This window comes from Lytechinus variegatus, chromosome 1, assembly GCF_018143015.1.
Source record: "Lytechinus variegatus isolate NC3 chromosome 1, Lvar_3.0, whole genome shotgun sequence".
Lineage (NCBI taxonomy): Eukaryota > Metazoa > Echinodermata > Echinoidea > Temnopleuroida > Toxopneustidae > Lytechinus > Lytechinus variegatus.
In genome coordinates this window covers 7,418,916-7,491,004 of record NC_054740.1, presented here as the reverse complement: position 1 = coordinate 7,491,004, position 72,089 = coordinate 7,418,916, and the positions used below count along the sequence as shown (strand labels likewise).

At 37.9% G+C, this 72,089-nt stretch overlaps 3 protein-coding genes across 6 annotated transcripts in view; 1 reads left to right on the top strand and 2 right to left on the bottom strand.

Moving 5' to 3' along the window:
• The first annotated feature begins 395 nt into the window (after positions 1–395).
• Positions 396–1,442, top strand: LOC121414135 (52 kDa repressor of the inhibitor of the protein kinase-like). Its single transcript, XM_041607584.1, has one exon. It carries the CDS (start codon positions 396–398, stop codon positions 1,440–1,442), a length of 1,047 nt encoding a protein of 348 aa, XP_041463518.1.
• Positions 1,443–32,469: 31,027 nt separating this feature from the next.
• On the bottom strand, positions 32,470–59,643 carry LOC121417809 (UDP-N-acetylglucosamine--peptide N-acetylglucosaminyltransferase 110 kDa subunit-like). Of its 3 annotated transcripts, none has more exons than XM_041611576.1 (21): positions 59,484–59,643; positions 50,412–50,562; positions 49,979–50,222; positions 48,284–48,352; positions 45,073–45,189; positions 44,522–44,601; positions 43,946–44,035; positions 43,101–43,206; positions 42,416–42,657; positions 41,657–41,810; positions 41,053–41,154; positions 40,056–40,235; positions 39,377–39,535; positions 39,029–39,118; positions 38,491–38,616; positions 37,540–37,818; positions 36,918–37,088; positions 35,980–36,132; positions 35,317–35,569; positions 34,838–34,961; positions 32,470–34,157 (listed from the first exon to the last, which is right to left on the bottom strand). In XM_041611576.1, exons 1-21 carry the CDS (start codon positions 59,524–59,526, stop codon positions 33,962–33,964), a joined length of 3,129 nt encoding a protein of 1,042 aa, XP_041467510.1. In that variant the 5' UTR covers positions 59,527–59,643; the 3' UTR covers positions 32,470–33,961. The 3 variants fall into 3 exon arrangements, with proteins under 3 accessions (XP_041467510.1, XP_041467574.1, XP_041467621.1); XM_041611640.1 differs by having other exon boundaries at positions 36,933–37,088; XM_041611687.1 differs by lacking the exons at positions 48,284–48,352; positions 49,979–50,222; positions 50,412–50,562; positions 59,484–59,643 and adding an exon at positions 46,523–46,651.
• An 8,721-nt stretch (positions 59,644–68,364) lies between these two features.
• LOC121417658 (iduronate 2-sulfatase-like) overlaps positions 68,365–72,089 on the bottom strand; it is an 8,783-nt gene continuing 5,058 nt past the window's right edge. For both annotated transcript variants that reach the window (XM_041611424.1, XM_041611488.1), the window contains exons 6-8: positions 71,641–71,891; positions 70,605–70,731; positions 68,365–70,176 (exon numbers count right to left, since the gene is read on the bottom strand). In XM_041611424.1, coding sequence (XP_041467358.1) covers positions 69,332–70,176; positions 70,605–70,731; positions 71,641–71,891 — 1,223 coding nt within the window. In that variant the 3' untranslated portion in view covers positions 68,365–69,331. The remainder of the gene's footprint in view (positions 70,177–70,604; positions 70,732–71,640; positions 71,892–72,089) is intronic.

Below are 72,089 nucleotides of genomic sequence, written 5' to 3'. Positions count from 1 at the left end.
AAGAAACATGGAATATGCTTTCTTATCACATGGATTTTCAAACTGGAAGAAAGCCAGAGAAAAATTTCGGGAGCACCAAGTTTCTCACTGCCACAAGTCAGCGGTATCAGCTGTGATTGTTGTTCCTATGCAGTGCCCAGATGTTGCCGAGATGATGCATAAGAACCTGACTGAGGAAAAGCGAGAAAGTCGGAGAAATGTTGCAAAGATAGTGCAAAACATACAGTTTCTGGGTAGACAAGGACTAGCGCTTCAAGGGAAGGAAGATGCAGACTCAAACGTTCTCCAACTGTATCACCTGAGAGGTACTGATGACCCCCGAATGTTGGATTGGTTAAAGAAGAAAAACCAATAAGTACATGTCCCATGATATCCAAAACGAAATGTTAGAGATAATGGCACTTCATGTATTGAGGGAGGTAGCATCCTCTATCAGGAATGGTGTATTCTTCTCGATCTTGGCAGACGAATGCACAGACATTTCGAATAAGGAACAACTGACACTTTGCATTAGGTGGATTGATGAGAAGCTTGAACCACATGAAGAATTCATCGGATTCTATCACATTCCGAACATCAAGGCAGATACTATTGTGGCAGTCATCAAGGATGCAGTCATGGGGATGAATTTGAGCCTGTCGAACTGCCGTGGACAATGCTACGATGCCGGTGGCCCAATGGCTGGTTCACGTCGAGGTGTGGCTCAGCAAATTCTATCAGAGGCACCAAAGGCTCACCCGACACATTGCCATGGACACGCCCTTAATCTGGCAGTATGTGATGCAACGAAGAGTTCCAAGCTCCTATCGGATGCTTTGGATATCACATATGAACTTTGTAAGCTCATTAAGTTTTCACCCAAGCGTCAAGGCTTACTAGATCAAATTAAGGCGGACATTAACTTAGAGGCTGCTGGTTTGAAGGTGATTTGTCCAACACGATTGACTGTGCGTGGACAGAGTTTCGATCGCATGATCAAGAATTATGAGGCCCTTTTGATGGAATGGGATGCCTGTCTGAAAGATCGACTTGACACAGCGATGAGAGCCAGGATCATTGGTGTGAAGTCACAGATGGAGAAGTTTGAATATTTCTTCGCTCTTCACCTGGGTGTCAAGGTATATTCTATGACTGACAATTTATCAAAGACTTTACAGCAGTCATCAATGTCTGCAGCACAAGGGCAGCGCAATGCCAAAAATAACGGCAGAAGCCCTAGGCAGGAAGCCCTAGGCCGCTGTGACCAGAAGTTCGGTAAGCTCTACGAGGATGTACTTCAAAAGTCAACGGAGCTTGGGTTATCTGGACCACAGCTACCAAGACACAGAAGAACCCCCAAGCGTTTTGAAGTAGGAAGCGGAGAGGGCTCTTTTCCGTCTTCACCGAAGGAATACTACAAGAGGCAATACTTCGGTGTTGGATCTTGCTACTGCCGCTATTAACCGTAGGTTTGATCAGCCCGGTTTCCATGCGTATCATCAAATGGAAGAGCTTCTCCTTAAATCTCTAAGAGAGGAAGAGATATCTCAGGAGTTGGGTTACTTGGAAAAGAACTATGCTGATGATATTAACATTGTAGGCTTAACAGCGCAACTGCCACTTCTTAGTTTGTTGTTGAAGTCTGATACTGAATATGATTGTTTCAATGACATTTACGTGCCTTTGAAGGAACTCGACACGGCTCAAAAGGGGCTGATATCAGAAATCCTAGTCTTGGTCAAGCTCATCCTTCTCAATTCGTCAACCAATGCAGTAGGGGAGAGGTCATTCTCAACGGCGCGTCGGTTGAAGACCTGGTTAAGATCCACCATGAACCAAGGCCGCTTCAATCACCTGGCAGTTCTATATGTACATAAGGAACGTTCATCATCTCTGGACTTGGTAGCTGTCAGCAACGAGTTTGCCAGCAGAAATGACAGGAGAATGGGAAACCTTGGTGTATTCTCAAAGCAGGACTTTAGTGCACTTATCTAATACCTTCATTGCTTACATTGGCATGCACAGACACATGGAACACAATGTTAGTAAGGTACCTTAAATATGTTTTTTTTTCAATATCATGTACTTTTTTTATTGCAGAAACAAAGTATGGGCACAAGTACACTAGCCCCGTCCCCTCTCTTGGGCTCTTTCTCTTCACCATTATCCTGCTATGACGCAATAAAAAGCTTAAAGGTTTTTCCTCATCATCAGCCCCCCCCCCCCCCCCCCACTTTCAAAACCGTTCCGCGGTCCCTGTGTAGTATATGTGCGTCCGGTCCTGGTGTGTATCATTGTTTGTGGTAAGGCTGTATGCATTGTGTTAGAGGTGAGTGTTGTGTTGGTATGTCAGAGGGTCTAGCAGTAGCAGTTGGTCAAACTCTCTGATCGTTTAATACCATATGAGCTAAACCCTTTTGCTCTTGTAACAGTTTGGTCTAACTCACACTTGGTCTAATGTATAGGACTTGGTCGAATTCTTGCTTGGTCTCATGACCACTCGGTATAACTGCTTAATCGTCGAATAGCCAAAATTCTATTAGCCTTTTCCCATCCCAAATAAATATTTCCAGTCTGTTACAGGAATTGACCTAGTGGTGTTAAACCAATTAGATATTGGATCAAATAGAAATTAGACCAAATTGAAATTAGACAGAATGGTAGATAGGCAAAATGACAATTAGACCAAAAGGTAAACTGGTTGTAGACGAAATGACAGTAGATCATGAATAGGATGAGACTAAACGGCCATTAGTCAAATCGGATTTAGACCACTGGCATTTTACCTCTGGGGAGGCAAGTATTTATTAGTTGGTTTTTTTTGTTCTTTTTACTACGTCATCATGCCATCCCCCCCCCCTCCCACGAGACAGGGATTGTGTTTCCTTAAATGATAAATCTGTTCATGTCTCTGAATTGAATCATTCATAAAGTTACTCAATTGTATATCCCTTGATGCAAGGCCCAGAATAATGAGAACGTTATTGGGCTTCCCCCCACGTCAAATAAGCGTTTGTTTGCTTTGTCTGTTTGATTGTCTGCTTGTTTGGTGTTTTCTTTCTCTTATATGTACATAAGCTTGTGTACATAAATTGTGCATATATCCAACCATGCACACTTTCTAAGGAAAAGACTAAGGCGGAGTTTTTTTCTGGGGCCCGTTGCATAAAACTTTTTAAGCCCCTTTCACAATTGGCGCCAAACAGACTACAACGGCTTGCGACTCGAAATTTTTCCCGTTGTACGACTCGTTGTAGCCGTTGTACCACTTATTGTACGATCCAGATGCGACAAAATGGTCGCATCTCGGTCGGGAAAAAAAACCGTGCTGCTGCGATATTTTGAGCGACTGACGCGATGAAAAATAATTGCACGACAGGCAGTACGAGTGTTGTGCGACTTTGCACGCACTCGTAAGACCCCGAACGAGTGTTGCACGAGTATTTTCATGTCGTACGATGATGCATCCTGTCGTACGAGTCCGTTGTACCACCCTAAGACTATTGGAAGACTTGTCTTGCCCCCTTTGCAACGTTGTACGATTTTTTTCACCCCCAATATAAGCTCGAGAACTCCTGAGCTTTCATCCCAAATGTCTGGACCATCCATACTGTAAACATGGCTGCTGCTCGACCAATAGCTCCTGGGAGGCTCTTGCATTTGCTAAGTCTGAGAAGGCAAATCCAAAACGTTCAAGACAGACATGTCATATTGATGGCCTTACTCATCCGTAGACGTCAAAGACATGCAAGGCAAAGAAGAAGGTGGTGGGTCAAACCCTGGATTGAGAGACGTGTGCTGTTTGGACAGTATGATAATCTGATGACGGAGTTGCAGAGAGAATGTCAGGGTGACTTCCTGAACTATATGAGAATGCCACCAGAAACGTTCCTTGAACTGTTGCAGCGCATCACTCCGAGGATAGAGAAGTCCTATCGCTACCGGCAGCCACTGGATCCTGGGCTCAAACTGGCCATCACCTTGAGATGTCTTGCGACCGGCAACAGCTACAAAACCCTGCAGTATGCCTTCCGTGTTGCCCATAATACCATCTCTCTGTTTATACCAGAGGTGTGCCAGGCCATCATCAGTGAATACCAAGATGAAGTATTTTCCTGTCCAACTACCCCAGATGAATGGAGAGAAGTGGCCCGGACTTACGCTGACAGATGGAACTTTCATCATGTCTGCGGAGCCTTGGACGGAAAACACGTGGCCATCAGAAATCCACCAGGCTCTGGTACGATCTACTACAACTACAAGGGTTTCTACAGCCTCATCCTCTTGGCCCTAGTTGATGGCAATTACAAGTTCCTCTGGGCTGACGTTGGTAATCCCGGTTCATCATCGGATGCCCAGGTCTTCAACCACAGCCCGCTGAGACGTGGACTGGAGAATGGTACTCTTGGCCTGCCAGATCCAGAGCCCCTGCCAGATGATGACCGAGACACCCCTTACTTCTTAATTGGGGACGACGCCTTCCCTCTCAGGACATGGATGCAGAAGCCGTACTCCAACCGTGAGCAGACCGACGAGGAGAGAACCTTCAACTACCGTCTCTCGAGGGCTCGCCGTGTGGTGGAGAACAGCTTTGGCATCCTTGCCCATCGCTGGAGATGCTTGTTGAGTACCCTACAGCTTGATCCAGAAAAAGCCAGGACAGTCATTATGGCCTGCATGTGCCTCCACAACCTAATGAGAGATCGTTTTCCTGGGCTTCAGAACATTGACGTTGACCATGAAGATGAGTTGGGCAACCACATCCCTGGGGCATGGAGAAACGCAGCAGTTCTGCACGATGTTGAACAAGTTGGCGGAGGCTACCAGGCAAACAAAGAGGGCAAGAAGCTGAGAACTTACCTGAAGCACTACTACAACAGTCCAGTTGGAAGCCTGCCCTGGCAACAACACATGATATAGACTGCCACTTGGCGCACTACTTGGGATACAGCACAGACTCTGCCATAAAAATGGCATGTAAACTTCGATCATGATTTTGTGGAATGAATCATTTCAAAGTAGAAATGAATGACCATGTCAACAGTTATTTTAAACATACACTACTTTTACATCGAAAGGTATTTTGAAATTTAAAAAGTTAACTCTCCTTAATAACATGTGTTTGAAATAAAATAATGAAGGAGAACATGTTTGAAAAAATGTGATTTATGAGAAAAAAAAAGATGTACAGATATAACATATTTTCTTTTGTCATTAATCATGTTGTTTTAAACATGATATATATTTTTCAAAGACATTTTATTAACGATAATTATATAATATTGACTGGCCTTGAGGGGAACATCAAATATATTGCCAGCAAATGAATCATATTGGCCCGAGTCTTTAGACGAGGGCAATATGGGTCATTTAAGGGCAATATATTTGATGTTCCCCGAAAGAAGAGCCAGTCAATATTTTTTATTATCATCCAAATCAGATATCTAGAGCAAAAATCATGATTATGGGGATATTTCTTTTCAAAATAGAGTTCTATTGTGTCATGTTAATATCGGTCTAGGCTCTGCACTTAACCATTATGACGTACTTGCAAGCGCTCGGATTCAGCGTTGTCTTTATTATGACGTACATTGTTGGTGGGCGGATCCTTATGAAGCGTATCTCTTTATACGCATCCACAAATGCCCGGATGTGAGACCAGGGAAAATACAAAGGTATATTTTGCTTCGTCTCTGCATGCAAAGTAAATACGCGCATTGAGACCGAGGAAAATACAAACAATATACCTACCCTTCCCGATATTCAGAAAATGTAGGGCAATACGGTTTTGTAAATGACCAGCTCAGATGTCTGATACGGGTGATAATTAATTTTATTGACCATGTTAATGTTTAAAATAAAGTTTGAAATAAATGTTCCAAAATGGGTCAGTTGTAAATTAAATTGAGAGAGTTCATCAAGTAACAATAACAATCCAAACAAAAGTTCACTGTTCATTTTCTTTATTTGACAAGTCTGACAAGTTCAAATGGATGATGATTGATGTGACGGCGCTGTTGCTGCCTCCTTGATTTAGTGGAATGAATCATTTCAAAGAAGAAATGACTGATCATGTCAACATTTATTTTAAACATACATTACTTTTACATCGAAAGGTAGTTTGAAATTTAAAAAGTTAACTCTCCTTAATAACATGTGTTTGAAATAAAATAATGAAGGAGAACATGTTTGAAAAAATGTGATTTATGAGAATAAAAAAGATGTACAGATATAACATATTTTCTTTTGTCATTAATCATGTTGTTTTAAACATGATATATATTTTTCAAAGACATTTTATTAACGATAATTAATTTTATTGACCATGTTAATGTTTAAAATAAAGTTTAAAATAAATGTTCCAAAATGGGTCAGTTGTAAATTAAATTGAGAGAGTTCATCAAGTAACAATAACAATCCAAACAAAAGTTCACTGTTCATTTTCTTTATTTGACATATCTGACAAGTTCAAATGGATGATGATTGATGTGACGGCGCTGTTGCTGCCTCCTTGATTTAGTGGAATGAATCATTTCAAAGAAGAAATGACTGATCATGTCAACATTTATTTTAAACAAAAATTTCTTTGACAATGAAATGTTTGAAATAATAAAAGTTGATTCTCCTTTAATAGCATGTAGCAATGAAGAAAGTCGCATCGCGTGTCGAATTTATAGGCCAACACCGCGCGCGGTCGTGCGGTGTGTCGCACAATGGGTCGTAGCCTTGTACGATCGGTTGTAGTAGTCGTACAACGGGTCGCTAGGTCGCGCGACATATGGCGCTACAAAACGCATATGTCGTGCGACTTGGTCGCATCATCGTTCAACCGTTGCAGCCGTTGTACGACTGTTGCACCCGGAAACATGAAAATAATCGCACGATTACGTCTCACGACTGTTGTTTCCTGGTGCAGTGGTCGTTCACCTCTCGTACGATTTTATATATTGCTTGCGACTCAAAGACAACACTTCTACAACAGGACGGAAAAAATATTTTCGAAAAAAAAAATTATCGCACGAGTGAGGAAAGCTCAGATTGTTTTTACCGCAGTTTTTGCCCTGTGTTAAAGTCAATGGCAGAAATGAGACTAACCTTAGTTTTCAGTTTTTACCAGTTTTCTCAGGTAATAAGTTTTATGCAACAGGCCCCTGATGCATTAGAAATTTACTAAGACAATTATACAATAAGTCTATATATCTATATACGTATATATTATGTGCAGATGTATGTATGTAAATATATATACGACAATATATATCGGGAACAGAATAAGGATACCTATAGTTCTTTAATTTTAATCTTACCAGTGAGATTATGCGATTTATTTTTCTAGACTCACATTTGGGCCTATATGCATGATATATGTGTAAATGATATATGTATGTATATGTGCATATGTATTGTGCACATAATATCGTCGCAGATTCCACGAAGTGGCACACGCAACCGTTGATGCGCGAAATCACTTTTCGAGATAAAAGCTATTAAAGATTTTATATTTTCAATTGCCAGTTGCTATATGATTGTGAAGTTTAACAGAATAAAGAATGCACATACCAAAATCCAGGTATCTACTAGTGCATTCCATGTTAAAAATGTATCGAATGAACATCAAATCTTGACGTAGCAGTGATTCAAACACAAGTGTCATTTTGTGCGTAGAAACGGCGCGCACCTGTGTGCCACTTTCTGGATTTTTTTACAATGGATTTTGGTGCTTGTGTCGCCTTTTCACTTTAATTATCTCGTTAATTAGAGAGAATTGGGTTCTAAATTTCGATGAAATAATAGACCATGACTAGAGAATACTAAAACTAAAATAAACTAAAAATTGACTTTTCACGTGATTTGGGACGTTGTGCCACTACATGGATTCATCGACGATATGTGTATATGTATATTTCACATGTATGTGCATACGTACGTGCACGCCTATCCAAGGCAGTGAATACTTTGGGTGAGGGGGTTTGTTGTTCTTATTTTTCACAAACTTAAGCCATATAGGCCTAAGAATAAGTTTGTGTGTATGCTTGTTGTGTCCGTGTTTATATTCGCCCTTTTTCTGGAAGAGAATTATATTCATTTCCGCCTTCTTTATCTTTAACTTTATCTACTTTTATTTTTTACCAAATACGAAAATATAACCTTTCGTATATGTATTTATATATATATATATATATATATATATATATATATATATATATATATATATATATATATATATATATATATATACATACATATATATATATATATATATATGTTCATATTCTTATTTCCTCTCTATCTTTCACCAGATGCTATATCATACATTTTTTTCAGACATATTTAAACAAATAGGCCTATAGGCCTATGATTATATAATGTGATGTATGCTCCAAGGTGAAGGCCTATCTTGATATACCAAATGAATTTTGAAATAATTCCATACATAATATACTAACGATGCATAACTTCACTTTCATATTTTTTCATATTTTATTTTATCATTTCTATAGTCTATCTATATAGTTCTATTTATATAAAATCATAATACGCTTAAGTTATTTCTTTATTTATTTTTCTGCAAATAATATTTACTTTTACTAAGGCCCCAAATCCAGTTCATTTCTATTTTCTATCCTGTAGTGTTATGTAACAGAAGAAAGATACCGAAGTTATTTCAATCAAACAAAAAGAAATTTAAAAATACATAAGATAATAAAATAGGAAAAAAAAACAAAGGAAAAGAGAGAAAAATTAAGAAGAGAAAAGAAAACGGAAAAAATGAAAAGAAAAGGAAAGGAAAAGGGAAATGAAAATAATATAAAAGAAGAAAAGATAAGAAAAGAAAAATAGAGAAGATAAGAAAAGAAAAAGGAATAGGAAACGAAAAGTAAAAAAGAAAAGAAAAGAGGAAATGGAAATGGAAAAAGAGAAAAAAGGGGAAGAAAAAAAAGCAAATGAAAACCCTCCTCCCACCCAAAAAAAAAGAACAGAAAAAAAAATGAGAAAGAAGCTATTTCTTCCTTTCAAGGGGGGGAAAGAGAAAGGAAATTAAAAAAAAAAACAAAAAGCAGTGGTAACACAGTCATTTCTTGACTGGCTGTGAACAAACAAAAAATAGGAGAGTCCGTGGAAAATTCTGTGGAAAATTTGTTTTTTATCCACTTGGTCTAACAACAGTTGGACTAATTATCCGTTTGTGTAATAATACATGGGCTAAAGGCCTGGTCACACCGCCCGAGCGTTGTTCGAGCGGTCGTAGAGCTGTAGGGAAAGAGGGTCGAATTTCGCTCACAAAATTGGGGGAAAAATCGGTAAAAAAAAATCGAAAACAGTGAACAGTAGCGAGCGGTGATGATTTTTTTCTCTCCGCTCCACGACCGCTCCAACCATGGGCGGAAATCCCAGGGGGGACAGGGAGACGTGTCCCCCTATTCAAAATAGTAGAAGGACACAATATCAAATGTCCCCCTACTATTTTGGGTCTTTGGTGATGCTAAGATATATATCACTCAAAATGTGAATAAAACGTGCGTTTTCGGACGAGATAACTTTTTTTTTTTGCTTGTCAAATATATTTTCGTCGAAATGACCTTAAATTTTAGGTAATAGCCTTTTATTTTGCTTGTCAAATTTTCCAGACCCTTGCCCCCCCCCCCCCTACCTTTTGGGAGAGATTTCCGCCCCTGGCTCCAACAACGGTCGGGCGGTGTGACCATGCCTTTAACCCATTATGTCTACTAATAATTTGGTCTAATTTGCAATTGGTCTAATATACACTCTCTCATTCTCATTTTGTTATGACCAACTCGTCTAATAGCCAAATGGTCAATTGCATTTTCGTGTAATGCCCAAATGAAATTTTAGTCTGTTGCCATTTTATTACTGAGAGCGACCAAATGGTGATAGATCAAAGTCAGGGGCCGCGGAACCGGGGGGCTGGGGGGCTTCAGCCCCCCCCCCACACTTTTTTCCAAAACCGTGTACAAAAACGCAAAAATGACCATACAATTGTGATTTTTAGCATGTTCAGCCCCCCCCCTCTTTGAAAACCGTTCCGCGGCCCCTGAAAGTGGACGGTAAACGAAGTGGGTATTAAAACGAAATGTGAAAAGGCGAAGTAGTACATAGAACCAAAGGTAAATAGACCACTGGCGGATTCAGGGGGGGGCACAGGTCGGCTCTGCCCCCCCCCCCCCCCCGAATCCGCCAGTGGTCTATTTGAGAAGCAAAATTAAATTTGTAATGTTAAAATTGCCGGGAAAATAGTAATGTGCCCCCCCCCCCCTTGAAAGTAAAGACTTTTTGTCATTTTTTCGCGAAAGAAATGTCCCTAATTTTTGGTTAAAAACCCTTTTTTGCGGGGGGTTCAAATTTTTTCCTCGGAAAAATGTGCCCCCAAACCTTTGGAAAATCCTGGAACCGCCCCTGAGCTAGACATGACCTATTTGGTTTGTTTGTGTGTTTGTGTTTGTGTTCTTTGAGACAAGTAAGTTAAGAGTTTTAGCACTTAACTTCATTTAAAAGTAAAATGGGGTGACAATATGCGCATACATTCGTATTTCCGAAGGTTCGTGAGTCCGAAAACGAAATGAGGTTCGTTATTCCGCAGATTCGTTGATCCGAAAACGAACTATGAGGTTCGTAATTCCGAAGGTTCGTTAGTCCGAAAACGTACTGATTAAGGAACCTTATTTCGTTTTCGGACTAACGAACCTTCGGAACAACGAACCTTATTTTGTTTTCGGATCAATGAACCTTCGGAACAACGAACCTCATTTCGTTTTCGGATTGTCGAACCTTCGGAATAACGCCGCAAATGTTCGGATTAACGAACCCTTTTACGTATTCGGGTTAACGAACATCGAGGTATAGGCAATTTACGTGTTTCGGAATTACGAACCTTCGGAATAAAGAACCTTCGGGAATACGAACCTTCGGAATTACGAAGTGTAACCACAATATGTGGTGTCCCCTCCGTCACAAATTGTGGTCAAAATTGGAGTCATTTTTTTCACAAATTGTCGCCGCATTGTCAGAGGTGATAACTTATTTGTGCTGGGGTTACAATTTGTGGTGCGCCACGAAGCTGAAGTGTTCGTTCGCTGCGTTGATGTGTTTGTGAACGTTGTTTTATTGTGTCTTTGTGTTGATCGTTATGATCATGGCTAGCTTTTCTTCGATTTGTTCTATCATTTCATTTGGGATCCATTATTGGATAGGTGCAGGTGGATATGATGTGAATGAGGTGTGTGGATTGATAGGTAAAGAGGTAAATTTGACGTGTCATTTTAACTCTTCTTACGATGTTGCTTGGTTTTACGAAATTAAGAGGCTATTCCAGATCTTCTCCTGTATCGACAACCAGAACAGCCAATGCAGTATAACCGATGTAGGAGGGCCTCTGCTTAATGACATTAATCAAGCAGTTCGACTTGTCAACTCTTCAGTGCTTTCACTTATGCCAAAGATCGAGTTTATCCGAATCTTCGAGTGCGTGGTAGGAGACGATCTTAATACAAACCTTCAGTGTGATATCAGTCAATAAAAGCGGTTTTGCTTCCAATTGTATAGTTGAATTACCAGGTCGTGATGAAAATGGAGTTAATATTGTTACATTGTCATGCAGGCGCGTACGCAAGGGGGGGGTTCGGGGGTTCAAACCCCCCCCCCCTTTTTCGTTTCCTTTTTTTTTTTTTTTTGCTTGCTTGTCTCCCCAGAGGTCGGTCTGGTCAAGGAGTTATCGGGCAAGCGCCTGATAACTCCTTGGTCTGGTTACGGACCAGGCGCGTACGCAAGGGGGGGGGTTCGGGGGTTCAAACCCCCCCCCCCCTTTTCGTTTTTTTTTTTTTTTTTTTTTGCTTGTCTCCCCAGAGGTCGGTCTGGTCAAGGAGTTATCGGGCAAGAGCCTGATAACTCCTTGGTCTGGTTACGGACAGTTCCCCTACCCAATAATGTATATGACAGCAATAATGAACAGAATCTCATGTTTCCGACGAAAAACACAGAAAAAATTTCCGCTCGCTTCGCTCGCTCCATTTTATTATATCTTTTATTTCCGCATGTCGCCGACATGATCACGGTATCGCCATTAACAAGGCCATACATGATTATCATGATGTATACTTCTGAATACAAGTGAACCAAGACAAAGACATACGTTTTCTTACAAAATATGTTTTACCAATATGAAAACCAAAATGACGGAAAACGCTAAAATGTTGGTTAGCTCGCTCCGCTCGCTCGTAATAATTCATGAAATTCCATAAGTATCTAGTCTCCTGTTCAAGGCCGTATTATGAGTGTTACGAATAGAAGGACATGTAGCATCGACTAATACTTGATTTACTAACAAACTATTGACAAGAAATGTATGTTTTGACGGGAAAACGCGAAAATTTCGGCTCGCTCACTCCGCTCGCTCGTAATCATTTATGAAATTTCTTAAGTTTCTAGTCTCTTGATCAAGGCCATATCATGAGACTTACGAGCAGAAGGACATGTATCATCAACTAATATGTATTCATTACCAACAAGCTATTGAGAAGAATTGTATGTTTTGACGGAAAAACGCAAACATTTCGGCTCGCTTGCTCCGCTCGCTCGTAATTATTCATGACATTTCTCAAGTTTCTAGTGTTCTGATCAAGGCCATATCCAGCGCGTAGCCAGGGGGGGTCCCCCAAAAAAAACGTCCCCAAAAAGAAAAAAAAAAGGGAAAAAAGGAGAGGAGAAAAGGAAAAGGGAAGGAAGGAAAGGGAAGAAAGGTAGCTTTGTGTTTTTTCTATTTATTCTTTATTTTTTTCTCAAAAGAGAAACTCCTTCACTCTTCTTGCTTTAAATTCATATATGAATTTTGCTTCCGCGCTGCGCGCGGTTAAATGACAATATTGAAGTTCTCCATTGTTCCCCCACCTTTTCTCTAACCCTGTTTTTCCACCACAGCTATGTGCTTCTTGCCAGTTAAAGTTAAAATTGTATACATTCATGACATTAGGGCATGAATTTGAGTAAGGTTAGGCCGAAGTAAATGTATGAAGTTATCTTTTTTTTCAATTGATCGCGCAACTTCTGGTCTGGTCGGCTCCGAGCGGGTAAAATCTTTATATCAGTTTCTGCCGTCACCTCCATAAAGTCAGCTTCTCCCGCTTTTTTTTAGCTCATTACTATAAACAACCATAATTTGGGGGCAAACAGGTTCCTAATTTAAAAAGAGGAAGGTATGGAATTCGTGTCGTATTAAATAAAAAAAGTACAATATTTTTTTATCAAATTGTATTAAACTTCATGTCATTTCCCTGTATACATTCATCTCCTGTCCTGTTTTGCGCCCTCAGTTTGAAATTTTGATATTCAAAATGAAGCGCTTCAGGATAAGTCAAAAAAATTAATCATCCTTTATTATATAGATAGATAATTTCAATACATGTAAATCACAGAAGTTTCAACTTTATGCGCACTATTTTCCTTGTAATGAAGTTCAATAATCTTAGAAAATCAATTGAATTAGAGACGATTGGGTATTAGAGATATCTACATTTGATGAAACGTCCGCCCTTTGAAATTTCAGAGTTTCATTGCTCATCGCGGGGAGGAATATCTTCCTCTACCAATCTTCTCCTCTGTTTTGCGAGTTAAAAATATGCACTGATGCTAAATTGTTTGTAATCAAATCTGATCTTTCCAAAGAAAGTTTCAATATATCTTTGAGAATACCCTTTTCTCGGGACCCTTTTTATGGCAAGAAAAATTGATAAATCACTTTAGCTTCCGCGCTTCGCGCGGAGTTATTATCATTTTAATTTCCTCCATTATATACCTCTTTTGTGCGTTTACAATCATTTTTGAAAACAAGGTTCAAAATCGCAATATAGTCAACCGAATTAGAGGTACTAGAGACAAGAGAAACGGCTCCTTTTCATTTTAATTTATGAAACACAAAGCTTCGCGCTTCGCGCGGAGGGGGAAACTCCCCCTCCCTGCACCCACCCCCTAGGGAGCGCGCTTCGCGTGCATTTACCGCCCCCTCCAAAATGAAATCCTGGCTACGCGGTTGGCCATATCATGAGTGCTACGATCCGAGTAGCATCGACTATGATACCAACAAACTATTGACAAAAAGGTTATGTTTTCAACGCAAAAACGAGAACATTTCTGCTCGCTCGCGGGTCATGACCGCACTGTTACATACCCATCCCCACTTAAATGTTATTGTCTTATTTGCAGCGCTGAAAAAAAAATCAGCTCGAAACCCCCCCCCCCCCCCCTTTCAAAAATCCTGCGTACGCGCCTGTTGTCATGTGAAGTCAACTCGGGTGAGCTAAATGTTGATATGACATTACAAGGAATTGGACTTGAAGCCCTGGGATCATCTCAAAATATCATAGTAAAAAATATTTACTTTGACAAGTTTGATAACATTTATAACGCTACATGCAATGCACATTTTCCAGATAGTGATTTAACACGATCTTGCTCCTATCCTGATATCATAAAAGCAGGGTACGTTGTCGAAGAATGTCATCATTGTAAATTGTGATCATGACTGGGATGTTGAAACTAAATGGCAATTGTACAATCAAAATGGAATAGAAGAAGATTTGGGGAATCGTTCTTGGACGAGGAAAGAAGTTAGATCGCTGATGATACGGGACATATCTGAACAAGACGAAGGGAAAGTAGTGGTGTGTCGAGCCAAGGGAGATATCATCGAGAACAACAATGGTACTGTTGTGTTCGTCATAATTTCGAATGATCAGAGACGACATTAGTAGTGTCGACTCCAATACGGGCGGTCTTACCACCACTTCTGGTAATCAGCATAACATTTACTTGGTGCTAACTTTATTATTTCTCTGCCTGTGGGTAATCACTACTGTAGCTTGCGGTGTCTCGTTTGGTCGTAGATTCAGCAGATCACAGGGATTGAATACAATTCCTAGAATATCAGGCGATGAACAAACCTCTCCTGCACCGGAATATGCAACGGCCATTCTCAATACGAGCGGAAGAAATGTCAAAGAATTAAGGTATGCTCAAGGATCTTCTTCAGGGAGTCTGGAGACACCTAAAGATCATGAAGGTGGGAAAGAGCCGGAAGCACACTACATGGACCTGAGTAGAAAACACATCCCTCCTGAATATGCGGCATTGAAGTGTCGCATGAACCAGGATACTAGCCCTCGCTCTGTTCTTGGTGCAATGGCGAAGGGAACTGACAAGCAGAATTGGTCAAAGGCAGACTACGTATTTGGATATGAGTGGAAACCATCGTCGTCATGAACTTGCTGAATGTGAAACCATGGAAAGTCTCACTTATTCTAATATCTAACCTGATTAAAGTCTAGGTACTTTGTTCTTCTCTTACTTTTAAAAGTTTCATAATTGTGAGTGGCCATTTGACCATGTGCGGGGTCAATAGGGGTCAAAGTTTGGGATTGCCCCGATTTTGTCGAGTCATACATCAAATTGATCTTTTTATACTGAACACTGAACAAAAAAGTGTACACAACCATATACTCGTGACCTCCCGTTAAAAAGTTATGACCGGAAATGAATTGAACTTGAATTGAATTCCTAAATTAAGAAAAAAAAACTCGGAAAGAGCTGGTTGCACTAATTAAATCATGAAGACGATAAGATGTTAAGGGCATAAGGGTTTGTCAAGTCGTTTCAAGGTATTCATGCAATACCATGATACAACACTGAATGTATTCGACGTCTATCTCTGTTTATGGTTCCCAAATAAGCACTGTTGACCCAGGCTTTATACATGTTATATATAATGTCTTCTTAGATAAAGACTTTTCAAAATAAAGTACCCACGAAAAAATAATAAGCTTTTTAATGTATCTTGGCTACCAATGAAAGTTTGTTGACCCTTTAACCTTTGCTGACCTGATCTTGACCCTTTATATCTTCTGGATAAGGACTACTAAAGATGAACTTATCAAAATCGAAAAAAAACTACACACATGCCAAAAAAGAGAAAAAAGAAAAAAATAACTTTTTTAACACCTTCAGTGTAATTTGCCATTTAACGAAAGTTCGTTGACCTTTTGACATTTCCAGTCACACCTTTTTAACGGGAGGTCACGGGTATATGGTTGTGTATACTTTCCTGTTCAGTATAACAAGATAAACAATTGTGTCACTCAGAATCAAGAATCAAGTATAGTGTGACATGCACAAATTACAATAATTAAAGAAGACATCTTAGAGAACTAAGATACGTATCGTCACTTTTAATGCACCAGCAATGACCAAACTGTATAAACTAAATTCAATTATATAAGAGATATTAGGCCTTCACATGAACCACGATAGACAAAATGTTGAATGTAGATATAATCATTGTAAATACCCTCTAAAGGCATGAAAGAAATGGATTCTAAGTCTGTAATATTGAAATATTTCAAAAATTTTCTTCGGTTAAAGGAACAGGTGAAAAATACTTTCGAGTTATCCTGTCATATTTGCTTATCATATAGATATGATTAGCGTACTTCATGATTCTTGTGATTTGCAGAAAGGGATATGTTCAATTTTGAAACAGATATAGTGTAGTTGTTTTCAGAACGCTGTGTTGATACAAACCCATATAATAGCCCCGGGCTATAACTATTAGGTAAATACCTCCAACGATTGATTTTAATCTTGAAAATATTGGTAAATATATGTATTATCATGTGAATGAAGTTGCTTTATGATAAACAAAATTTAGTCATATTTTCATACATTCGCAATGGACAGGCATTTTAATCATTCAATGTTTATCCCTAAACTGCGAAAAATAAAAGGGAAGTGTAAATAAAGGAAATGACAGTGAGGAAGCTAACCTTTCTGTTAGGGTGGACTTTGCCTTTAAATAAACTGTTTTGTACTAACTCTCAAATTAAATTAATTGGTATCACTTCTGTGATAGATCATGTCATTTTTCTTCATATGTACGGACAGTCAAGCAGAACATGATCTATAATGACTTAAATATCTAACTAATTATCTAATTATAGCAGCTCTTGAATTGACATTATAGTTGATTCAGTTTCCATGCTGAGGTTTATACATAACCGCATTATACACGCATAGAGCTACTAGACAGATACAGACCTAGACAATTACCATAATATATCATATTTGGTTCGTGAATATTTGGTTTTGTCAGAGCAGGAATCACTTCCACACATCACCTTCTAATTCACCATCCTCCTGATCTGTCTTTCTGACTAACGTGAATGCAACCTCGAATAAAAAACCTTCAGGAGAAAACTGCTTCTGCGATAACTTTCTCGTTAGAAGTATTTGATACACAGAACATAGTTGCACGGAAGAAAGTCTTGTATTTCCCCTGCCTAGCTGATTGTTGAGAGATAAAGTCAATATATCTCTTGAACTTGATTGCTACAGTCACATAATAAAAAGCATGGCGAGTGTGTTACATCACTTATTCAGTCTACTCCTGGTTTCATCTTGTGCAATGGGAGATGGTAACCATGGTAAAGTGATGAATGTAACTACTATCCACCAGGAGGTAGATCTTCCGTGTCCGTTAAATTCTAGCCAGAATGTTCAATGGTCGATCTATTCGGGGAGGGAATTCTTAACAATCTTTACATGCACTGGGAATCTGATGTGCAAGCGTTCGAATGGACAATTTTCAGTGGAATCCAAGTTTCGTGTGTACCAGAATGAGACAACTTCCATATTTTCATTCTCACGATCCCAACGAAACAGAGAGATATGCCAATGTAACTATGGACACGATGGTGGTAATGGCTCCATCCAGATCTACCATGTCAGATTTGTAGATCCATCTGAGATTACATCGCCTTATTGCAAAATTTATCCAAGAATACAAAGTGGAGATATCTTGATCAAACTGGAGTGTGAATTCCAAATTTTAGATGCCACTTTAGAATTCAAAGGAGTCGAGGGTGATATAAAATATATCGTTGAATCCTCTCGACGAATCTTTGGAATGATTGATCATCCTACTTTTTTAGACTCTTCAAACACTTCATGCCAGATGACAATCCCTACCACAAACATAACACGATCGTGTTCCTATCCAGCGCCAGTTCTAATCCGACAACGAGCTGAAGGTTACTCTACAATCTTCGATTGTGAGGTTGAATCCAACGTCAAAGTGACGTGGCATCTTGATTTGGAAGAGGAATCGCAAGACATAGGGAATCAATCCTGGACTCGCGATGGTGGAAGATCTTTATTGATACATAGGACCGATTCCCAAAACATCGGGAAGGCAGTTGAGTGTCGGTCATTCAAAGAAAATAACGAATCCACTACTAAGCATATTGGATTCACGGTTGTTCAGGCCTTATATGCTAAACAATCAGAATCAGGTGCTTGGCCAAATGGTATCAGCAAAAGTCTAACTCTGATACTCGGGGCTGTGTTCGCAATTGTCTTTCTTCTGTTCGGATCATGTCTCGTCTACAGATGTAAAGCAGGGAGGTCCGGAACACGTGAATCCCAAGGACCATCAGAATTACGAACCGGTAATACAGTAGCAGAAACCACATCGTTAAAGGATAAACAAACACTCACTCTTACTGAAACTGAATCTAAAGAAATCCATCTCCCAGGGTCATTAAATAGTTCTTCATGTACTGACAAAAGACGTATTCAAATGAAATCGGAAACGAAAGGATATAGAGACCAAACGGAATACGAAGTTGTCCTAGACCAAACTGTTCAGTCATTATCCCACAATTCCATTGCAGTACCTGCGAGTTCGAACAATTTTGCAATTGCTAAATCTCAATATATCACTTCGTTGGCTGACGATGAATCTAAAAAATGGTTGCGTGAACCTATCGTAGCAAAACCAGAATTCCTGGGCCCACCAGTGGGTGCTTGCGAGGTTCAGACAGAGTATGAAGTTCCGTTGTCAAATGATTATCAGATACACAAAGTGGATAATGGAAATGAAAGAAGAATAGAAGGAAATCACTCATCAGATTCATTGAATAGAAGTATGTTGCCTGAAGGGAAACCTTTGAGAAGAATGCCTACTGAACAAGATCCAAAGCAATGGTGCATTGAAACAAGCAGCTACCCATTGGAGATTGAGTATGAAATTATAACCAGCCCAATATCCAACCCAGCCCTATCATCAAAAGAGAATCCAGTTTTCGAGTTTCCTGACACTGACCTAGATCCAGAAGGAGGCATGTTGAGTCATCATCTACAAGAGACAAGAAGTGCAGTTCAACCTGAAAGCCGACTTGATGCTGAATATAGAAAGGCTCTTCCTGATGAGTACATGAAAGCCAATGCCAACCAGGAACCTACGTATGAAAATTTTACAAGGTTGACATGAAAAACAAATAAAATCCGATTTGAAGTTTTATTCTAAAGATGTCAGATTACCCCCTACAAGATGAAAGTAATGGTTTTTATTCTTTGGGGAATATCTATTCGCCGGGGACGTTTCATCAATATTTTATCTGATAGGTTAACATATCTGAGAACTTTCCTTGATTATGATTGGCTGAGAAGCACGTGGATTTACCAAGACTTGACGGTTAATGTCCGACAAGACTAGTCGATCCTTTCATGAAACGCTCCTCTGTCGTATTTTGCTTATACAATGTGCAATTATTAGGGAAACGTATATTGTGAAATACTTTTTATGGCATTAATTAAAAAAAGCTCAATCAATCCTATTCCACTATGTACACTGGCGAGGATTTCGGCATATCAATATTAAATGGTGACATGAATATACTAGTAGTTCACGCTCGGTGGTTAAATGAGTTGTATAAGACCAAGATAACCCCGATTCACCTCTAGATCTTAGAAACGTTTATTACATGATAGTACCTGGGGAGCGATTCATGAAAGGATTTACCGGAATTATTATCCGACAGTTATCAAAGTAACAGTGTTTCTCAGCCCATCAGAACCAAGGAAATTGTCAGACATGACATATCATGAGACAACGAAATGAAAAGCTCCAGAAAATATCACTTGGTTGGTTCTGCAGGAGAAATTATCTGTGGATATTTTACGAGTTTCCCTTTTCACATCGGCATGGGGTTTTTTTTTGTATTGTTTTGTGTTTTTTGAAGATCGCCTCTGCTCCAAATATTAAGGCTTGCCAAGGTCCCACTGCAGAGGGGACGAAAAGCGGAAAAGAATATTGCCATCCGTTGGAAAAAGGTATGTATCCGTTGTGTACTCTTTGCATACATGTATGTTTCATACGCTCTTATATCCATCGAGTATACGTCCACCGTGATCTCATTATTCGCCCATTTTTCCATTGCTGGAGCGAATGAAACGGATGGAGCCATCCCTAAATTTTGCTTGTCCGCTGTATCGTATGAGTACGTTTTGTGTCCGTCGGCCCGTGGGACCAGGCCTTTAAGTAATAATATTACACCACTTTAATTTCCAACTTCCATGGAGTCTTGTCAAATTACGTTTGTTTCGACTATCGTTTTCGTCTGAATAGACTTGAATCAACTTATGAAAAAATAATAATACAAACTTGTTGAAACTAACAAAAGAAATGTCTTGATCCAGCGGCCTATTTACAATATTTACGTGGATATCTCCTTGTGCCTCAACTGCTAGTTAAGAGGAGGTGAAATCGTGTGGGACTACGTCTTAATGATTAGTTTCGCATTCACTCTTTGGCGTCAAATCCAGATCATTAGAAGAGAGGGAGTGTGTTTGGTAATATATTCTGTCGGATTGGACCTACGTGGCATTCTTTTTTTCACCTTTTTATCCAACTACATACATAGCCAAGTCACACCCACAATGGTCACGCTAAATAAAGTCTATTCCTTTCTTCTTCAAATTTTTGTTATGTTGTCGATACTCACCTTCGGATTCTTCGTCTACTGTATATTTACATGTTTCAGACATAAACGTTGGAAAAGAAAACATAGGAGCTTTAGGCCCCCATCTCACTAGGATGGCGATCATGGCGACCATGGCGACCATGGCGATCTGTCTAAATCCCGCAAAGCGTAGCAGAATCGTCCTCGAATTCTATTTTTAGCCTGCGAGGCGATTGCACTACAACTTCACTGCGACGGACCTGCGCTGAAGGCGATGGTAATACGCTGGTAGTACGACGCTGCTACTCTCTTGCCACGATTTGAGGCAGATGTGATGCGCTGCTTCTGCGATCAAAGCGACCGTACAACGAGGCCCATACGCTAATTAGGACCTCGGTACGGTGGTGCTACGAATGGAACGATTGTGTTACGTTCATGATGGGCTCTTGAAACGATTTCAAGCAATCGGCATATTGATCGCGGCGCATGAGACATTTTTCAGTCGATTGCCAACCTCCGACCATGATGGATGTCCAGAATTTGGTTGGACTTATACATCTTAGCATTATACAACAACTTCAGTTAGAAGTTGAATACGAGGACCTGATACGAGGACAGTAGAAGGAGGAGGCCAAAAAGACACTGGGTCCGATCCTGGCTGTCACTTAAGTCATAATATACAATATATTTTAAAATTTCACTCAAAATATGTCGATGAGCCTAATAGTTAATATGAGGGATGCATCCAGTATTTCATAAAAGAGCATAAAAATGTTTTATATTTTGTTTATTTTTTCCACAAAAGTTTGTCACTCAAAATTGGTAAATTCCTTTCAAATTTGCTTTCAAGAAGTAGTCTACTGATGTAAGAGCACTCATAAGGGGGGGGGGGTGGCACAATGCCAGAATCCCCATAAAGTGTGCTTTCCCAATCAATACATCAGTGATCGAATCATTAAAATTTTAATATTGTTTACTGTCACTGTAGTTAGAATTCATTCTATTTTTAAAACATATTCAATTTATATATTTTTGCGGAGGTCACCCATTTCGTCATCAAGACATGCGAGCGTCTTTTTTCTCTCTTTCAAGCTGGCTCAGCAGTTAGATTTTCATCCTCCTACTATACCTCCTTCTCCTCTTCCTCCTCCTCCTCTACCACCACCATAACCTCTTGTTCGCTTCCTCTTGGACCGCCGGCATAACAGATTGGGCAGCTTCCCTTTTTGGTCCTTTTTCTGGGAAGTATATTTGAAAACGTCGTGGTGTCGCCTCGTAATCTGTTGAAAATGTGATAATCCGCTACCATCGGCACGTTGTTTCATAGCAGCGCAGACGGTCGCTGCTCAATCGCTGGCCAGTCATCAGCGGCGCAGCAAAAGCGCAACGCGAATGCCTGCAGCGGGCTGAGAACGTGTGCCACATGCCACCCAAAGGGAAAGCGTCGTGGTGGAAACGGTATGAAGCGTGTCGAGCGCAAGGCAGTCGCCTCGTAAACGGAAGCAGCGTAGCAGAATTGTCTTGGGAACGGGCCTGAAAAACACGGGCGATCGCTGCCGCTTTTAATGCGCTTCTACTACGCTTTGTGCGTTACAGCTACGAATATGTCGTTTGTAATACGCTCTTGACTCGATTATGATGCGCTTTAGCACCTCCGCGATCTCGCTACGTAAGTTTTGAACATGTTCAAAATTTTGTGGCGACCAGGAAGATGGTGGCGATCCTTGCCGCTTCAGAAAAGATCAAGGTACGACGGAGAAGATTGAAAAGATCAAGCCACGTTCAAGCTACGATATACCACGCTTTGTCGATTTTTGACGATCGCAGCGGAATCGCCATCTAGTGAGATGGGGGTATTACTTACTACAACGACGTAGCTCAGAGTAGTGGAGTTTGACCTGACATATCATCAGCTTAGCTGGTTCTACAAGGGTGTTTGTGGAAGGGTCTGGAACCAGCAATATGGAATTATGCAATTAAGAAAACTTTGATTGGATTATCACTCTTAGAATTTATGGCACTGTAATGTCGTGATGACCAATTAGTGTATGAAAACAAGTTCTTGTTAGATAATTGCTCCAACAGATCGGAACAGTTACATTTTGTTATGTTGGATAAAGGTGTGGGCAATACGAATGATAAAAATAAACTAGTCTTCCTGAATTCAAAACTTCCATCATTATTGACTTGGATGTCGAGATCACATGGGGACTCTTAGATACAGGAGATGGTAGTGCTGAAGAATTATGGCATCGTTCTGAGACTCGCAATGGAAGGACATCTCTATTGATTCGGAATGTAACTCTCAAAGATAACGGTAAAGTATTGGTATGTCGGACCTACAAAGATGATCACTCAGTCACAGGGACCATTGGATTTGCTGTGATCCACGCTCCCTTGATCAGCAGAAACGATACCTTGAATACTAGAAACGACACATACCCTTCTCGACCAAAGATAATTGATCCTGTCAAGGTTCTTCCATTTCTGTTCGGGACGCTGTGGCTAATCACCCTCACAGTCTTCGGAATATGCTTAATTCCACGATGCAAGAAGGTGTCACAGGATATATCCACAACCCCTGAAACAGAACATGGTGAACAAACGCTTCCTGCACCAGAGTATGCCACGGCCATCCTCAGTACGAGCGGAGGAGATGATTTATATGATCAAGGATCTTCTACGGGAAGTCTGGAGGTTACCAGCAAGATACCTAAATGTCATGGAGGTGAGAAACATCCAGGAGCACACTATATGGACCTGAGTAGTAAACACACCCCTCCTGAATATGAGGCATTGAAGAGCCGCACGAACCAGGATATTAGAGCTGAGCAAGGTCTTCTCTCTGATGACTGCAGCCATCGTACCTGTTCTGTTCTTGGTGCAATGACGAAGGTCCCTGACAAGCAGGAAGGGCCAAAGGCAGACTACGAGGATATGAGTGGCCATCATGGTCATGATGAACTTGCTTAATATGAAACCATGAAAAGTCTCACTTATTCTAATATCTAACCAACTTACTAGTTTATAGTCTAATTATTTCGTTCTTGTTTGACTTATCAAAAGTTTTATTTGGTTCATGCTCATACAAACTATCCCCCCAAAATGCGAATTCAATCAACCATTACTTTCGTGTTCTTCTCATTTTATTTTACGATCGAAGACATGTATACAGTGTATGTAAATATTTCGAAGCAAACATGTCAATTCATCACTTATTATAATCAAAGAAACAACTTAGAGAATTAAGATGATCTATCGTCACTTTGTAATGCTTCGATCAAACTGTATAAAACTAAATTTAATTGGATAAGAGATGTTACACATGAGCTACGATATAGATGGAATATCGAATGCAGATATAATCGTTGTAAATAACCTCTAAACGCATGAAAGGAATGGATTTTAAGTCTGTAATACTGAAATATTAAAAAAAAATCTTCGGTTGAATTAAGGAACATGTGAGATCCACTTTAGAGTTATCCATCATATTTGCTGATCATAACGGTATTATGAATTGTGATTTTTTTTTAAATACAATACTAACAGGCCTATAGCGTAGCATAATCCAATTTGAATATGTTTTGTCGGGTATGCGATTGAGATGGAACAATATTTGTCATAGAACACGGATCACTGTAATGTGAAATGACATATATAATCTCTACATTAGTGTAAGTAAGAAACATTGTTGAATGTACGTATATGCCAGCGCAGGGAAAAAATGAAAATCACTTGTATGATTATAAATTATAGGAGATACGGTAACTTTCTATTCCCTTTTCTACTTGGGAGACGAAAAAACTATTGATTGGCAAAAGGGGATGTGTTAAATTTAAATTTTGGTACAGATGTAGGCAGTTGATTTTAGAACGCTGTGCTGTTACAAATCTGTAACCTGAAGATTAATACCCCAAACGATTGATTTTAATGTTGAAAACATTTTTTTCACATATTAATAATCATCTAAAGGAAGTTAATATATGATATTTATATTTTTTAAAATAGCGAAATTAGGTATAAAAGCAACGGACGGGCTTATTGTTCACTTCTAACAAGTTTATCCCTCCACTTGAAAATAAAAGGGAAGTGTACATACAAAAGATGGCATTGAGGAAGTTGGGAAATATGTATGTATGTAATATATGGCAACTTTAGCGTTGCAATTTCACTTGAAGTCACTCTATGTACTTGGTAACTTGGTATAAAACCATTGTCTTCAATAGACGATGCATTGAAATAGAAGTTATTTTATCATAATACACCGGCGAAAATGCACACCGTACGCTTGCACAGTTTTCTGTATGTGTTTTGTAAAATAATTAAGACATGGACAATTTTTTGTTTGTGCCTCAAGTGAGGTCCATCAGTCGCGTTCATGGGGTGTCTATTTTCAGGATGAGCCATTACGTAAATGAGAATGAGAATTTATACATTATTGAGTTGGGTGTTATGAATTACACCTTCCAGTGTCGATTGTGTGGTGACCGCACCCTTAGGTGTAAACATTTTACTTTCTGGAGTGAGCAAAGAATACCAAGCAAAATGTATAATAATCTCATCGTTGGTCTTCAGTGTATTATAACACAGCGTTGTTGCAGTGTATATAATCAGGAGTTTATTTCTTTAATTAGACCAGTACATCTAAATTATCAAACCGGGGTATATGTATTGAATAGAAATCAACTGTTTCGAGTATTTTATTTCTACGCAACATATCCGAGAAAATTCCCTTTTGAAATTGTCGTGAAATGGACTATGAAAATGTGCTTAGTTATTTAGTGGCTTCTTTTTTGAAGGAATTTTGCAAGGAAATCAATTTTACCAGATTGTTGCATTCTATCAAATGTATACAATTAGGGAAAATAATATAACAAAGTGAAACAATTGTAAATATGTTGTGACCGACGTTGATTTAATTAGTTACGGTTAAATACTCATGCTGAAGTCCAATTTTTCCATCCTAAAAATAATGTTACCACATTATTATCAAATTTTCTTTTTAGTAATACATTACATCTTAAGATGATGTTCCTTTCAGTTGTAGAAATGTATAGCCTGAGATTTAGAGGGAATTAAGCAACAAATAAAATCGTAAATACATGTGGAACAGATCTTGCGTGATTTTTTTTTTACTGCAGTTGAAAATTCTTTATATTACCGCAGCAGAGCTGCCAAGTAGTACTGATTTTCAGTATTTAGTACTGGAAAGTGAGAAGAATACTTTTAGTTTACTGATTTCTAAAGTTTCAGCTGTATGTGTGGTCCTATGGTATTTTTAAAAAATACTGATTACCTCAATGAAATACTGATTTTCAGCTTTAAAAATACTGAAAAGTTCTTTTTCTGGTTGTCAGCCCTGCCACAGATACACAGAGAGAGGAGGTGAGTTCAATTGCAAATTGAGGATTTGATGATCAAAATAGAAACAAAAATGTAACATATAAAAGAATGGCTAAAGAATGGACGAGTTTTAAGTAAGCGTTGTTTGGGCGACCGGATGAATATAATTTGAAATCAAGTACTGGTTATTTTTTCTTTCAGTAAATACTTAAAGTTGTTTTCAAAACTACTCAGATGATATTGATAACCATCGTGACTGACATTGATGAAACGTTGAAGGTTTCGCATGGAGATAAATTAACTGGCAAACAATATCTGGGATGTATGCTTATACATTAGTTTTCAAAATACTTTCATTTTCGCCGTTTGGTTCAATTTAAATCTTTTTTGTTAAGGAGTGTGGTTGAGAGTTTGTCATTAAGAGGAAGTTGCAAACTTTCGTTTGACATGTTTCAAGTTGTTTTGATGAGCTTATGACCGGGTTAATTATCGATTTATTATTTTGCTGCACTCAAATAGTCATTTAAACCTCAGTCACATTATTATATTCTACGGCGGCGCGGTCATACGGCAAGTCGAAAACAGCCGTTTTAACATTTTAGCAGAATCGTTATAAGAAAATATGCATGAATTAAATAAATTAATATAGAAAATTAAGAAAACTAGTTAATAGATAACTAAATGATAACTGAATAAAAAATAAATATGAATTGATATGATTAAAAATACATAATTTAATCAATCAATTAATTAGTTAATGAAAGTAAAAATTGTCACTCTCACACGAAGGGGGTTGTGATTCCAAGTACGTTTGAGTCGCATCCTCTCCGTCTTCAAAATGGGAGGGGGGGGGCAAATCACTCCCACATTAGGGCTCGTCTAGAGACCTAAGAATGTATAACGTGGATCATCACTTGCAGTGGCGTATCTAGGGGTAAGCAGGGGCGGATCAGTTCCTACCAATAGGGGGCCCGAATTTTTGTCACCCATATTTTCCTTGATATGAACGCTCAAAGTTGATTTTTATTTGTTTCTATGAAGGGGTTGTCCCAGTGGCGTAATGAGTCAAAAGTTTAATCAAGGGGGCTCAATACGGCGTATCACGTAAAATCAAGAAGTTGCAAGTAAGAGAAGCGAGCGAGCAAAATTTCGACATTGTCATGTGATAGATTTTGACATAAAATTCTTGAAAAATAATAGGCTTATATGTTACCCTTATCCCTTTCCTTTGAAAAAAGGGAAGGCAAAACCTCGATGTCCTAACAGTCATTTCTGAGCTGTATTCTTATGAAACAACATAAAAAGTATCATAATGTCATAAGCCCTATCTAAATAGTGCGAGCGCGAGCTAAAATTTTATGTATTTTATTCTGAAAATTAAATATTATGGGCAATGTTTGTGAACCTGTAACTATAGATAATTACTGCTAGCGCGAGCAGAAATTTTTAATATGGGTTCTGGCTTGATTGAATTTAGCAATAAGAAATTCATGAAAATTTCATTATCATATCTATTACTGTAAAAAGCATAATGAGTGAGTAAAGCGAGCGCGAAGCGCGAACGAAAATTTAATACATCAATACATTTTAATCATTATCCACGTCTCCCCCGACCTTATTTTATTAACTCGTCTCCCTCCTCGTATTTTTTTCTATTCCTTTTCCTCCTTTCTTTCCCTTTTTTTTCTTTCTTTCCCCTTTTTTTTTTTTTTTTGCTCTGCCAATAGGGGGCCGGGGCCGGGCCCCTCGCCCCCCCCCCCTGGGTCCGCCTTCGATAGTACAGTCCACTAGTGTATCATATTCCAAATAAGGGCTTTTTAACGTCCTACTTGAAGAAGACGGTTTCGAATTAATCAAAGATCCATGACTATAAGTACTATCGTCTTTCTTTACTATCGTCTTTCAGTTTCTTCTCATTTATATTTCAATTGTCCACTTATATTTTTATGACAAGGCCTTAACTGAGTCGTTGATAACACGGTGACAAAGTACTTGAAATAAAATCCTTCAAACAACTCTTTTTCCAAAGATCGAGTGAAGAGTAAGGATTGGGGTGGGGTTAGATTGTACATATTAGCTGGTATTCTTCTAACAATGCTCGAGTTAGTTCAAGGTAACTTGAAACTGAGGGCCAGTTGTAAAAAACTTGCTAAAGTTTTGTTTTCATGGGACTCACAAAGGATTTTCAGATTGTAATTTTTCCCCTCTGTTCATCCACCCCCCCCCCCTTCACACGCACACCCTTATAGGTGACACATTTGATCCGGTCTTAGGGGGTGTTGCAAAAAAAAATATTTGCGATCAATTACAAATATTCTGTTCCAATTTTACAACTGATAGATCAACGTTAGCAGTAGCAAATCAGAATAAACTTATTGTTTCAAGGAGCAGATAAGCAATCAATTGCTGATTTGCAATTAACTGCAAAACATATGATTGATTTTGGGACCAAAATAGATTTGCAATTGATCGCAAGTTTATTGCAACACCCCATTAATATCATAGGGTTAGTGTTAGGATTGCATAGGATTATCAATTGTCCCCAATAAATGTAAAATTGATTAAAATCAGGAGTAAGGCAGTAGTTCGTAGGGTGGAAATGAGAATATATTTAGACAACAATATTTGCAATGTAATTTGCTTATCTTAATAAATCTAAACAACTGAATAACTATTTCAGGAGAATAGTGCTTAGCAGGGGCCTCGGAAGCGGGGGCTTCAGCCCCTATAATTTTTTCCAAATCTGTGTACAAAAACGGAAAAATTACCATATGATTGTGATTTTTTTCATGGCCAGCCCCCCCCCCCCCCCCCTTTGAAAACCGTTCCGCGGCCCCTGCTTAGTCTCATTATGAGTGTTATTAAATTGAACTGATACGAGATAGGGCGTATGATATGAAAAAGGGTATTTAGGCCATCGACAAATTTATTATGGAAATACAAAGCAAATATGTAAGTCACAGAAATATAATTTTGCCTATTTACATATGATTGTTAAAAAAAAAAACTCTATTGGATATATAGTTTTTAATGATCCTTCTGTGCTGTGAGAAGCACTTCTGGGTTTGACTGTACGTGAATGCTAAAGGAAAGAACATTTTATGAAAAGTATGATTTAAAACACAGATGAACATGTCTGTCATATGGCCCTGGGAACCGGGGGTGTTGGGGTGGTAGGTGTGCTGAGTAGCACATATACAAACTAAATCACCTTCATTTTGTAGTGACCCCACTTTTTTTATTTTTACCTGGACAAAAATTAATTACTTTAATGTTGTAGCAAAAAACTTTTTTGTTGCTTTTTGCAACAAATTAATTAACTAGTTTTTTATTTCTTGCCAAATTTAAACCAGCACCCCCATTTGAAATTCATGTCTTACAAAATTGTGCTAGCTTATTTTAGTCGTGAGATTTGAGAAGACAGTGAAGAAATGGAATAATGATGAGGAATCTGCTGTTTCCGTTCAATATCTGGATATGTAGGCCCTAGCTATGTTTGATTTATGATTCGCGTGTTACCTCAGTGTGTAATATTAATGGTATGAAATAATGAACCCAAGGGGTGACACTACATTTGCTCCAGTCTTGATATCGCAGATAATATAGGGATATCTTTACGATTGTAATAGAATTTTTGGTTTAGAACAATGTGAAATGAACCCCTAAACAAGTACAGCGATATTTTATCGTTATGTCATAGGCCCATCGGTCGTCGGTTTTACCTTTACACATTAATTTTGGTGTAGTAAACGGCCCCACCTTCCCCACCTCGCGAAAATCGGACTCTAAACACGTAGTGTTGGGGCAAAAAGGGCATCCTTTAAAAAAAACATTTTAATTTTTAGTGTTTTATTATCCCCGCAAATTTTATCCTATACACGTAGCTTTCCTAGCAAAATGGATACCCCTTTTTCATTATTTTTGACACCCTTATTACGTTACGTACGTAACGTGCCCTATCTTGAAAAAGACATCCTTTTTACGTGTTTTTTGGGGGGTCGCGCATGGTATCCACTCGTCAATGTAAGTGCCCCCCCCCCCCCCCCCCGGTCAAGCGTACGAACGTTCAGCTTCGCCAAGAACAAAATATATTCCAATCCTGCAGAGCTTGGGTCAACATGCAAACATTAAATGAGATTTTAAGCATTGGTACATCGTGTTTGATTACATCATGTAGGGGAAGGCGGGGTAAGTTGTGACAGTTTTTGCTTTTTGCATGTTAGAATTGATATGATTGATAATCTTGTCGAAATAAGTACCTTGCCTTGAAATTTAATTCTTCTGAAATATTTTCCACCTATATATAACTTTCTATCCCCACACTGAAAGTCATCGTGACCTTTGAAAAAAACGATGTCGAATGGCTCAACTTGCCCCATATATATATACCTTCTGGGGTAAGTTGAGCCACAAAAACTATGGACAAAATGTTTGAGGGGAGAACCAGCATGTCATTTTTTTTGTTTAAAGTCTTTTCACTTGCTAATTCTCTGTTGATACTAACATCCTTTAAAAGGAAAAGAGCAGTCATGTAAATTTACTCCTTTCAGCCAGCATTTCAATCGATTTTTATGGTTTGTTTTTTAAAATACATTACCATAGGAATTACCATGGCTCAACTTGCCCCATGCTGTTTGGCTCAACTTACCCCAGTCCGAACTTAGTGCGATAATTTTGTATCCACACATTTATTATGCATCCATCATGTAAAAGACTATGACAAGAATGAAGATCCATACCTGGACTAATAATGGTGTTATCATGTCTTTATTATATTTAAAGATGTGTGTGTTTGTAAAGCACTTATCTATTTCACACTCTTTTTTACTTTTTTGGCTGAAATTCATATTTTTCCCTCTAAAAAACTACTTTTTGTTTCAAAGTTGAAAACAATGTGGTGGGGTTAGAGGTTATGCTATGGGTCATCAATACATGAAACCACCACAATGTCTGACTCATTCATTATTGGCCTGGAGCTGGTGGCTCAACTTGCCCCTATGCTCAACTTACCCCGCCTTCCTGTACCTATGAAGAGATGGACGATTAATGATAGTCACCGCCACCGCATATTAATAAGAACATACATGTGTTGTGACAATAGCAAATACCACGACTGCCAAGACATATCTGATCAATAAAAGACGGATCAGTATCCCTCATCTTTTTGTTGGCTGATACCCAGTCTCAGCATTTGCCTTTCAATCAACATGCTTCATATTTGGAGCAGCAAACTTGAGAAGCAGACGATTTCTGTGATATGAAATATGATATTATTCGATCTGGACACTTCTGGACGCACGTAAGGACCTCAATAACATTGAGAGATCCGCGATCTATACACGTTGATCTCGAATATAATGGAGAAACTTGAGGAAATTGATTTTTAAATGGTTAACAACCAATGACAAATTTGCCTCTATATTAAAATATGAAGATATTTTCCCAAACAAAACACATGGAACTAAGATTACCGAAGGTTAACAGGAACTGCACATCGATTTTCCTTGATATAAGTGATTTGTTATCAACTGCGCATACAGTGTGAAATATAAAGTTCCAATCACGAACTGCTTCAGGTCCTTCTCACGTTAACGATCATAGGACAAATGTAGACAAGCATGAAGAGAATGTTATTCAGATAACAAAACTGTCACCTAATAATGAATTCATTATCTAAGCGATGAATGTCCATCTCTTCATAGGTCCATGATGAATAAGGAAGATGACAAATATGACGAATTACAGTCATATTCAATAGGATACGGAGAGCATTCGTATGACCCGAAACTCGCGACTTCTTTTATTATTAGAATAAATCACTTTTTTATGTTCTACTTATTTAGGGGTGGAGTGCCTATGACACGCTCCTGGAAAAAAAAAGTATTTTGGTAAATCGAGGTTGTTGGGTTGTGGTCGTATAAATTCATTGTTGGCGGATAATAAATCAAGACGATTCAAAATTGTGATTTGAAATCACCATCGATTTTTATCACTCCCTTCATAATAAAATTTGGTAAAACAAACTTTTTATAACATTACATTTGATTTATCATAACATTCTCATGTAACTAATTTCTGATTAAAAAAAAGAATTGTCAAAAAATCATACAAGATATTTGTTAATCTATATAAAAAAATATAATAAAAATAAAATCACAAACACTCCGAAAAGTACACCTGTAACAAAAATTGTGGCTCTTTCTCGGCCTTCCTCTTGTGTCTCTCTCTTCTGCAAGAAAAATATCTTATAAAGAAACAGTAAATATCTGTCCTACTTTCATGAATCTAACACCAACCCACACATGACCTGGATTAGACAATTAAGATGACATGCAGCATCAAAGGATTGTGGGATAACAACATTTTTAATATGACATTGATATAGAATGCACATCAGCAAAGTAGCAAACACCCAATCACCTTCATCAAAGCGTAACTTCACTAAGGAGCTAACAACAATTATCACTTTAAAATTAGAAAATTATAGCTCAAACATACGTGACACAAAGCACTTTTCAAAATACCATGAAACTTATTCTATCATCCTTGTCAAATTAAGCAAAAGTGCTTGGACATAATCATGAATATCGTGCACATCGAAACCTGCCTATTTCATTATAGATACATAATTATTTACAAATTTAAATTCTGTACAAAGACCATCTGGTCACCTCCTACAATACTCACTTTTTAAATAAAATTGTAGTGCTTTACTGAATGCCGATTATCAATCATAATTTACAAGAAATATGAAGTGTAGTTTTTTTCCAGCATTATATTATAAACTTCGCCTCGCATCATCAATTTCAGGAAAAAATTAATGTCCATTTTTTTACATTTAAACAGCCTAAATTGTACCGAGCAGGAAATGACAAAACATGACTGAAATTAAATAAACACATTAATGATGAACAAGCAGTTATACATGTGGATTGATAGTGTGTGTGCACCAAAGTAGACAAATAAAATGATATATGGCAACTTCTATGAAATAGAGATCTTATTTACAGTTCAAATCATAGAATACCAAATTAGTCTAATTCAAATTATTTTCATATGATGACAAAAGAGAAATAAAATAACTTATCTTCAATTATTCTCTATAAACAGCTGATAATTTAAATGAAGAAATGTCTTGCAGCAAACTAAAAGAAAATGACTTATATCATAAAATGCTTTCTCAATCTGGTAGTAACCTTGAAGATTTTAAATCATCATTTTTCTTCTTTATTTTTCATAAGTACTTTCACATTCATATCATGAAATTTTCACACAATTAGTTATAACCATACTTTGCAAAATTCACTTGAAGTATGTACCTAAATACAGCAAGCATATTAAACTGAAAATGTCAATTCTTGGAAATGGAATTTTCTCCTTTACTGTCATGCTAATATTGACAGAATAAATAAAATTAATAAAAGGCACAAGATTAAGTGGGATAGATCACGACATAATTATATTTCCATTTCAACAACTCCCATTTTAAATCTTGTTTCAGCAACAAAATGTATTCAATATATATTTTCAATATCAAATAATAATGGTGATGAAACTGGAAATTAATGGAAATTGAAAACACATGTCATAGCTACAACATACAGATCTTGCTTTTACAGAGCTCAATTTCAGGATTCACCAAGTTCTATTCATACATCTGCTCGAAATAATGCGCTGCGAAAAAAATAAATGGTTACTTGCAAAATATATTTATATATGTATAATATTCTAACATGCCTAACAGCAAAGGTACCCGTGCATGTATATGAATTTCCTTTCAGGCCCATAAAAAGGCAGGCGGCCATGGAGCATACCAACTGTCACCAATTATATGTCATTCAATTCTTGATTGCGTCAATTTTTCCATTGATGGGATTCATAGCCGACATGTCTACATGATCACATGGCTCCCCTTTTTCATATTTCTCCCAGAGCTTGGCATAGAGGAGCTCCAAGCTTTGGGCATACATCTTGGTGTTGAAGAGGGGGCTCTCGATGCGCCGTCTCCAAACCTTGGCACGGATGTGCTGACGGCTGAAGGAGATAACAAGAGAATACAGAGGCAATGTTAGAAACAAGTAATGAAACTGTTTTAGTCTAAGATTACTTCAAAATGTATTTTTGAACATTCAGGTTAGAAGGGAAAGAGTGAATAGATCACATTAATACACTGTTGACTCCTACAAAAATGAAAACAAAGACTACTTGAGATTCCATCATTAACATCATCTTGTAATAAAACTTTATCACAGTGGAAATAAATTCTTGCATTTTCAATTCTTATACTCTTCCAGATGAATCTAAAACAAAATAACACACTAAAAGTTTTTAATTTGAGAAGTCTTTATTATCAAGTGCAAATATCAAGTCATTTTACACTTTGCCATGTGGTGTATGTACAACGATCAAATGACAGTCACAAGGGTAATACATTTTCATTCATCAACTCTTCCCAACCTTGAATGTCAATCAAAGGTACATATGCTCCTGATTCATAGGGACCTTTCTGATTTTAATATTCATTCATATCAAAGTATGAAGTGCATATCTATAGTCCCCCAAATGGAATAGTCTTTAAGAGAAAAAAATATATTACAAATAAATCCAGTGTATACAATTAAAGAGAAGATTGCACTTTTTGAAATAGCAAGGTTGAACAGAGAAAGAATATCAATATCACTGTAACAGTAAAAAATGTAGAGCAGCCAACTTACAACTTGATGTCTGTTCCAAGTCTGATTGCAATGTCTTCATATTCTTGCTTGGAGTTGGCAATGAGTTCAGGACAGCCTAGGGTCTGAAGCTGGGAGGCAGCAACACGTGATGCAAGAGTCTCTCCTGAAAACCAGAAGGAAAGCACCAAACATTATAATCTTATCACAATTTGTGGAATTCATTCAAGATACTGGGTGGTTTCAAGTTCAGTGATGGATTCTGGTGAACGTATCGAGTCTGAACAAGCATCAGCTTTTCAACACCAAATTCAAAACAAGTTAGGACTGGAATTTGCATCATGGGGTATTGGTGTTCAATAACATGATTAGTTTCAAAACACAAAACCACTCAATATTTTTCTAAGACATTCAACAAAGTAGTTCAATTTTTGTCAACGATCAATTTGATTTTCATTGACTATAGCCTTTCAGAATACAAACACAACATGAAAACGGAGAGCTTGTTTAACAGTACTTACCTGGTAAAGTGATCATAGGTGTACCTGCCCACAGTACATCCATGCCAGTTGTATGTCCATTGCAGAGGGGCGTGTCCAGACAAACGTCAGCAAGCTGGCCACGTCTCACATGTTCCTCTTTAGATGCTACTGCAGAGAAAACCAAGCTTCCTTTGGGCATGCCTAGCTGTGTGGCAGTGGCCAGTAGGTGAGGTTCACCAGCAGCTGGGAAGCGGAGCAACCAGAGCACGCTGTTGGGTACTTTCTGGATGATCTGTAGCAAGAGAGGAAGGTCAGAGAATTGTCAATTGGTTCACAACATACCAAAGTCTGTGATGAAATGAAAATGTTTTCAGTGGAAGTCCTGTTTAATATAACATAAGAAGTGAATTAACAAGGCTCTGAAACACGAAAGTACAAATATCTTTGCGGGTGTGTGTGTTTATTGAAATGTCAATAAAGAAACAATTGTTTTGACATATTCAGAGTATATTTCACTATATGTTGCAACTTGCTAACTGCCAGCAAACAGTATGGAATATTACTGTAATATTTTAATATAACAGAGTATTTAACACAACTACAATCAAGACTCTTGTCTGGCCATTAACTATCCCGACTTCTCTGTACTAGCTGCAATCATAGCCACTTGTTATAAAACACTCGACAATGAAAGACACTTACATTAACCCACATCCTGAGTGTAGCTGGGTCAATCTTGTAGAGCTGATTGAAGTTACAGAAGACGATGGCATCATCGGGGAGTCCATACATTGCACGGGTCGTGATCAGAGGGTACGACGGAACTTCTTCGCCAGTCGCAGACTTGGGAATCAACTACATGGAGAAATAGAAAAGGGGAGAAAGATATTTGGTCATGACGTCCAATGTAAACAAACTGACTTTCTTAGGGCAATCTTTGGGGATGTTGCAAGAAACTTTAGGTCCAAATATCAATGTGAGTTCTTGTGATTGCATGTCTGCTTCCTCATAGCGTTTATCAGTTTGTATTAAAACTGACCTAATTATCAAATATCTGTAATTGATTCATTTTCAATCATTATCAAATAAATTTTCAAGAACACTCCTTTTTCTAATATCCTCTTTTTTCTTATTCTATTTTTTCTTTTTCTTTTGGGGGTGGGGGGTACTTTACAAAACCTACTTCCTCTATCTGCTATATTAAATCAGCTTTAACATTACAGTGAACAGGGATCATGGGGGGGGGCCTCGTATTTTCAAGGGCTCAGTCTTTTAAGCATTTGGAGGTGGAATTGCCCAAAAGCCATTTTCTCTGCTTCAAAGCATTACCCCCTCCCCCCCCCACAAAAAATCTCAAGAATAATTACGTACCACAGCACAAAGAAGTTTTTCATATTTTCTTCAATAGTGTTCACCATGAAGTGCAACTGCTAAAGTCAGAGATGCCAACAATGCTAGCAGAATTGCGGTATTCCCCAGGCTCATAACACTTTTGCAGAATATATCTCTTGTGCACTAATGCAATCAGGGCAGATCCATATTTTTCAAAGCAACTTGCAGTAATTTGGGCATACAACATTCCCATAATGTGTTAAGAATTGATAGTTGGCATCTCCGATAAGAGTGCATTGTTTTCTAACCTTGTAATCGCCTACCTGTGTGAGAGCAAGTCCATTACACACAGTGACACCATTGATTGTAGCTTGAACCTGGCCAGATTGGACGAGGTTATTGAGAGCTTGAGAGGAGTTGCTTTCAATCACAGGAAAATGAAGCTTCTCACCATTGGGGACTTCCCCATTGACAGCAACCTGGAAAGAAAACGAGCATTTGCAATAGTTGTATTCGGGAACTGAAAGCTCTCGTTTTGTCCTCTGACGATTTTTATCTTGCCATATGTACTGTGAAATTGATGAGACTCACTGGATATATTTTAAAAAAATTGGTGTGACACCAATCTCTTGAAATAATTAGCACATGTACATACTGAATACTTGATACCTAGATACCATTTCATAAAGCTTCTCAGCTCTAACAAGATATAATTCTCTAACTACAGCAGACAGAGACCATGCTTCTCAACCAAAGACTTCAATGAGGTGACAACTTATATGAAGCACCCCATGGCCCCATAACACAAAAGATTAGCGATCATTGACTACAATATTGATCATGAAACTTAAACGTATGTTTAATCACTAATCGTTGCGTTACAGGATCCTGTTTCACAACTAATATAGCAGATAACATGCAAGACTTTACCTTGTCTGAGACACCTAGTTTCTCCAGTGTGGCCTTGAGGTTGATGGAGTTGATAACTGCCACATTGTCCCTGCTGCTACCGCTCTTCACCTCGATCAATGCCTTGTCCAGGAGATGAGGGAACATGTTCCAGTGATCGCCAATGAAGAAGGTATGTCTCATGAAGGCCAGCTTTTCAGAGTACTGACTGGCTAGTTCCATAGGGGATGTGACGGAATCGGTAATCAGGTAGTCCATAAAAGATGCCCCACTGGTTCCTGGGTAGCCAAGCCACATCACCTGTTATGAAAGAATTCATACACAGTGTGTTATCACTACACATACATAGACTAAATGAAAGACTAGGATTATGATTCTTGGTATTAGAAGAGGGGGGGGGGTCATCAATAAAACTCCTAGAAGCAACTGAATTATCAGATCTCATTAAACATATTCTAAATCAGTGAAGACTGATTCTAGTTGTTCGTGAATCATTCCCATTATATATACTCAGTACTAGGTAAATAAAACATGAACTTAAAAAAATAAAGGGAAATATTGAAATACATCACCAACATTCTGTAAGGAGGTACAGGAATGAGATAAGATTCATTTGAATATAATACTTTGGTGCTCATTCTACTGATATTTTTTAATTCTTTGAAGATGAAATCTATATAAATTGCCTTTCTGTCGCAAAGATAAGTTTGATCAGTGTCTATCAAACCCCTTCACTTAACCCTCAGACTCAAAAAAATCTTCTTAAAAAGGCAAGCACAGTCTGGTCTTCTTGTCCTGTCAGCAAAACTCTATTACATGAGGGATCACTGACATAAATGTTCAGACTGATGATGAAACATTAACCAAGCAATCTACATTAACATTAGAGTTCTAAGGATTCATATATTTTGCACCTTGATCATGTTGCAAGTGGATTTGGAAAACTATTTCTATTATTATTATGTTTCATACCTGAATAGGTGCTGGCCTGAGAGCAAAGATTTCATTACGAGCGCCTTTCGTGTATCCATTCATGTTGACCAAGACATGGATTCCATCAGCACTAATACGATCAGCAGCCTTGCCATTGCATTGGATCTGTGACAGATTCAGAAGATACAATTTTAACAATCAATACTAAAAATATATGTAAGCACAAAGTCCTAAAATATTGCAAGATTCTTCATTTGTAAAAGTGAAATAAGTAACTAATCACACTTGGCAGATATTTTACCTCTATATTCAGTTCAAATCCCCACTCATACACCTCCGCAAGTGATTTCAGTTGACTGAAAACAAGCAGCATGTCTTACCTCACAATCTGCACAATTGCAATAACTACATGTTCCCAAGTTTCCCAAGGCAGTTCCCAAGAACTTGATCATTTCTGAGCACTGATCTAAATGTAAACTGCTGTAGTAATAGCTCTAAAGACTCATATCAAATATTCACTTGATATTTAAGTCTATGTTTAGATATTATATTCCTGATAATTTCAAAATGAAGTTACCTGTGATAGGTCAACAAAGTGTTCAGATTCCTTCATTGCTTTCGATCTGAAAGAAGTGTTGTCATCAGGGCTCAAAGCATAACAAAATATCTGGAAAAAAAGATATAACCAAAATATCAATAGAATGAGGAAATAGTGACAATCAAAACAAACTCATCAAAGAAATAGATTGGCAGAACTCCAAATAGGTAGTCCTTAAAATAATTTTGTAAGTCTTTTGGTTAAAGTTCTTAAAAGAAATGTCTGAAAAAATGCTATGTACATTCCAAAAAATCATGCTCTATTCTACATCAGGAGTTCATATAAACATACAGAGACACACAGAATTTGTAGGAGTCTATGCTTTACCTCAACATTCTCTTTATTGTGTTTTCCTGGGATGCTCTGCATGAGATGAGAAGTGGGATGGTTGCCAAAATCTGAGCTGACATAGCCGACCCTGAGCCTACCACCGCTGGCAGTCAGGTCCCTCGGATGGTTGAAGGCAGGTTTATGGAGGACTGTGATCTGCACAAATCAAACGACCAGGTTCAGTAACCACACTTTTTCTCAACGACAACTGTCTTTGAGTAACGTTACTTCTTGCTTTGCTATTTTGATACTATTCTAATCATGAATACTTTTAATACATTAATAAGCACTTCACAGATTATATCCAAAGGAAAGCTCAAAACTATTATTTGTAGCAATTTCATACTCTAGATAGAGAATGAAGTATGTCTAGTCACCATGAGAACCGTTTTATTATCGTTGCACCAAGTACTTTCAAGCAATTCTAGAGTGATACCACAAGACATCAATTGCGCAAAGAAACCAACACCAAAATAACACACAAGTCCAGCAACTGTATGAATTACTACAAATCAAGTTGCCTTTGATTTCTTTCAACCCATATCATGAGATTTAATGAGATTAACTTTGAAAACATGACATTCACACCCTTTCCTTCCATACACATTAATGTGGTCTGAAACAGAGCATGACTAAACAATCATTTGCATTCTGGACCAAGTTCTTAAATGCATACCTTCTCAAGGCACAGGTTACCATGCCTTGCAGCAATGGCTTTTCTGAATCCATGAGATAGCGGGTATAGCATGCTGTGATGGGGATGGACCGATGGAAGCCTGTTCTTCTCTAACTGATCAGCAACAATAGATACAAGTCTCTTCATCCTTGATTCATAGTCTGTCCAGTCACACACAATCTGTTGCAAAATAACAAAGAAAAAACATTTAATGCTCTAGGACATGCTATAAGGTGTTAACACCTCATCCTGAATGCTAACAAGAATCTTTGATATGTAAACACTTTGGATATCAAATTGCTACAGAAGAATTCAAAGAATCTGTTTATATATAAGATGGCAGAGAATCACAATGACAATTTTTGGTGCCTTACATGTACCTATATAATCAAAGGAATCCAGTAGATTCCCCTCTTAATTTTCATAGAGATCTAGACCTCTAATTTTCCTAGAGATCTAGACCTCTAATTTTCCTAGAGATTTAGACCTTAGACCTCTGTTCTTGGTTGAAATAGAAGGTGTCTTGGTCTATGGACCAAGATATTGCAATATTCTTACATCGAAATGCAAAATAGAATTAAGTCTCAATCACCCGCCCCTGTGAAAGGCATTATTATAGGTCCTCACATTCTGAAAGGCTAGGCAGAGGAATGTTAAACAAGCTATGATAATCACTAAAATTGTCTCCAGTGAAGGGCGAAGCAATTGATGTGAATTATAATGGGTCAGATAAAGATTCTGAACATCAAACTTTGGACGGGGTATGCTTTCAGTAAACTAGAACAGACTGTAAAATCTAATCAATCATGATATCTAAATTCAATTGAATAACTTTCACTCTAAAATTTTGAATGGCTCTACGGCTTGAAGCAGCCCCATAACTCGATACATGAAGGATGAACAAAAACATACAACCCATATGTTTTTGTCTTGAAGATATTCAATAATCAAGTATTAGCTTCCAAACAGCAGTAAAGAGCTGCAAAAAATATCTTACTTGTAAGCAATGAGCAAGATTGCAGTAGGCATCAGGGAAGTTTGGCTTCAGTTTCAATGCTGTTCTGTAAGATTCTATGGCTTCTGGTATATTTCCAGAGTCCTGAAAAAAAAGGATATACATATATAAGCAAATCCTCTGAGTTAACTATTGCAAAATAATCATAATTTGTTTTTTCCATTATACTGATATTTGTCAGTGTCATTTTTATCTTTGGTGGTGGCAGTGTTTTTTTATTTGGGGGGTGGTATTTAAAAATCAATTTTCATGTGATTTCATTAAAAAATAACAAAGGGAACCTTGGCCTCATCGTATTTAACATAAATGGAAATACGGCTCCAATATATTTTCTTCCATATTTTCCTGTTTCTACTTACACGGCATAACTGTTAAATACAATAAAGTGCATGGATAAAAGCAGACCCCTCATAGCAATATATATTCCATGAATATTAGGGATAGTCCAGTTTCTCATAATTTCAAACCCTGCTGAGCATCGCATCTGGTCAAGGGAAAATTATGGAAGCATTCATCTCATGGACATGTACGGGACCATCAATCCACCTACAAAATATATAGAAGTTTAGATGGAGTAGATACATACCTTATGAACAGACGCTAGATTACTATGAGCATCAGCAAAGGCAGGATTTATTTGAATAGCTCTTGTGTAACACTGTAGAGCACCTTGGATATCCTGCATCTCCTTCAATGTGTTGCCCATGTTTGAGTAGGCATCAGCAAATGTTGGTGAGATCCTGTAAAACACAAGAGATGTGTTAAATCAATTGATGTTACTTTTGGAAGACAAAGAGGGTAAAACAAAGAGAATGTGCTATTATTGTAATAGACTACACAGATACTAGCTTAGAACCAAGAAACTAGATGTTACCAGAGTACCCCTAATGCCTGACCCAATCTTTACATCAGTCATGTCTGCAAACATCAACCACACTGCATTGAAATTGATATACTTTATGAATGATGTAGCTGCTTTTAGCCAACATTTTATGAAGCCATGACCTTGTGAATAAAAACGGCCACTATGGTTGTATAGATATAGAACAATGTGAACTTATACCTCCTTCAAGAACAATCCCTTTCTACAAGAGTCCAAGATAGTTCAATTTTTCATAATCTCTGGAAAATCATTGAAACAGGCAATGGATCACCTCAAGACTGAGCAAAGAAACATGACCTGCAGTAGTCAATAGTAGTTTCTTTTTGAAGCAATCTGTAGAGATCTTTTGACAAATTCTGGAGTAAAACTGCAGTGGGCCTTTAGGAGAAAAAGTTACAGGTGCCAACTGCAAGTCTGTTTTATAAAGCAAATGAGGAATAGCAAAACAGTAATTAGCCCTACCTGATGGCTTCTTTGTAATGTAGTAGAGCCTCCTGTAATTTCCCTTGCTGCTGCAATACACTGGCAAGATTGGAATGGGCAGCAGCAAACTCTGGGAAGATCTCCAGGGCTTTGCAGTAGAGTTGGATGGAACCCTCCACATTGCCCTGCTCTCTCTTGATGTTTGCTAAGTTGTTCAGTGAGTCTGCGTGGGTTGGACATAGCCTAAGGGCGGTGTTGTAGCAATCCTCTGCCTCAGCAACCTGGAGTGCATGCATATGAGATGCATCAGTGATATTTTTCAAGTTACAATAATCAATGAAGTATTTGTTAATGATAACACAATGAAAAATTCTAGAGTAGAAGAGTAGAGGACTAGAAATAGGAGCAAACAAAAGTCAGTAATTTTTTTTCAAGATCAAATTACATTATCAAGCAAGCTAAGAACATCTCCACATGAAGAGAAGGTAACTCCGCATACATTAACATCTCAACAAAATAATGTTCTCCTTGACAATTATTTAACGAGTCGTAACCAGCACTTGAAGACATGACTTGTGATAAGCGCTATACAAATGTTAAGTATCATCATGTGCACCAATAATTGAGATGTCAAGGCAAAGCCTTGGGTATCCCCAATCTCTGTTGAAATTGATGAGATTTTAAACATCACTCTACTAAATTTCTGACAAGCTTGACGACTTACCTTTCCTTGTTCCTTGAGTGCATTTGCAAGATTGCAGTAAGCATCCGGGAAGTGTGGCTGTAGTTCAATAGCCCTCTTATATGTATCAATGGCTAGATCGATCAACCTGCAAAGATGAAAGACATTACAACAATCTATTCATATATCCAAGTTTTTGTTATACCGGGATTTTTACCTGACTGCTAAGAAAGCACGAATGCCTGTGAGCACGCAACTAGGGGACCACCAGCTTAAGGTCCTCTCCAAGGGACCTGGTAATGCGGATAAATGCCTTACCAAAGGGCACTAGCACACCACTTGGGAATCGAACCCTGGTCACCAGAATCCGAAACCTCCGCTCTACTGACTGAGCTATCGTGCCTCCCCAAATACTTTAAAGTCACAAATTTTCATCTTTCAATCCAATTAAAATAATCTTACAATGTATCAGATGAATGAAATAAAAAAGTGATAGAAATACAACCACAGTCCGATTCATATTTCTTCTTGGTTGATAGGGGAAATGGTTTTGGTCATTTAGATTTAGATGTTCGATTGTAGGGCTGATTTTTATACAAAATATTGATCATGTGTAATCGCTCGAATAATATACCTGATAGTGAAGCTATGTGTTATTATTAAAAAGTCAAGTTTATGCTCACATTATTTTGTATTCATTATGTATATTGTTTGTGTTATGGATTAATTTGTATATATAATTACATATAATTATGTCACATTTTATATTGTATTACTTTGAACAGAGAAATAAAAGCAAACAAACAAGCTTGTGATTAATTGCACAATAACATTTTTCAGTATGTGAGAAATAAAATGACCAGAGTAAAATACTCTGGGAAACTTACCCTTGCTCATAATATACACAGGCCAGGTTTCCATGAACGACCGCATGATTTGGGCTTAGTTGTAGAGCTCGAAGATACGCACCAACAGCTCTGTAGAGAGAGAAAAGTAAGAAATCATTCAGCTTAGACCAAAAAAGGAAATTACATCTTATTATACTTCGTAATTTGCAGTCATTTAACACTCAAATTATTATCAGAATATTAATTGAATCTTAAACCTGCATCACACGATTTTTACATTTATTTTTCTCACACTAGAATAGAGCAGTAGCTGAAGCAACAAAAATCTAATTATTTACAAATCGAATGTAAATTGAGCCATAGTGCAGCATTTTGCATCTTCCAGCCATGGGTTCCAATTGAGGTAATTACTCCAAATTATCACCAGAGCTATTTTAAGTACCCACCATCTATATGTTTATCTTTTTTGTTTGTATTACTTTCACACTTTAGTGCTTTTAAAACAAGTCTCATCAATAAGCAGGAGTGAGCACGAAGTTAACAATCTCTAACTCTTTCCCGAACATTTCTGGGTAAAGACATCAGTGAGAGAAAAGATATTATAAAGAGCCTCACCTGTCAAATATACGAGCCTCCTTGAGAACATTGCCAAGATTGATGTATGCATCAAGGAAGTTGGGGTCCAATGTAACAGCCTGGGGTTCATCGTAAGAATAGATATATATTGTACAATGAGAATTTACAATAAAATGTAAAATGTTGCATTTCATTTCATTTTCACCTATAAGGGTTATGGAACAAATAAGGGAGAGACACCATACTGTGTACTAAATATAGAAATATTTTATCAATGCAGACAGCATGTGAGGTTAGTTTTTTCTTTGTTTTTTTTTTTACATGAAATTACAGCAAATTTCAGAAACCCTCCTTCCCCCCCCCAAAAAAAAAAAAAATATATATATATAAATAAAATCTGACAATGAATCTAACATTTCCTTCGTACAAGTGAACACAATTTTTACATTACAAATAGTTGGAACCCTATTAAACACAAAAAATAAATGTTATTAGTGTACAAGGAGAGTGAGGGGAACAGAATATCAAAGAAACAGAATCTGGTTTTATAGCAAATTAATGTAGAAAAAATTCTGGAAAGAATTACCAACCTTCTCGAAGTGATGAATAGCCAACCATATCTCTCCCTGACTGTTAAAGACACATCCTAAGTTACTCCACGCCACAGCAAAGTTAGGCTGTGTTTCGATAGCTTTCAAGTAGCATGCCTATGGACACACCATGAAGCAAACCAGAAGACAAGGGACATTGCCAGGATAAGCAATAAAGATGAAATACAGGAAGGAGATAGAGAGGGGTGGAGTAGAGAGAGTGGGGATACAAAAAGAATGCCCACATCATTCAAGGGCAAAGAGAAGAAAGGAAAAGTGGGATGACAAAAAGGAGAGGAAAAAAAGCATTAGTTTCTCATCATGACGGGTCTTTCAGCGCAAAGCTTTGAGAATGTGGTATTGTGGTCATATTTGAAAATCAGAGACAAGGTAGGTTAATGGCCTGAAAATTGTCAGAATGCTTGAAGTGATTTAGTGACTGCATGCATTACTGCACTTGTTTTTTTTTTCTCTACCCATCTGATTTTCAGATATGACTACACGCTGGCATGACACGCAGCGGATTAAATGCTGATTTGCCTGAATTTCTTAATTCCCTGGCCCCTCAAACAATGATGTTAGGTTGACAGATCCAAATGCAAACATTTGCCAACAACTGTTTCAAGAGACCCCTCTTGCAATTCGATCTAGGGGAGGGAAAAAAATTAGTTTTATCTGAAACTGGAACAAGAAAACCTGGTTTCATTGTTTGGGCACCATGGAAAATGCAGGCAAACCACGCTATAGCAGCATTTTCTAAGCATACATGAGAGCAGAACAGCCTACATGCGCCACCCTAATAAGCGTGCTAGCGACAAATAGCCAAGAGGCAGCGCATCGAACATAATGCAAGGCTTATGATTAGCATGCATGGCTCTCGCAGCCCAAGACAAATGCTGGATCAAAGGTAAACTTAATGCATTGTAACGACACTTTGTTCAAACTGAAAATGTGCATTCACAGGATGAATGTACATATTACTGAAAGTTACATTAAATAAACCAATGTGATCATGAGAAACCAATCTAGATTTTTAATATCTTTCCTCTCCTCAGTTCTGAATTTACTTACATGAAGTTTTAATCGTTAAAGAGCTCAAGGCTACCTTTGATAGCCGCCAATATAACAGCTTATCTGCAGTATGCAGCGCTAAACAACCACATTCTCGCGTCTCGCACTGGCGCTGGCATGTGCGCATGCGCAAGCGCAAGAACTGCTGCTTGCAAGTGAGCTTGTGTGTGACAGAAATGTTTAGTACAAAAAACTATTTTTTACCTCCAGACGTCTTTAAATACTGGCTTATGATGTTTCAACCTCCAGTTATATCATTTTTTCTTAATGTTTTAATATTGTTATTTTACATATTTTCTCAATTGTTTTTCAGTTTAATAACATATTTCCTCCAGCCACATCACATGTCTTACTGCTTGGCTAACTGTGAAGTAACTACCAAGTCATGAACCAGTATTCCAGGCGTTAATGACATCCACAGCTACACTTGGGTTCCTTGAAGTGGCATCCAGAAGGGCAAAAAGAACAACTTGAATCAACCTATGGCACACAGATGACCCTTTCCGCTGAAAATCTAACCTTCAGAAGTGCATGAATGAATATATAAAAAGAATGAGAGAAGAAAAGAAAAAAAATCTTGAATTAGTATCTGCGCAAATATGAAGAAAAATGACATACAAGCATTGATTAAACTAGAAGATAAAAGGAAAGAGCCAATTCTCAACACAAAGATGAATGCATTAAAATTCAACTGCATCAATAATGCAAGGATTAATTTTCAGAGCCATTTCATGGCTTGTCTATGGGGAAATGTTTTGGTAGCATTGTTAACAAATTTAACACGTTGACATTGACACAATAGCTCGCACTAGCAGAAAATTACTGCACTACAGTGCATATGAGCAAACTGAATGTAATAATAGAATACAAGGGCATGATTACACAGAAAACATCTGTACGTTAACAGTTTTCATCAATTCAGTCCAGCCCACTCCCTAAAATGTTTGTAGAACACTAATTGATTGATGCCTGGTATATTCTTTTATCAAATTCTGTTTGCTCATATTGGCAAGCAAGCTGAATGATGTCCATCTGTTGAAATCTGTTGATTGCATAGCAGCAGCAGCAGCTGTTATCTAATATCTACGCAATTCCATCTCCTTAGGGCAGTGAGTCTTATGTTGGTTATGTATACAACCCAACTTTTACAGCTAATTCACCATTAAGATGTTCTTAAAAATGTTTGAACAAATGATTCCTTCCTTCAAGGAAGTTAATCCATATGTCATTTTAATGAATGTTTACCATTATTTCAAAATTTCTTTCATTTCTCAACATTAAATAAGAATTAAAATTTCATGTTTCATAAAAAAATACTCAGGCACTAAGGAAATAAAATTTTGCAAAGATGGACCAGCTTGGTTGAGATGATTGTAGCTCTGCTTCCAATTCAAGCTGATCCACGCTGCGCTTTAGCGCCCACACAGCGCTGCAGCCAGCACGCAAGCAGCCGGCAAGCAGCCGGCAAGCGAGTAAGCAGATGCAAGCCAGCATTGCACTAAGCAGTAACACCAGCAGCAGTTGCAGCGCAGAAGCCAAGATGAAGATTTGCACAAACCACACTGGAAACGGCTTCCCCACGACGACACGATGATGGGCTTCATGGCAGCGCTATGCAGCAGCAGCAACTTACAGCAGCATGACATGAGCCACTGTCAACCTGTCAACTGGCTACCAATGCTTTCTGGGATCCAAAAGAGAAGGAACCGAGTCTTCAATCTCCAGCCACTTTCACATCCTGTCTTTAGTCTACAGAAACTTAACATCAAAACAATCATCTGACCTGCCATACCCCATGAGATGACATGCAATTGTGAATGGATGAATGAACATTTTTCACGAGCAAATCGGTTAAGAAATAGTCTTACTTGTTACATCTACAAATTAATGAATAATAAAAATGCCCTTTTCAAGATTAAGGAATTTATCTACTCTGAGAATATTCTCAAGGAAAAAGCAACATACTACTGCAAGCATTCTGAGAAATTTTGTTTTTAAGTGAAAAAGAAATAATTTAATTTAATTCTTGTTATTTTTCAATTTTACAACATTTTGTGGTTGCATTATAAGGCAAGGTCAAAATTCTTGCTTGGCAAACAAACCTGACAACAGGCATTGCAAACCTGTGTGGATACCTTACCTTCGCTTCATCCAATCTACCAAGTGCTTTCAGAAGGTTCCCTAGATCACTACGAACACAGTACAGGTCCTGTGAAACAAGTAGAAAAATTTTAAAAAATTATACCACCCATAAAACAAAAAATATTTCACAATCTACAACAGTCCACCAAAACATGTTGAATCGCTATAAAACATGATTTATACAGTATAAATTTGATGAGACTCAAGTGCTCAGACAATTATTCATGATTATCTTTTACACATCCAAATATATTATACATGTAATTGCCATTCTCTTTCACACTTTAATGGGACCCACCACACTTTTCTTTTATATTACCTCACTTTTCATGGTATTGTTATTGGAAAAACAAGACACAAATCTATCGAGAAAATTCAATATAATAATCTGAACATGATAATACTACATCATTTACTTAAGTACCATTCCCACTCTGGACAAAGAATGTTTCAATAAAAATCAAATAGAATGAGACAATTTGACAAATCATTTAACCAAATATAAATAGAGCACCAGCTATTTTGTATTCGCAACTACATGTATTACATTTACATGAAAAAAAAAAAGAAATTGAGTCTTTAACCCTAATTCTCCCAGGGGGGGGCCATAATGGCCCCCCCTCAACAATTTTCGCGATATATCTGCTGCGCAAAATTTTTTCACCTCGCAGCTCACTGACTTTTTACATTCAAGTCTCGCGCAAATTTTGAGACCAAATTTGTGACGCCCGGGTACGCGGTTATGACATTACGCAACATTATGCAAGTGCATTTCAGACACAAAATTGCTCATAAACGTCATTTCATGTACAAATCCAATGCAAATTGCGTATTTAGCCAAAATTCATAAATGTATCATTATTTCTACTTTTACTGATTAAACTTAATTAATTTTGCCTTGTTTATGATCAGAATTATGTCTGAAACAATTTCCATTGAAAAAACAATAAAAAACAAAAAGTAAAAAACAAAGAAATACATAAGAAATTCATAAAACAATAAAATACATAAGAAATTTATTTCCAAACCAAAGTTTTTTTGAATTACGATTGTTAAGAATGCTACAAAGAAAATTTTTACCAAAAATTAGCATTCTAGGAGCTTTATTTAGTGAATTAGAGCAAAAAGTATGATTTATGCATAAATTAGCATAATTAATTCATATAAAATAAAATCTCATTATTTTGGAAAATTTAACCATACAGCCTTGTAAATTACATCGCACACTACCAGTGTGCAAATTTTTGCGTCGCTCGCGCGATCGGCGGCCGAGATCTTAAGGGGGCCATAATGGCCCCCCCCCCCCCCCCCGGGAATGACAAGAATCAAAATACCCCGGGAGATTTAGGGTTAAGGTACAGGAAAAATATTACACAGGGGCTCTGGGTAATCTTGCCCTGAAATACACAAAAGAGCCTAAAACTTTATTTAAACACCCCATAAAAATCTCCATTCACTGAAATGTTAAAGCATACCTAATGTTGCAGATTTAGGCAAGAGATTGCAAGTGACCCCCACTCCCCCCCCAAAAAAAAAAAACATTTAATAATTTTGTGAAATCAATGAAAGGACACATTGTACATCCATCACACCAAACCTGCCAAATATAGTAAAATGCAACCAATGGTGGATGATCATCTGAACAAGATAAACACTTAACAAGACATGCAAATAGATGAAGACATTTCTTTACCGGGTTATACTGCAGAGCTGTGACATATGCCTGGACGGCTCCTTCCATATCTGCTGCTGCAACCAGAGCTGCAGCAAGATTAATGTAACCATCAATGAAGTCCGGTTTTAGTCTCACCGCATGTCTGTAGTTTTCAAGAGCTTCTTGAAGTTGACCCTTCTCTTTAAAGACATTCCCCAGATTTGAGTATGCTTCCGCTAACATCGGATTTTGTTTTATTGCTAGAGTACTAAAGTGTGCTGACCTATACAAAAAGACAAAGGGAAAAAAATGTGAGAGAGGATTATTCACTGACCTCCTCATGTATTTACTTAAAAACAGCAAAGACTTTCCTCATCCAAGCTCAAACCTCATCTTGACAAACTGTGCAGGCATAGAATTAATCAGGTTGACCGCCTTTCCCATTCTAACAAAATTCACAATATATACTTGCCTGTCTAATCTCCTGCACTGGAAGTGTATTGAGCTTAGTAGAAGTAATACTCCAGTGTTTTCTGGCTCTTGTCTCCATAACTGCATACAATGTTTCTCTGCATTTTCATAATCTCCAGCTTGGTATTCTCTGTGAGCAAGCTCCGCAAGACCTGTATCAATTGCAAGTAAAAAAAGTAGGATCAATAGAGAAATTTTCCTAGCATTTCATAGTCAATATTTTCTTCAATTCTGAAGTTGTGAAATTGCTACACAAATGTCCTTTGTTGTAGTTGTGCAAGGGTTTTGTTGATCAACAGGCCCTCGGGGCCTGTTACAGAAAGAGTTGCAATTAATCGCAACTCTAAAAATCATTTTAACACAACTCTTTCTGCAGTGGGCCCCAGGTTTGGCAAAGGGGCCACTTATGGGACAATTACACAGAATAATGATATTTGTATGAAGTCTTCACTATTTTAATCTTTTAAGAAATACGTCACATTCACAATTTTTTCTTTCTCTCCCTAAGTTTTCGTCTTAAAAACTGTATTTGAGAGTTCTGTGTAAGCATGGAGGTAATGCTTACGTCATTAGTGGCTGGTTGGTTGTTTGCTAATATGGAATTGAGGGGGGTTGTATGTCTGTCTGGTGTAGATGCATATGAGGATTTTGTACGTGTGTGATTTGTATGGATGCATGGGTGTTGGTGCAGGTGCATAAGATGGACTCTCTTGTCTTGTCGGTGGGGCGGCCAGCTCTGTGGCCGGACCTTCCATCTCTGCCGGGGCTAGACTCGATAAGCTATACTTATTCTAGCCCCGGTCACATTATTTACAAATGTATTTCTATTTCAATTTTATCAAATGTTTCTCTTTTATATGTACATGGAACAAATTTTTTTGTAATTTTGTGATTTTCTGTAATATTATGTATCATTTTTAATGTGAAATAAAATCGCACAATTTCCATGCTGTTGCCAAGCAAAAGTTTTCTTTTCATAACATTTTCCAGTTTTTTAATGAATTCTTGTTTTAAAAATGAAATCAATATTGTAGAAATGTCGGGAAATGAAGTTGAATCCCATGTACATGATTTAGCCTTTAGGGCTAGATCTTTTAGAAGTACATTCCTGAATCTCGGGGGCGAAAGTTAACAATTACAGGTTTTTTGGCGGTACCGTACATGTACATGAATGCAATAGAATGATCACTCTTGTCAGGTGAGTATGCCTTACACGGAAGGTCCTGGGCTCCCTCCCGCTATGCGGGCGGGAGTTCCCTGGGTTACCAACCGGCAAGAGCCCCGGCCCGGTGCGTAGCGAGAAGGAGTTTCGTCAAATATTACTTCAGCGATGAAGCGATGTTTGCCGACTACTTCGAAATCCAGGGTCAAACAGTCTGTTGTACGAGATTAGTACATACTAACCTCGTAGTAATGTGTGAGTGCCCCCGGCCAAGCGCCGACGCAGCTTAGCTCATCAGTTAATAGCCTAGTCAGCTAGCAGTAGAGGCGCACGGCCAATATTGGAGACTGTCTCCAATGTGGGAGATTATCTCCAATATCAGAGACTTTTGTGAAGAATTTGCGTATCCAATTTCAGAGACAGTCTCCAATTTTGGAGACCAATTTCCTTTGTTTACATTTGCGGCAAAAGGATTACCTTGGCGGCAAATAAAAATGTGATAAGCAGATTCCTCATAAAAAATTACCCCTTTTCACCGTCTACTTTAAAAATTTACCGTCTACTTTTGTAGAAAAAGAGAATTTGCTGTTAAACAGACGACCGTTTGTAACAAGACAAGAAAAGCAAGGAGAGAAGACGGTGAGAATGAAATTGAAACGATCTAAGGATATCAAAGGGGTTTAGAATGTAAGAATTTTATGAAGAAATGAGGTTATTTTGATCGTGATATAGACGGTCAGACCTACATACGTGTTTTACTGTTATTACTGGCGGCGTGTGGCGGTATCCACAGATAGGTGTTCTGGATATAACCACACGCGTGTGGCTGGATGGTAAAGACACACGCGTGTGGCTGTATACACTGCCTTTAAAAAATACTTCCCCAAAACCCCCTTCTGTCTCTCTTTTTTCTTCTTTTTTTCTTCTAACTTCCGGTGGGAACTTGGATTCGAACCTCTCGCTGCAGAACGAAGCATCTCCAGTCTGTCGCCTTACTCACTGAGCTAGCAGGAATTGTTGAAAGCCATGGGTTTCATAACAATTATCAACCGATATTACGACTAGTCTACTCTCCAAGAGTATTGGGTATTTATTTTTCTGACTAAATAAACCGATTTACACACACTCAAATTTTTGACGGAATAAAGCCATATTTTGGTATGTATCCGACTTTTCCTTCTTAAATCTCTTAGATATATGTTAGATAATTCTTGATAAACCTTCTCCATATTTTTTTTTTCAATTTTAGTGGAGGGGACATATGGAAGTCTTGCCGTACTTTTCTTCTAAAATCTCTAGCCCTAAATCATGTATGGTCAGTTCCCCCATGTCTGCGCGGTCTCCCAAGTCTGCGCACCCGCGTATCTGCGCGATTCTAGTAAAAGATACGCAACGAGCACAAACTTTACACATGCAATACATAGAGGTATTCATAAAAAGATCCGACTCAAAATGGTGGGAAAATGATGAATTTAGGGCATTTCATGTGACGGCCTCAAAGTGCAGCCTTTTTCATCAAAATCCCCAAATCGTGTGCAAAGTGAATGAGTGCGCAGACATGGGGTAGGCCTACCATTTTTTTTTTCAATCTGAAAATGACTGCCCGAGGTTTTTTCAAGAAAACCTTAAATTTTCTTTCATTTTTTAATGAGAAATCTGGTACACTTACTCTTAACAATATCAGGAACACTATGAACCAAAAGATTTTGTGAAATAAGAAGAAATTAAATTTAAATTCATGTTAAATCTTAACTCAAATTGTTAGGTGCGCAGACTTGGGGCCCACCATTATACATGGGATGCAACTTCATTTTTGACATTTCTGCGCCATCGATTTTATTTTCAAACACGAATTCATACAAAAAATTAGAAAAATATGACAAGACGGAAGAGACTTGCCCGATGGTTACGCCGCCATCTTGTTTCATATTGTTCTTCGCCAACGTTACAGACGCAAGCGTCGGGTAACGTTGGCGAAGAATAAAATTGGCAGTGTATACAGCCACACGCGTGTGTCTTTACCATCCAGCCACACGCGTGTGGTTATATCCAGAACACCTATCTGTGGATACTGCCACACGCCGCCAGTAATAACAGTAAAACACGTGTGTAGGTCTGACCGTCTATATCACGATCAAAATATTAAACCTCATTTCTTCATTAAATTCTTACATTCTAAACCCCTTTGATATCCTTAGATCATTTCAATTTCATTCTCACCGTCTTCTCTCCTTGCTTTTCTTGTCAAACAGTCAAACGGTCGTCTGTTTAACAGCAAATTCTCTTTTTCTACTTGTGTCGATTCTGGCTTCCTTCGCGGTACGGTGGCAGACCCATACAGCGTTAGCGCAGCGCAGTAGACATATACAGTTTGGGTTACGTTTACGTTTGGTATGAATAATTTTCGTACCAAGCGTTAAGCATGCACGAATCCCGAGTTTCGTACGTACGCACGTACACGCACATCCTAGAATGGAGCCGGTCAATTCCAGCCAAATGTTGCATTTTTCCATTTTCAAAAAATTATTTTCTGAGCAATTTTGTTCATACTGTTTATAAGTATACAGTTTAAGGTTTACAAAAACACACTTATATTTACTATACCCTCATTCATTCATAAAATACGCAATGTGCACTCTGTTGCATTTTGGTACTAAGATTTCATAGAAAGTGTACAACTTTCACCCATCCCTGGCTCCTGGCAAGCAAAGGGTGCTGATGAAAAATTCCACTGTCCATGTGACCTCCAAGCAATAATTTACCATTAGCTGTATTGTTTTACACGCTGCAGTGAAACTGTGAGGCACAAAATACATTTCAAGGTGTGTATGTTTGATGTCCCATAAGTCACAGTTTTGAGCATTAAGTTTCCCTCATATGCTGCCATAGACTCCTGCAGACAAGTATTGGACTTTTTTATCTACCATAGTACATGCTTGCATCAACAAATCAAGCTGCATCTGTATTGGACTTGAAATAGCTATACTGGGGGGACATACATTTAAGTCCCATAAGTCACATGTCCCATAAGTCACATATACAGTCCGTAAACCATGCCACCTTAAAGCTGTCCATGACAGCAAAGAGAGAGACAAGAATGCTTAAAAGCTGGAGAACAGTATGCTGACTGTCAGAAAAAAACAGTCTGAATATCATAGGCAGTGCATGGAACAACAAAAAAAAGTTTGCATTGTGTGCCCAGTCCAGAAAGGAGAAAACTGAATATGATCGCTAAAATGCAAAGCTGAGTGCAGGTAAATTGGGTTTGTTTCACCCTAGCTTTTATTCATTTTTTAGGTCCAGATCACTCTCTTGGTTTTCTTGTCCCCTTGGAGTATGCATCCACTGTTTTACATATGATATGAACTTGGTATATACATGTAGTTCCATGGAAACTATTAAAACCTATGTCAATGTCCCATCAGTCACAAATTTTGTAGATGGGCGACCCTCTGGATCCTGTCAAAATACATGTAAGAGCACCAGTCCTCAGATGCATTTAAGGCTACCATGAGCAGAGCTATTAAAGCCCCTGTAAATGCCAAAAAATTGTTCAGAAGCTTGCAATCAAGTTTTCTCAGAATCATTCCTGCCCCTGTCAATAGAAAGGAACATGCGCATTTAAGGAGGACCGAAGTGTGATGTCACAATTAAGCCTGAGTCATATCGATTATTTTGAAAACCGGTGTTCGACAGCTCTAATTCGATCGAACATCGATGCATCGAATATTGAAGGCGGGGAAAATTTAGTCTTGTTTTTGCGTCGATGCGATGCGCTTTGCATATGCACTACACACTGACGGTATGCGCTGGCGTTGGCCGGGTGAGCGTTGCACAAGCAGATGACAGAGCAAAGTTCGTTTGTATTTTCCATGATCACAAAACACACAAAAAAAGGCCGGGGACCAAAGCAGAATTCTTCCCAAAATATCTTCAACAATGATATTTGCAGATGACAACATATAAGTTTAAAATGAAACAATAATAAAGACATGAATCACGCAGAGTCGATCCGAATGATTTTCGGTCGACTAGCATTCGCAGTCCATTCACCAGCCCCGTCCGCAGCTCCGTACACTCACTCTCCCGAAACGACAGGCGTGCTTGACGTCAGCGCCAGCAAACAATTGCAATCAACGGAGAGCGCTGTAACTTGCCTGAGATTGTGTAGTTGGATCCAAAATGAGCTCCAAATAAATTTATGGGAATAAATACGTAATTTTCTCTGGATGGTCATTTGAATTGCTATTCAATGCTGATATAACGATTGTGAGGAAAGATTGTGGAATATGAGTTATGACGATGTTCGAGAATTAATCCTGATAATGACAATCCAGTTTTTTAGACGCAATTGAGCATGCGATCAAAATAAATACGAATGTTTCGAATCGAGCCCTAAATTCATCTAAATTATTACGATTTAACAAGATTTTATGGTCATACTAAGAAAATTGACGATGTCAGCAAAGTATGTTATGTTCATATGGAAGAAATAATACTGGGATTATTTCTATTTTATATCTCTGGACGTCTCCTCCAAGCTCCGAGAAAATAAGCACAATGCGCATGCGTGTTTGATGACGTATGACATATTTTCCCATTCATGAAATCAGAGCCCAAAGTTGGGCAACTAGCTTCAAATTGATGGGAAAAAATATCAAACGCAATTTTCTCTGTTTTGTCATGTAAAATGTTATTATATGGTGATATTACGAACTTGAACAGAGTTTTTGCATGTAGACAATGTTCGAGAATCAATCCTGACGTGATGATTATTTTTTTTAGACAAGTGCACTAGCTCGACTCAAGAAGTCAAGTCGATCGTCATGAGATGTCCGCCATTGAAAATTGAAACGAAATACAAACGTTTCACATCAAGCTCTAAATTCATATTAATGATTATCATATGCAAATTATTGTTAAATATTACGATTAAATAATGTTCTATGGTCATGATTTTAATATTGTTCATGAAAGCAAGATTTATTTTACGTTGATCGCGTCAATTTCCGGCCATTTTCTGGTTTGATTAAAGAACAGTACTGCGCATGCACGATCGATGGCCATTCCATTCATGAATTCATCGTGCATAAATTATCTCGGCACGAGCAGACGAGTAAGACTCGAACTATGATCGAAATAAACTTCAAATTAATGGTGAATAGCATCATAATTACTCATTCGGTTTCATTTTGGGGGCAATAGAAATCAAGTAAGTAGTAGTAAAGTTGGACATTACTGATTTTGATGATTGATTGTGTAAACCAAACGAATCGGCCGGCCGACGTATTTTTTTTTTTTTCGATGCACCGATTTTGCAAAATCTGCACCGGTGTTCGATGACATCGATCGAACACCGATTTTAAAATCGATTCGACTCAGGCTTAGTCACAATGTCATGAACATCGAATCGGCCGGTTCTAAACCTAGTCGCAGCTGCATGATCGTCTTACACATTTGTGTTTGCAAAAATGGTGATGTGTGTGTCCCTGGTTGTTACCATCATTCTGAGAGTCGGGCACTGGTTCATAAAGCTTTTCGTTACTTAAGAGCGACTTTAAGAACGACCAATGATCCTTGTGGTAAATGTCATCATAAATTGGCAATGTTTTAGCATATATAAGAAAGGATCATTAGTCATTCTTAAAGTTGCTCCTAACTGACAACAGCTTTATGAAACGGCCCCAGGTTATTTTGTTTAGAACCAGGGTTACCAGGCCGCCATCACACCATGACAACTGACATCATCACTTTGGTACTCTATAAATGATGATGTCCTTTTAATAATACAGACATTTAGAATTTCTATGAAAGAGATGACATATCAGCCCAAGCAGCTGGCAAAAAAAGAAGTTGTGATAGAGTGCACCCCCATGATATATTTTTTAACCAACATTTTTTGTAATGCCTGAAGTCTATAGTTAATGAATTTTGATGTTCCCTTTGTCAAATCGTGTCCCATGGGATTCCAAATTGGCAATTTTTGGTGGCCATCGTGGATTTTTCATGAAAATCAATTATTTTCATATTTTTTGCACAGACAATGGTAAAATCTTCCATGTAAATGAATACACATTTTACTATACAAGTATACATGTACATGCAGTTTAGATAGTAGAAATCGATTGCAACCGTTTTCTAGACAGTCCAGTTAATTAATTTTTTTAAAAGAATTTATGCAAAAATTTTAATATTTTTGTCAAAAATTTGCCTGTGCACTGATATCCATCTGTTTTATCATAAACATCAACAACTAATGAAAAATATCAGCATTTGACACAAAAGAGAATATATTAACAAGAATATTGATATACTTCATGACAGCATTAATGTCTTAATTTTCTTACATGTATACACTGTAAAGGTCATTTTCTTAATACCATACTGTACGAGACAGATAGAGAAAAGCAACATTTATTTGCCCCATCTGTAACAAATATGTCCTATCATTATGTCCCATCAGTCACAATGGAAAGTGTGTACATTCTTTCTAATTGTTCATTTTTCATCTGTTTGCTAAATATTTATGATTGTAATTGTTTATTGATTATTTTGTACTTAATATTTGATTACAGTTCTTAAAACTTGATGACAAGTTAGGAAGCTTTTTTTTGGTTAATGTTCCCTTTATATAAATGAAGTGCATGAAAAGATGTTTCTGCCCTTTGTTGAATTTATTTCTGACACAATGGCATGAATTATTAAAGGTGTCATCTTATTAGGGAATATTTATTCATGCTGAAATTAAGTTTGACTTAAAAAGTCATCGAGAGGAAATGTAAATTCCATGAAATTAGATAGGGTCCCATCAGTCACGTTCACTTGTCCCATAAGTCACACACGATTGCACACAACTACTGAAACAAATGAAATGAATCAAGTCCAATTCAAGTACTGTTAGTGAGCACTATCACTGGTTAATCTCCAAGTCCAAATTTAAAAACATTGTCATAAAACTGAGATAGATATGGCACTTTGAACAAAAGAGCTCAATTTGTGTGGTCCATCGATGTCCCATAAGTCACAATGACATTTCTGACGATATAGCACCCTATGCAACCAAGCTGAAAGCATACATTTTTGTATATAGTAAGTTTCAATATTCTTCTTACAGTTTAATAAAGTAAATCCATGTTTGTGCAGCTACTATTTCAGATATGCACCTCAGTTATGTGGAAAAAAGTATCAAATGTCCCATAAGTCACAATGGAATTGACCAGCCTAGCGTCAGTAGAGAATCGACACAAGTAGAAAAAGTGTGGAAATTTGCTATTTAACAGGCGGCCTTTTGTAACGACAAGAAAAGCAAGGAAAGAAGACGGTGAGAATGAAATTGAAATGATTTAAAGAAATCAGAGTAGTTTAGAATGTAAGAATTTAATGAAGAAATGAGGTTATTTTGATCGTGATATAGACGGTCAGACCTACATACGCGTTTTACTGTTATTACTGGCGGCGTGTGGCGGTATCCACAAATAGGTGTTCTGGATATAACCACACGCGTGTGGCTGGATGGTAAAGACACACGCGTGTGGCTGTATACACTGCCAATAAAATTAGTGGAGGGGACATATGGAAGTCTTTCCAAAAGTAGAAATCTTGAGGGCGAAAGTTTCAGGTTTTGGCGGCCTACACACACGTGAATGGATAGGGATACCTGGCTTCATTGAGAGTAACCTTACGTCAGTAAATGATTTTTACTCTCTAGAAGCCGCCTGGCTACACACACCTAGGCCCACACATATCTTGCTCACTTCTCAATCATTGCACGCACACCGGCGTTTTCATCATGCAATATTTTGGACATGATTTCATTGTCATTCCGGGTCTGACCGGTTTTCAACTTCAAAATTGGCAAATCGCACTCACAGAAGCGCTCAACATACTAGTTTGTTAATAAATTCGACTTACCGCCAGTATTAGAAGAGGTCGTTGTAGTTGTGGAGTCCCCCATTCTCTCTAGTTTCAGAAATATGGAAAACAGAATTCCTTTTCCAATCCCAAAATAACAAAGAGATACGCAGATCCTAAACTCACATCGCAAATGAAAATGGCGACCTAATTATGTATGCAGTTGCAGTCTCAATGACGTCAGTGATTCGTGCGTATGAATATAGATCCTTTAAAATCACCGTTTAGGCCTATAAATTAATTAAAACAATACTTAAAAGAAAAAAAAATGTTCCATGTCATGTCATAATTCTACTCATCAAATATCCAAATTGTTATACTTTGTCTAAAATTTAAGAAACAAACACAAAAATAGAAAGGCCGCCTCCTGAGCCTTCTCATTCCGCGGCTAAACACCGCATCACCATAATTTGCATACCGGCTACGTCACGTCACACGCACGAGATATGAGGGTGTATGAGGGTGTGTGTGTGTGTGTGATTTGCAGGATCCGCTGGCCTCTTCATTCTAGCAGTCGTGAGTATATACATGGAGCTAATAGCTCTATGGTATATATGTATAATTCCTAATGATGCAAGCTGATATACCGGTGCAGGATTTTTTTTCAACGGGGGGGTGGGGGGCTAGTGGGATGGGGCAGTCAGTCGGCAAGCCCTGAAAAAGTAGCTTCTTTTATCCAAGTGATATTCATGACTATAGGGTTTTTCCTAGTTAATGAGCTTGGTGCGAACCAAAACGCCTCTTTTTATTCTGCCATTGCTGCCCTAAATATTAACCAAATTTCATGTTTTTGGTATCTTTGTAAAGAAGAAGAATCATTCCTTTAGGTCATGTGTTTGGAATTCTTTAAAAAATGTTGTAGTATAGGGAAAACTTTTGATATAAAACATGAAACAAAATGATTGTTTTCATGCAACAAATGTTGTTGTTTTCACACTTGATTTCTGTTTGAGTACAAATGATTTTCAGATCATAATAAAGCTGAAGATCTACGCTTTAATATGATATAATTTGTATAAGAAGATGTATCTTAGATGGGTCAGCAGCCAGCTTTTCATAGGCCAAGTACATTTAGCAGCTCAAAAACAAGGATACTGCACTCTGATTGGTCACAGAGACCACACACCCAGGCAAATTCCAATGTTCCCCACACTGGGCCTCTGCAAGGTCACACTCACCATGTGGTAATCTCTTCAAATAACCCGCGCCTGTTGTTGTGAAAACATTATTCAGCCAATCAGAACTCTGGATTTTATGTTACTCAGAAAATTTAGAAATCTCGTCTTGCATCTTGATGGAAAAAGCTGGCTGCTGACCCATCTAAAAGATGCCACATATCAAGAGTGACATTGTAAGAAAGTATAGAGTTTGAGCTTTCTGATGATATAAATAATGTTGGTACCGAAAACACAAAATGTTGCACAATTTGCAAGTGAAAACAGAGGAAGAAATTTCTGTTTGATGCATCTTTTCTCGTAAAAAAATCACTTATTTATCAAAATATTTTATTCAAAATAAATAACCAATATGAAAGAGTAACATTTACTCTTCCCAATGGTACAAAAATAATCAATTTTACTCCAGGAGAAAGTGGTTAAATTCTTTGAGAAAAAAGTCTCACAATTCACGAGATTTTGCAGGGACATGAATTCAGCCACGAGAGGACTTGGATAAATCTTGCCCATTTGCTCATTAACACAGGGGCTTGCCGACTGACTGGGGGGCAAAGACCACAACATGATTTTGTAGCCTTTTATTTCATAAAATCGAGCGCGAAGCGTGAGCGTGAATCTTGATATACATTGTAGTGGGCGATTCCACACATAAACAAAATATCATGAATTTTAACATGCTTTCAATAAGTCATAGGCGGGGTCATAGCTACTTTGATACCTAAATTTTATGAAAATTATGAGTTTTAATCAAAAGTGAAATATATTTTTTTGTGGGGGAAACAATGGAGTTTTAATTTCCAATAATTTTGCTGATTAAATAGTCATGATAGTCAAGTACAAACAATGCCTAACCATTGACATTGCAAGTCAATTTTATTTAATTTTATTTTAATTTCTTTGTCATTGAGCATGAAAAGAAAACCTTTATAATTCACCCTGGCATGGAAGATGATTTCCTCCTCCATGCTATTGTGAAATTATTATAAGATTTATTAAAAAATACATATCAATCATCTATTTGGTCCTCCCTTATACAGTATTGAAACTCCTTACTTTTCTCAAGGTGTTAGCAAAATCTGGAAAATAAGACAAACCATACGGTTTCATGCACAGTGCAGAAAAGTTTAAAATAGTAATCGCATTTCTTCAGAAAAAAAATATTTTGTGGAATTACAAGTGACAGTTTTGGCATATATCATGTATACATTAATATGAAAATTCATAACATTTTAGCCCCATAACCTACACAAACACAGTTTCATTTACTCATTGTTTAAATAGTGTAATGGAAATCATCACTTATAATTCACTAAAATTTTATTTTACACAAAACCTCATGAGTTATTATTCAGCTCTTAAATGCTGTGAACCATCCTAGCTCATGGAACCATTGTACATTTCCCATCATGAAAAAAATGACGATATATTCAGGGGCGGATCCAGCATTTGCCAATAGGGGGGGGGGTTCACCCAATGATATTTTCCCCGATCGGCAGCTCGAAGATTTTTTTTTTCTTTGAAGGGGGTAGTCCTGTCACTTCTTAGCTTTATTCTTTAAATCATCATACGAAATATTTGATATTCCGATCTGAAAGAGGGGGTCAATATCAGCTTTATACTTCAAACACTTTGTAGGAAAATTGTAAGGTGGATATAAATCGCACTTGATAAAGAGCTGATATTTTTCATTATTACTTTGAGTATGAGACATGGGACCGTGATATCCTTAAGACATCATATGAATATGATGACTATATTATTTTCCTATTCATCTTGCTAAGCGCGAGATTAAGCAAAAGGGACAACTTAAATATTAACTTGACATCTTATTTATTAATGCATATGAGGGCACGGAATCTGATATTATGGCCTGAACACTGTACATTTCAAGCACTTTTTTATTATGAATATATTTTTAACCATTAATGCGAGCCCAAATCGCGATCCGAAACTTTTGATAAACTGTAATGAAGGGATTTTAATTAGTTTGTTATATAAATCAATATCGGAGACATACATAACCCGCCTATCAAAATGCAAGCATGGTAGCGCTAGGGATATTTTGAAAACTTTATGGAATACGTGAAAATGATAAGAGGTATCTGAAAAATAAGTTCGCGAGCGCGCAGCGCGAGCGGAAAATGTTAAAGGTCAAGTCCACCTCAGAAAAATGTTGATTTGAATCAATAGAGAAAAATCAGACAAGCACAATGCTGAAAATTTCATCAAAATCGGATGTAAAATAAGAAAGTTATGACATTTCAATGTTAAGCTTATTTTTAACAAAATAGTTATATGAACGAGCCAGTTACATCCAAATGAGAGAGTCGATGATGTCACTCACTCACTATTTCTTTTGTTTTTTATTGTTTGAATTATGCAATATTTCAATTTTTACAAATTTGACGATTAGGACTTCCTTGCCTAAAGCACAAAATGTTAAAATAATGGAATTCCATGTTCAGGGAGGAATGAAACTTCATTTCACATGACAAAGACAAGAAAATCGAAATATTTCATATTTCATATAGTGAGTGAGTGATGTCATCAATTCCCTCATTTGCATACCGACTGAGATGTGCATATAACTGTTTTGTGAAATGAAGCGAAACTTTAAAATGCCATGATAACTTTCTTATTTTACATCCGATTTTGATGAAATTTTCAGTGTTATGCTAGTTGAATTTTTCTCTTTTTATTCAAATCAAGTTTTGTTGGGGTGGACTTGTCCTTTAATATTCAGACCATAAAACTGACATTTTTACAAAGCACTTTTTAAAAATCACACAAATTAATGAAAGTTCGATTTCCGAGGAGAAATATGTTTTGTATATTGACTTCCAAACTAGATATTTAAGCTCCATGTTGAACAAGATATGTAAATCACTTAACAGGAAATGAGAGCGCGAAGTGCGAGCGAAAATTTTATGTAGTGATATGAAATATTTTTTTCCAAGTCTTCCTCTCATCTTATTTTATTCACTCGTCTTCCTCCTCTTCTTTTTCTCTTTTCTTTTCCTTCCTTTTTTTTCTTTTTTTGCTCCGCCAATGGGGGGTGGGGGGGAGGGTGCCGGGCCCCTCGGGACCCTACCTGGATCTGCCTGCTTCCAGTTATTTATATAACGAATAGGATGAGGTTACTTAATTATATTGTCCTGAATAACTACATAATGCTTTTCATTAGGAAGAATTAGGGGCAATGCTCATTTTCTAATTGATAAAAAGTTCATTGTTTTTAACAACACACAAGTGCCTGTACAACAAGTGTTCCGTACTAGTACATACAAACACTAGCGTACCTAATTTTATAATGAATCATTTGCCCCGTACCCCCCGATGAGTCACAACAGTGCAAGAGACGTACCCTTGCCCCCCCCCCTGACGAGTCACAACTGATCCCTGACGAGTCACAACTGATCCCTGGCGAGCCACAAATGGCCCCCTCTTTTGAACTTGAAGACCGTTTTTTTTTCTTTGCTTGTCAAATTATTTTCTGGTGCCAAATGTCCCTTTTTTTTTTGCTTGTCCAATTTTTTTACGGACGAATTTGCCCCGCCCCCTTGGAAAATCCTGGGTACGCCACTGCATACAAGTGTCCCTCACGACACATTATTTTGTTTATGATATATTGACAGAAATATTCGGCCAATAGTGGTTTCTAACGTACATGACATATAGGATTATCATTACATGTATTATCAGCCAAATAAAGTGATTAAAGAAGTCAAAGAGACATAAAGTAACAAAGTTTGGCTTCAATAAATTTAGGGACGCCACAATTTTCTCCAAAATATGAATTTGCTTTATTTATTCATGAATGTTTATTTTGCTTTCTTTCACATATGTCATGTATGTGTTTGGTCTTGGGTAATTGAATATAAATTTGAGTTCAGTTTTTAAGAAAATTATCTGTCCAACTCACAGACTTTAGAGCACAAACTTGAGGTTTCCAAAAAGCCACTTTTTCTGCGTCCCGTACGACACATTACTATTTCAAATCTGTATTATACAGGATGTGAATTCAATTTGTTAAGTCTTGGTTTTCCTAACACTCTAATTTGATGATCACCTATAGTTACTGGAATATTTTTTGTTTTTTCTTGTCGAAAAACTATCAAATGTTCTCTAAATGTCCCGTACGACATCAGTGTGGAATCACCCTGTATAGGCTCTGTAATAAGTCCATGATAAAACTGACCCCGTGACTTGTGGTCATGAAGGTGATTTCTAAAGTTAGATTGGGAAGTTGACGCAGATTAGGGGGTAATAACAATAACATATAAATTTATAAAGCGCAGAAATTATTTTATAAAGAATATATTCTAAAGTTCTAAAGTTATTCCGAGGAAGCCCTGTACTTGAATGTTCTTTTACAATAATTTGAATTTGGTTGAGGTTTTCGGAGGGAATATAATGGAAGAGATTTAAAACCAAATTGTCTTTCAGATATTCCGGGGTCATGTTATTCAATACTTTATAAGTTAAGAGAGATCACACAGCCTCGAGTTAGATATTCTGCTTAAAGGAACAATATTGAGCAAAAATGTTCCGTTTTCAAGTTAAATGCACATATTATTCTGCTTATTTGACTGTCATCATAGATATCCTGTTCACGACACAGGGTCGTCGACGACGAGAGGGGTTGTGGAGACCATGGATCATCTTGATGTCTGTTATATAATTTCTGTAAAATCCTCACACATCCTAAGTTCATTAATATTCATTCATTCATTCATTTAGTAATACATAAAAGAAACTCTTCTAACCACAATATATGGATATAGCTTGCCCGACGACTAGGAACCGACCGACCGTTTTTATTATATCTGATTAATATCAAACTTGCAGATCTCCGTTCTTGATAGATATTATGAATCTATATAATGACATACATATACACCGTTTCTTGTAGAGTAATATAGTGACACATGAACCGACCTCTTATACCTATTTTATGCGACAAGTCAGACCAGTTGAAAAAAAAAACAGAGATAAAACTCGATGAGCAAAAGACTCTGGAAAAACTGTGAAAGATTTTGCAAAACCCCCTTTTAGATTTGATTATCAGATTATTATGAACTGTAATAATTTGAATACTTTCACTTTGCAAATGTTTAATTCTGTAAATTTGTCGTAACAAAGAGAACAAGCTAGAATGATACACCCAACGTATCCTTACCATGCGTTATTTCTTTCCGCGCTCCAATGCACTTGTAATTACATTCCACGGAGGCTTCGAACCCCAGGGCTTCGAACACCATTGACTATGCATTCCTGCTGCTGCATGGTTTACGAACATTAACAAAACAAACAACATTTAAGCCCCAGTCACATATAGACACGGATCCTCACGGATCAACACGGCAATGCCGGCATGATCCGGGGAGGTCCGGGATAGTTTTGCCCCGGATGACTGTAAAGCCCCAGTCACATATAGACACGGATCCTCACGGATCAACACGGCAATGCCGGCATGATCCGGGGACGGTCCGGGATAGTTTTGCCCCGGATGACTGTAAACACGGCATCCACGGCAGCTTCACACGGATCTACACGGACCATGCCGGCAGAGCACGTCGTCAACACGTCAGCAACACGGACCAACACGTCAGCAACACGGACCAACACGTCAGCTACACGGACCAACACGTCAGCAACACGGACCAACACGTCAGCGACAAGGACCAACACGGACCAACACGTCAGCAACACGGACCTACACGTCATCAACACGGACCAACACGTCAGGTACACGGATCAACACGTCAGCTACACGGACCAACACGTCAGCTCAAGGATGAACACGTCAGCTCAAGGATCAACACGGCAGCTATATTGACCAGCACGGCAAATTTAATCTGCTCATAATAATGAGCTGATATACTTATTTATTCATTTTTTCTCATCCTTGTCGCAACATTATTTTGTGATGTTTTTAAAAAAGATATCAAAACTCAAAACTTCCAATTTGTGATTGAAAACCTTTTGTTTGCTTGTCAATCTTTTTTCGGGTACGAAATCCTTTATTTGTGATTGAAAACCGTTTTTTTATTGAATAAAAAAAACTTTGGCTTGTCATTTTTTTTGGCGGACGATTTTGCCCCCCCCCCCGTGGAAAATCCTAGTTAGGCCACTGATTTGATATAACTTTATTGTAATCACAATAAAGGAAAGAAATTTTCCAATTCAATTGAAAACATAATAAAACTTAAGATAGGCCCAGGTCATGACACATAACTGTCGATGAAGGGCAGTAGTATAAAACGTAATGTACAATTTCGATGTAACAGGTACATAACATATACATATAACATATTTTTAAAAAATGAAATGTGAAATAATAATAACAGACAATTAAAGTTGGGGTAAATATTAGAAAAAAAAGAGAAAACGAATTATTCATACATGTACTAAGTTTAGAAATATTAGGTTGAAGCCAATCTCCAAAGCGTAAGAAAATATCCTGAATCATTTAATCATCCATTTAATCATAAATAAATTAAGCATGTCTGTGTCAACTGTTTAACAACTACTGAAAAGTTCATAAAATAAATAGCGTTGTAAAGATTTGTTGGGGAAAAAACAAGGACTGCCAAGGATACTCCAGGCAGCCACACGGACCTAAACGGCAGCTACACGGACCTACACGGCAGCCACACGGACCTACACGGTAGCCACACGGACCTACACAGACCATCCCGGATGGCTTTGCCAACCCGGCAGTCCACGGATGACGCCGGATGTTTTTGACAGTCAAAAACTGCCGTGTTGGCCTCCCGGATGTTCAAGGACCAACACGGACCACCCCGGACCTCCAAGGATGCCCAAGGCGCCAACACGGATCTCTCCCCGGATCAGATCCGGGATGGTCCGGGGTCTATATGTGACTAGGGCTTTACCTGCTATACAACCGTAACGCAGGTAAATAATATTCGTACAAGTATCGGTACGTTGGTTGGTTGGTTTTAGTAGGTCGGTCGGTTTGTTCATATAAATTTATTTATTTATCTACTTCTATTTTCATTCATTCATTCATTTACCTATTTATGCCTTTTATTTTTGCCCACCAAAGGAATTTGATTTTGGTTCAATGGTTGCAGTCCCACAGGTGTGATTACGAAATCGAAGACTGCCTCCCTCTTGTTAACAAAAATATTTACAATCAACTGCTTGTTTGTGAAGGCCGCTGCTGATGCTGACCCTATACGGCTGGTTCACGATCTGATTTTGGAAAACAAATATAATTTTTCCAGTTTTCTGAAAATTTGAATGAAAAGTTTGTTTATTGAGTTTAAAATCAACTAAACGGATACTAATAATAATCTTTGATGATCGCAAGTTTTTATTTTGGAGTGATTAAAAGCCAAATTAGTTTAAATCGGAGCCAATCGTACTACGCCTATTGCTATGCCGTAATTACGACTCGACTAGATATTTGACGATTTAGAACAAGATATTCCACCTGTCTCAATACTATAGCATCAAATTCTCCTACGTTCTATTCACTAGCGTACCTAAGGGGGCGGGGGCAGACTGGCCCCTGAAGAGTCACAACTGATCCCTGACGAGCCACAAGTGGCCCCCTCTTTTGAACTTGAAGACCTTTTTTTTTGCTTGTCATTTTTTTTCTGGTAGGAAATCCTTTATTTTTGGTTGAAGACCGTTTTTTTTTGGGGGGGCTTATCAATTTTTTTTTTGGGGGGGAATGAAATCCTTTATTTGTGGTTGAAGGCCTTTTTTTGCTTGTCAAGTTATTAGAAATATTATATTGGTTCTTGTAATTCTAGAATATATGACGTAACATTTCATAAATCCCCCCCCCTTCAGAATGGTGTTAAAAGCCTTTTAGAGAGTATGGGAGTAGTTGCTGTTTTATGCAAATTGCCCGTTAAAATACACAATTTTATCAAAACAGATTGGGCTAATTAATTTGATTTTATCCATTTTCTTCTGCATAGCAATATGATATGGCATTACAATTTTCAAATATAACAGATTTTATTTACAATTTATTAGGTAATACATAATTTGAACATAAAATCGCTTGCGAAAGACAGATTTTCATTATAAGCAAACTGCTTGAGAATATGACAAACCATATTCAATATGATCATATCGAATGAGCATAAGTTGGTGAGAGAGCGATTAATCGATCGTACTACAGTATAGCAATGAAATAGTGTTACATCAATATGATTACGACGATTTGGGCCTATACAGAAGCAGTGGCCTGAAATCATTATCCCGAGAAACAATCCTTATTTAGCAACCCCTCAAACCATGCAGTTGCTACAGTTTCATCGGTATCACTATTTAGCCAATTTTCTTTCCTTGTATTTTAATCTTCTATCATGTCTATTGGCCTAGTCTGCTGTGCAGACCCCTCACTCAAGTTAGGAAATGTGAATGCTTAAATGATTTGTGTACTGAATGCAGGGCTGAAGAAAAGTTTTATCATGTTCTACTCTTTGTGTAAAGACTCAAGTGTTATAATCGAAATTTCAATGAGGATCTGTGTCTGCAGCAGACAACCATCGGTCGCACACCACTGTATGTAGCAATATCTTGAACAACTGAAAAAATATTGTGCAATACTAATCGAAACGAGGATCAAGTCTTTAAAAAAAACTTAGCTCATATCAGTTAATTTACATTTTGTTCTTTTAAGAGAGATCAATTCGGTAAGCAGTCACGCCATCCCCTCTTGAGGCGTTGGCTTAGATCTCTGACAAGTGTCTCATACTGCATATCATCCGCGACATTTTGATTTTGATCTGGATCTATGGCATTGATGTAGAGTTCCTTGGCTTTGACGTCAGTCCAGTTTCCTTCAAAGGTTATGTGATTGAAGCCAATCCATTCTGTATAATGATATTCTCTTGTTCTCATGGAGTAACCCATGATGGTTATGTTGACAAGATGAGGGACATCACTACCCTCGTCTTCTGGAACCACACGTGGTCTTGGATACTGACTGAACGTCGCGTTTTTCCACCGCCTGAAATTTGTGACGCGGTCGGAATTACCGCTTGAAATACCGTCGCGCATCCGGTGTTCGATCAGTGGAGCAAAACTTACACCTTCGGAGCAGAAATCAATATTGAAAGATTTCTCCGGACATATTGGAGGAATGGTAATGTTTACTAGATCTGCAAGTGTAGGAAAGATATCGACAAACTCGACAAAGTCCTCGATGTATGCATTATCTAAACGCTCTATGTTCTTCGTACTGTTGTCTTCGGTGAATGTGTAAAGTTGTCTCTCATCAAGTATTTCTACGTCACTGACAGCGTTTTTATGGAGATACCTGTCCAGTTTAGTACCCATTTTCTTATCTTTTATAGGCGCATTGTCCGTCATTTTCTTCTCAGTCTGTAGAGGATCAATCAAATTAAATTTTTTGACCGAATTCCAGCGTGTGTCAGTCAGACCAGGAATGTGAACCATTAGAGGGGCTCTAGTCGCCAATTCGAAGTTTGAAAACTTGCACCATTCTCCATGCTCACCAAGCTGCCATCCTGTATAAGTAGAGGTTTCAACAATGATTAGACCTAATGTAAATTCAGATTGAACTTAAGCTATCCATTACACTTCAGAATAAAGAAAGTAAAATAGGTAAAATATGTGTTTCCTGACAGCATAGATTGAAGAAATGTGTATCTGATGAATATTAATTAAAACAGACTGCCGATTCAACGAACTTTGATTCAATGATAAAAAGGAAATGTAATATCATGTACCAACGCCTAGCTATATGACGTGTTGAAACTGATCTAGTTTACCTCGATCGTGCCCAACCTCGTGCCAGACCTCGTGTGTGTGTGTCATGCCCTCGAACTAGGCCTATATTATTACCATTATCACCCATCATCTTCATCATATCATCTTCGTTATTCCCAATTCATCATTCTTCATGATTAATCATAATAAATCATAATTCACTTGCCGTGGTCACCAACAAACATGATAACGGTGTTATCAGCGAAGCCAGATTCTTCCAGAACGTTGAGCAGTCGGCCTACTTGATAGTCCATGAAGGATGTCGCTGCATAGTAGTTTTGACGCAGAGGTCCCTTGAATAAGAGTCAATAAAATCTATTACAATCAAAAGCAATTACAATGTGATTTTCAGACCAGACTAATGACCAATAGTGCTGAAAATTGTGGGAAAATTTTAAGTAAAAACAAAATTCAACATTATTTTATCAGGCTTTATACTGTTTGTCATCAAATTACATTTACAAGTTTTAACTTTGTGTGAGGGGAAAAGAAAAGGCTAGTTAAATTTCTTTTTAGGCGAATAAATTTCCGAGAAAGTGAACTGTATTCTATACCCTATTGTTGATGACAGGTTGGAATGCGTCGGGATATGGAAAGTGAGCAAAAACGTTATGGAGGTAACCATACAAACCCTGTATTACCTCTGCATGTTTCATTTTGGGAATTAACAATTTGTTAAGATTTTGATATTTTTTTATTGTTCTTATCCCTATGTCTACCGAGAAATTGCATTATAATTGGCCTGTCACCCGATGAAGGCAGTTACCCTCATACTCCCCGTACTTTGCCGAAGTCTAGATGGTGGCTAGAGAATATATGAAATAAAAGCCCTTGCAGCCTTATAATGATAATAATAATAATTGGCATTTATATAGCGCTTCATCAATCTACCTCTGTTCAATGTGCTTCACAATTATTATTACCCGGTACGTCACTGGATTCATAGCATTCCAAGCAGCCAGTGTTAGGCGCAAATTTGCTAAACCAACCACAATGACGGTTGTTTCCTACACCGGTACCCAATTAGCACCTGGGTGAGAGTGGATTGACTCCTTTCCAAATAGGCAATGGTGGGATTCGAACACACGACCCTCTGATTACATGGCGATAGTCAGAACCGCTACGCCACGGCGCTTATATGGGGGGGGGGGGTATTTCGACCACTCTTCCTCTAATCGCCAGTCCCTTAATCATAACCTTACATGATAGCTCAGCGGGAATGTGCCATACGGGAGGGGTAATTTCAGCGTCCTCAGGTCAGCATCCTTTCTCATCCTCCCGAACACCTCCCATGCCACACTCGGCATTTGATCGGGAATGTTCGGATTAGAAGCGATTTCGACCGAGCTCAGGGGGTACAAGGTTTGGTACTCCTTCGGGTATTTCCAAGGAAGGTGAGGTTTTCGATAGCCAACAGCCAGAAAGAACGGAGTCTTCATATGATGCGACGGAGCTAAACACGAAACGAAATAAAGTACTTTTTTCAAGAATGAATATTGATACAGATCGATGGATGCGACTTTGGAGAACAATCAATTCATGAGGTCGACCTTAACTCAGGAGAGGGGGGGGGGGGGGCAGGGGCTTCCAAAGAAGAAACAAATTACCATGCAATGAGTCAGGTACGTTTAGTCGATGCACAATCTCTTTC

Excerpts from the sequence above, each read along its gene's own strand:
- LOC121417809 (XM_041611576.1), bottom strand. The coding sequence starts at position 59,526 with ATGGGGGACTCCACAACTACAACGACCTCTTCTAATACTGGCG. Across the intron at positions 50,563-59,483 it reads GACCTCTTCTAATACTGGCG|GTCTTGCGGAGCTTGCTCAC; the intron begins GTAAGTCGAATT and ends CAATTGATACAG. Across the intron at positions 43,207-43,945 it reads TGTGTATATTATGAGCAAGG|GTTGATCGATCTAGCCATTG; the intron begins GTAAGTTTCCCA and ends TCATCTTTGCAG.
- LOC121414135 (XM_041607584.1), top strand. The coding sequence starts at position 396 with ATGGCACTTCATGTATTGAGGGAGGTAGCATCCTCTATCAGGAATGGT.